The sequence below is a fragment of the Miscanthus floridulus genome, chromosome 2 (genome assembly GCF_019320115.1).
Source record: "Miscanthus floridulus cultivar M001 chromosome 2, ASM1932011v1, whole genome shotgun sequence".
In the NCBI taxonomy this organism is placed as follows: Eukaryota; Viridiplantae; Streptophyta; class Magnoliopsida; order Poales; family Poaceae; genus Miscanthus; species Miscanthus floridulus.
The window spans coordinates 168427048-168498687 of record NC_089581.1 but is presented as its reverse complement, the minus strand read 5'-3'; the positions used below and the strand labels follow the sequence as shown (position 1 = coordinate 168498687).

Here is a 71640-nt window from a genome sequence, read left to right as displayed (position 1 = left end):
GTGATTGGAAGCATGGTGATCATCCGGCGGAGCTTGTGGATGACCCAACTCAAGTTGTGAGCAGGTTGTGGGTGATTCACCGCGACGGAGTGTCAAAGAATTAACCCATAGAGAACACTTGATCCTTTCGTGGATCAAGGGAGAGCTACACCTTTGCGTGGGTGTTCCAACGAGGACTAGTAGGGAGTGTCGACTCTCCGAATACATTGACAAAACATCATCGCGTTCCTCCTTCTCTCTTTACTTTGAGCATTTACTTTGAGTAATTCAATTCTTATCATTTACATTCATAGAATTACCATATTAGAGTATGATTGGAACATAGGTTGCTAAACTTTTATGCGGTAGATCAATAGAAACACTTTCTAGGCATAAATTGTTAATTGGGCTAACCTATAGGGTTTAATTATTGCAAAGAATTTTAGAATTAGCCCAATTCATCCCTCTCTTGGGCATCTTGATCCTTTCAATTGGTATCGGAGTCCTCGTGCTCACAGTTTTTAGACTTAACTGTCTAGAGAAAGATGTCTCACGGGGATGGTCCTCCTTCTATCTTTGAGGAGGATGATTTTTCTTATTGGAAAATCCGCATGGAGGCGTATTTAGAAGCTCTAGATATTGGAATACTTAGAGCCACCTCATAAGGTTTCCCAAAACCTCGGGATGCTACACACCTACAAGGCGATGAGGTGAATTACGAGAAATGGAATGCAAAGGTTCAAAACACCATCTTTAGAGCCCTTTGCAAAGATGTGTTTAACCGGGTGAGGAACCACAAAGACGCCCATGCACTATGGTCAGATATTTGTGCGCTCCATGAGGGAACAAAGAGCGAGCATGAGGAACGCTATCATCTTGTCATGAAAAAGCTAAATTCATTTGAAATGCTTCCTATAGAGAGTGCTAATGAAATGTACTCATGCTTGAATATTCTTGTAGAGAAAGTCAATGGACTTGGACTTACTCAAATGCAACCATCCGATGCTGTAAGAAAGATCTTGAGTGTCCTCCCCATTGATAAATATGGGCATATTGTGACCGTGCTTCATCAAGGTGATCTTTCCACCGCTACACCGACATAAATCTTGGAAAAGATCAATGCTCATGAGATGTATGTACACATCACACCACAAGATGGCTCATTCTCTACTAAGAAGAAAGACAAGGACTTAGCATTCAAAGCTAGCCAAGAGAAAGGCAAAGCAAGGCTTGAGTATGAGAGCTCAAATGATGATAAAATTGATGATGCAAGTCTTGCTTTCATGGTGAGAAGAACCGTCAAGATGCTAAAGAAGCTTAACAAGAGTGGCATCAAGTTCGATAGCAAGAAAAATAAGTTCTTCACTAGCTCTAGAAGAAAGCCAATCTCGGAGATGGATTGCTACAATTGTGGAGAACTTAGTCATCTAGCATATTAATGCACAAAGCCCAAGAAAGACTAGTACAAGAACGAGTACAAGGGCAAGAAGGATGACTCAAGTAATGAAGAAGAAGATGAGAAGAAGAAAAACAAGTCATACAAGAAGAAGGATGGTAAGAAGAAGGAATTCCACAAGAAGAAGAAAAGTGGGAAGGCATACATCATCGGTGATTAGCTCACGGACTATTGATTCATCAAGTTGTTCATCTAATGATGATAGTAATAATGAGAAGGTGGTCACCATTGTGATTGACTCTTCATCATCTTCACCAACACCACCGCTATCATCCTCTATACACCTATGCCTTATGGCCTAAGGGTGAACGAAAGATATCAAATGATGATGATAGTAGTAGTGATGATCGTGCTAACAATGATGACTGTGATAGTGATAGTGATGATGATGAATTTGAATCACCTTCATATGATAAACTTATCAAATTGCTAAACAAATATACTAGGATCATTAGAAAGACTAGAGCTAAGAATGACAAGCTAGAAGCTAAGAATGATTCTCTTTTAGCTAAATGTGATATAGCCTGAAAAGACTATTGTTGAGCTTAGAGAAGCAAATGATGCTATATCATCCAAACTCAAGGAGCTCAAATCTTCTAAGAAAGAGCTTAAAGAAAAACATGATAAACTTGAGAGGATACATAACGAGCTCATCACTAGCCATAATTTGCTAAAAGAAGAATATACTACTCTTAAGATTAATCATGATAATCTTGTTATTGCTCAATAATATTTATCCAATGAGCCACATAATGCTACTAATGATGTTGTTAAGATTGATATAGCTACATCATGTGATGATTTGATCATTGAGAGTATTGAGCAAAGTTCTAGTAGCAAGGACAAGCAAGTGGTTGAGACCGATAATTATGATGAGTATGTCAAGCTCAAGAATGACAATAAAAAGCTAAAGAAAGATCTTGAAGAGCTCAAAACCACCAACACTATAGTGCTAGAAACTCTTAATCATGATGGTGACTTAATTCCTGAGAATGAGAAGCTCAAAGAAGAGAACAAAAACTCAAGGAAGAGAAAAACAATGATGCACTCAAGAAAGAGAACAAGAAGCTCAAGTTAGAGAAAGAGCATCTCAAGATTGAATTGAGTAAGTTCACAAGAGGCAAGCATCTTCAAAGTGAGCTACTAATGAACACCTATCATAAAGATAGATAGAAGTGGCATTGGGTACTTGGCAAACCAAGAGAAGAAGGCTCAAGCTCAATAACAACACAAGTCAAAGACAAATCCAACGAGATATTTTGAATGTGGACAAGAAGGCTACTTTGTCCATAAGTGCCAAACTCCATCACCACAACCCTTGCCCAAGCATGCTAGATCTTTTGCTTTCAATTTTCATTACATGCTTAGAAAGGATTCTAGTGGAAAGATGAAAGTCATATTCTTAGGACCTCCTAACAAGAATAGGCCTAAAAAAATTTGGGTAGCAAAGTCACTTATTGAGAAGGTGAAGGGCCCTCAACAAGTTTGGGTTTTTAAAGCTTGATCTCTTGTGTGTAGGTGAACTACAAGACCGGTGGAAGTCATTAGGTAATTGATAGTGGTTGCACTCAACATATGATCGGTGATCCTCGTATGTTTCCCTCACTAGATAAAGAAGTAGATGGACAAGAAAGAATCACATTTGAAGATAATTCAAAAGGCAAAGTTAAAGGATTAGGCAAAGTGGCAATATTAAATGATCATTCAATCTCAAATATGCTATATGTTATTTCATTGAGCTTCAACTTGTTATCCTGTTGGATAATTATATGATCTTGGCTTCTAATGCTTGTTCACCAAGAAGGAAGTTGGTGTATCTAAGAAGGATGATGATCAAGTGATATTCAAAGGATTTAAATACAACAACCTATATTTAGTGGATTTCATCTCTGAATATGCTAACTTAAAGACATACCTATTCATCAAAACAACACTTGGGTGGCTATGGCATAGAAGACTTGCTCATGTTGGAATGAGCTCACTCAAGAAGCTAATGAAGAATGATTTGATGAGAGGGTTGAAGGATGTGAAGTTTGAGAAGGACAAGCTTTATAGTGCATGTCAAGCCAGCAAGCAAGTTGCAAATACTCATGTCAACAAAAGCTTTCACTGACAACCACAAAGAGTGCTAGAACTTCTTCACATGAACTTATTTGGACCAACAACATACAAGAGTTTAGGAGGAAATCTTTATTGTCTTATGATTGTTGATGACTATTCAAGATATACATGGGTATTCTTCCTTCATGACAAATCTGAAGTTGCATCATGCTTCAAGAAGTTTGCTAAGAGAGCACAAAATGAATTTGAAGTGAAGCTCAAGAAGATTAGAAGTGACAACTGGTAAAAAAATTTGACAACACAAACATAGAAGCCTATTGTGATGAAGTTGGGATCAAGCTTGAGGTCTCCTGCAACATATATATCCTCAACAAAATGGTGTAGTTGAGAGAAAGAACCGGATATTAATCACACTAGCAAGAACAATGCTTGATGAGTACAACACTCCCAAAGCTCTATGGGCAGAAGCTATCAACACCGCATGCTATGTATCCTAACCAGCCTGTTCCTTCAAAAGTTTCTTAGGCAAGACACCTTATGAGTTGCTCAATGGGAAGAAGCCGGACATCTCCTTCTTTAGGGTGTTTGGTTGCAAATGCTATATCTACAAGAAGCGGCAACATCTAGGGAAGTTTTAGAGATGTTGTGATATTGGTTTTCTTGTTGGTTACTTATCAAAGTCCAAAGCATATAGAGTATTGAATCATGCCACCAGGCTTGGTTGAAGAAACATATGATATAGGAATTTGATGAATCTAACAGGCTTCTAAGGAGCACATGAGAATCTTGATGATGTAGGTGATGAACCATTGAGGAAGGACCATAAAGAATATTCTAGTTGGAGACATCAAGCCTAATGATGATGAAGATCATGTACAAGTGATCAATCCTTCTTCTTCATCAAGTGCACCACAAGATAGTGAAAAAGATAGGAGAATAGAAAATAAAGATACTTATGTCTCCCATGAGCAAATGGTGATACAAGCATAAGATGTTGATGCTCCATATCCTCCCTCTTAAGTGGTTGATAGAAGAAATTTATCTCTACTACAAGCTCATCCACAAGATCTCATCATAGGGAGTCCATCAAAGGGAGTAATGACTCGATCTCAAAAGCTTACTTCATTTATTGAACATCACTCTTTTGTCTCTTACTTTGAACCTACTAGGGTAGAAGAAGCTCTTCAAGATCCAGATTGGATAAACGCCATGCATGAAGAGTTGAACAACTTCACCCGCAATGAAGTCATAAGGTGCAAGAGTCATTGAAACAAACTGGGTGTTCCACAACAAGCAAGATTATCAAGGCGTTGTTGTGAGGAAACAAGGCAAGACTAGTTCTAAAGGGGTTCTCTCAAGTTGAAGGTTTGGATTTTGGAGAGACCTTTGCACCGGTTGCAAGACTAGAAGCCATCTATATCCTCCTTGTATATGCATCACATCATGAAATGAAACTATATCAAATGGATATGAAAAGTGCATTTTTAAATGGCTTTATTAATGAACTAGTCTATGTTGATCAACCTTTCGGGTTTGAAGACCCTAGATATCCTAATCATGCTTATAGGTTGTCCAAGGCATTATATAGACTTAAGTAAGCCCCTAAGAGCTTGGTATGAGCGCCTTTGGGACTTCCTCATTAAGAAGGGCTTCACCATTGGGAAGGATCGACACCACACTATTTATCAAGAAGCTTGATGGACATATCTTCATTTGTCAAGTGTATATTGATGATATCATCTTTGGATCATCAAATGAAGATTCTTGCAAAGAGTTTGGTAAATTGATGTCGAAGGAGTTCGAGATGTCAATGATTGGAGAGCTTACATTCTTTCTTGGTTTTCAAGTCAAGCAAATGAAGAGAAGGGATTTTTATCTCTTAAGAGAAATATACAAATGATCTTCTCAAGAGATTCAAGATAGATGAATGTAAGCCAATCAAGACACCAATAGCCAATAAATAGACATCTCGACCTAGATGAGAGAGATAACACGGTTGATCAAACTCTCTACTAGCTCTATGATTGGTAGCTTGTTATATTTAACCGCATCTAGGCCTAAAATCATATTTAGTGTGTGTATGTGTGCTAGATTTCAAGCTAATCCTAAGGAAACTCATTTAATTGTCGTTAAAAGAATCCTTAGGTATCTTAAGCACACACCAAGCATTGTCCTTTGGTATCTCAAAGGAGCTATATTTGTATTAGTTGGCTATTCCAATTCGGATTATGCCAGGTTGTAAAGTTGATAGAAAAAGCACATCCGGAGGGTGCCATTTGCTTGGTAGATCACTTGTGTCTTGGTCCTCCAAGAAACAAAATAGTATGGCTTTATCCACCGCCGAAGTGGAATACATTACCATGGGTGCTTGTTGTGCACAAATACTTTATATAAAACAAACTTTGCTAGACTATGCTGTAGTTCTAGAAAAAGTACCTCTGTTGTGCGACAATGAAAGTACTGGTAAAACTTGCAAATAATCTGGTTCAACACTCTCGCACCAAGCACATAGATATCCACCATCACTTTCTTAGAGATCATGTTGCAAAGAATGATATTTCATTAGAAGGTGTAAAGACTAAGGATCAATTAGCGGATATCTTTACTAAACCGCTAGACGAGGCGACTTTTTGTCAATTACGAAATGAGCTCAATGTTCTTGATTTTAGTAACTTCTCTAAAAATGAGTTTGTGTTGTCCCTTGCATTGCATTATAATATACAACATAGTTTACTTTATGGTTATGCACTTAGGGCTTGTCTAACATGGTTAAGATAACCGTCATAAAGCGTGTGAAGAAGCTTAACCTTGGATCAAACTTGACAAGCAACTAGATTTACTTTCAAGTATTGCATTACATATGCATGAATGTTGCTTTGTCGTTTATCTTCAATTACCCTCTTATTGCCTTTTTTAAAAAGAATTATAGCCTAAGGCAAAATATTTGAAAAAATTAAGGGTTTGAGAGAGGTCACTCACATCAGTCTTAAATGGTGTTTATTTGGATCTTATTGAAGTTGGGACTTGATTGGGAACAAGCAGCACGAAGGACTTTGAAGATTTGTTGGAAAAAGAGTGACTAGACGCTGCACCGGACTCTAAAGTCCAGCGTCTGATCAATTCACAGGAGGTGAACCTGCTGCAATAGAGTGACCGGACTCTGCTGTTCAGCATCCAGTCAGATGGTGGTTCGCATCTGATCGAGCGAAGACGATAGAGATAGGTTGGACCAGACTCTGGCTGCGTCTGGTCAGTTGTGATCGGATGCGTCCGGTCGTGATTCCAGGAGTTTTGGACTTCTCTAGAATTGACCAGACTCTGGGTGGCAGCGTTCGGTCATTGCCACCAGAGCATCCGGTTAGTAGAAAATGTTTGGATCGCACACTCTTTCTTCTTTCCTAATCCAATCTGTCGTGTGACCCACATATATGTGACAGAACCTCCTAAATTATAGGACCCACATGCACTTGTCACTATCCAACGACCATTGATAACTATGCATATGTTCCTGGTAACTTAAGAAGTTTGTCGGGTGTCCTCGGGGAACCTCGAATCATCCACGATTTCCGAGCAGGATCACATTACAGAGGCATTGCAGTATTACAACATTTATTCAAATATCTACACTAAAGTAAAAACAGCGAAAGTCTTACAATAACATAATTTACAAAACAGTAGTTTCAAACCTTACAACTATGTTCGATGATTATTACAAAACAAACAGTGGAGTGGCATTATAATATAATACAAAACACACAATGAAACTACCCTGCCCAAGGGCCACATATTTACTTCTCATCGCCATCGCAAGGAACAATCATCATGCAGCACAATCCAAAATAGATCTGCTCATTAGCCTCACCTACAACAAGGGTCAACGAACCCTGAGTACAAAAGTACTCAACAAGACTTAACCGAAATAAAACTGATAGAACTCAGGAATGCCGGCTCATGGGATTCAAGGTATGGCTTTAACAATAATTGAAGTTTTTTTGTGTAAAAGCTCTTTAACAAAATTCTTTACTTCAAAGGTAAAACTTTATAAGTACCACATATGAATCTGCCATGATCCGTAATGAGATCATGAACTTCATATCAATCTCTTTCTCAAACCTTACTCAAGTTCCAGTTATTAAACTACGATAATGAACAGAGAAGTGAGTCTCCACAACCGAGGAGCAACGATGATTTGAACCGATTAAACCCAACTGGGGATTTTAGACCACACGACATATGCAGGTCCCTGACCTACATATACCAACCTACCCTCAGGTCCTCTAAAACAAGAACAGGTCTGCGCCACCCGAGAATATAGTACTCCACCAATCCAGCCCATTGCCACGTTGGTACACGCTATTCTCGCCATCTCTCCACTCCCAGTGCGCGAGTAGCCATTCTTGTAATAGAATCGCCAAGTTAAGGCTTACCGAAGTATGTGGTTAGTACTACAAAGTCTCACCGCATACAGTTCAACAACGGTATGGACCTTAACCGACACAGACAGAAAGTACCCGCTCATAAGACCTCCATGTCTTCTGGCTCACACACATCGAGTTCGTCCGGTCTAGATTTATTACTTCACATGCTCATATCATATGATAACATAAGTAACCAAAGTTCTATTTAAAACTTGCAGATGACAGGTAATTACCCGACTTTGATCTGTCTAAGCATGGCTAAGCATAACTAGACACTTACGACGTAAAACTGGTAACAAGGTATATACGAAAAAATAATGTTGGTAATGCACCAATTAGGCTTTTACTTAACTCGTAATCACTTAATGCAATAAAGAAAAGCAAAAGCGAAATTACTTTGTAAAACACAAGGTAGGGTTGTATGCATCCGGGGCTTGCCTTCGTTGACGGAAAAGTCTGATTCCTAGTGATGTTCCATAAGTATTCGATCTGACCTCAACAGATGGACTAACTTCCTCAGCAACTTGATTAACTACCACATGTTCACCTTTGTTCACTACACGTAGTAACAATGCCATGTTTAACATGATGCAGAATACGAAACATGATGCTTGATGATGGATGCAAAAGTTAACAACTGGAATACAACTCTCCTTCGCGGTACAGTTACAAGTCAAACTAACTAAACCTTTCTAGAATACTAACATCAATTGCCAAAGATCATTACCAACTAATGACCCAAGGACATCACTCAATCAAAAATTCAAACAAAACCTAAATCACTAAAGGTTACTATTTACTTTTATGAAGTAATTAATTAATTAAGAATTATGAAATAAATCAACTTGATCTAATTGACCTCAAAATTTTTGTAATTGTTTATCACATGATAACTAAGTGGCAAAACAATTTTCATAATTTTTGGATAAATAAATAAGCCTAGAAAAATCATGGAAATTCATTTATTAATTAATTGAGCAATTTTCATCACATTTAAAAAGTACTGAAAAACATTTTTCATATTTTTCTTAAATACTATACATCACAGAGAAGTCACACAAAAATTTTCATAATTTTTGGAGCTCTAATAAATCTACACAAAAATAACAAATTACATCACTATTCATTCAAATCTAAAAATAGAAAAATTCCATTTGAACGCTGAGTCACTGACAAACGGACCCCACTTGTCATCTTCAACCTCCTGCGCTGACTCCAACGACACGCGCGCTGACCGGCGATATCTCGCCGACGGCGAGACCAACGGTGACGGCCAAAGCACCAAAACACTCCCCACACTACCCCGCATCAATTGACGGCACAACCTTGAGCAATTACAGTGAGGCACGAGCTTGACATCGACCATGGCGGCCACGACGGCGTGGCTATGCTACACCAGTGAAACAACGGTGGTAACAGTTAAACCAACTGGCCCTAGAAAGACTCAGGAGCTTACCACAAACGCGTTGGAGTCGATGGCCGAACCGAAAGATCAATGGAGATACTGGTCGACGTGCCTAGCAACTCCGGTGACGCAAGCGACGATGACGGTGGTTAACTAGAGACTGCAGTGGACAAAATGGTCAATCAATGAGGCAGCAAGAACCACGGCAACAAGGTGAAGCTGGGGCTATGCAAAGCAGGGACAAATGCGCACCAGAGAGCCACGGTCACGGTGAAGCGTACTCAACAGAGATTTTGTCGGCCGTGAGGAAGAAACGCGACGAGCGATAGTTCCCGGTGAAATCAAGCCACAAGGATTGGTTGGCTGGACGCGCAAGGAACTAGCAGAGCTGGGACATGCTTTGCTACAATGGCGCAGGCACTGGTTCGACGGCAAAAGCTCAACGAAGCTATGGCAACGGTGGTGGTGAAAACAGAGGAAGGGAGCGGGGGCAAACGGCGACGGCCAAGGCTAAATAGCGTGGCTCAGAAGCACAAGGAAGCCACGCAGGAGACTTCTCCATGCCAACGCGAAGCCAAGGACATCCACGTGCATGCCTAGAAGCAAACCAAAGATCGCCGGCAATGTAGCTTAGATGGTGAACACTGTTCACAGAATTTACAGAATTGCCCTTCATTTTCAAATTCAAATTACTCCCAAATTTGTGTAACAACTCAAAAATATCCAAAAATAAAAGTTGTTCAAAATCAAAAGTTCTACAACTTTACTTTTATAACCAACCCCTAATTCGGTCTATATTTTGAAATAAACTTTTGAATTCAAATAGGGACTATTTAACAATTTACGCCTTTTTGAATTACTTCAAATTTTTCATAACAACTTTGAAATCTCCAAAAACAAACTTTGTATAACTTGACAAGCTCTACACTTTTGCTTTTGGGCTCAACCCCAAAATATGCTTAGATTTTGAAATGAGTTTTTAGTGTAGGATTTAAATGCTGAAAAATCAGGGTTTTCTCGAAAATTCAAAATCCAAACAAACTTTGAACTTGAGTCAAACAATACAATTCAACACATACCACATCAATATAAACTTGTTTTAGTGTATGCATCTCAAAGTTTTCACCAAATACCAAATGCTTTGCAATGCATATGATGGCATGTCAGGTTTTAGTATTTAAACACCCGATGTGTTACAATCCTTCCCCCTAAAAGAAATCTCGCCCCGAGATTCAAAGCCATAGGGTAAGTAATGGAAAAAGAAATGTGTTGCGAGAACACACTGTCCATAAAACAGTTGAGGTCCCTTTACAAAACACAATTTGTATCAACCGAGCTTAACTAACATTATTCTATATTGACGCAAGAAACTCTAGAAATTTTTCTAATAAGTAATCTTCTGATTCCCAAGTAACTTCTTCTTCTGAATGTTGATTCCATTGTATCTTATAGAACTTTATTGTCCTCCTTTGAGTAACATGATCTTTCTGATCCAACACTCGGATAGAATATTCAGAATAAGTCAAATCTGGTTCAAGTTCCACTCCTTCAACCTCAACATTCTGCTCAGGCATTCGGAGACACTTCTTCAATTGAGAAACATGGAACACATCATGCACAGCTGTGAGATGTTCAGGTAATTTTAAGCGATATGCCACTTTTCCATACCTCTCCAAAATTTGATATGGTCCAATATATCGAGGTGCCAACTTGCCTTTAACACCAAAACGGGTAACTCCCTTCATTGGTGATACTTTCAGATATACAAAATCTCCTTTGTTAAATACCAATGGTTTCCATTTTCTATCCGCATAACTCTTTTGGTGGGACTGAGCTATCTTTAAATTACTCTGTATTTGCCTAACCTTGTCTTCTGTTTCTTTCACAAGGTCAACTCCAAAGAATCTTCTTTCTTCAGGCTCAGACCAACTTTGCGATGTTCTGCACCTACGACCATAGAGTGCTTCAAATGGAGCCATTCTAATGCTTTTCTAATAACTATTGTTGTATGAGAACTCGGCCAAAGGTAAGCATTCATCCCACTTATTGGAATAGTTAAGGACACACCACCTTAATATATCTTTAAGTACTTGATTGACTCTTTCAGTCTGTCCATCAGTCTTTGGATGATAAGCTGTACTATATAGGAGCTTGGTACCTAATGAAGAATGCAAGTTTTTCCAAAAGTTGGAGACAAACTGTGTACCCCTATCTGACACAATAGTCTTGGGTACTCCATGGAGACTCACAATTCGTTCTAAATACATCTTAGCATACCGTAGAGTGGGATATGTATTCTGAACTAGAAGAAAATGTGCTGACTTGGTTAGTCGATCTACAATAACCCATATTAAGTCAAATCCCTTTGTTGTCTTGGGTAGACCAATAATAAAATCCATACTTATGTTCTCCCACTTCCAAGATAGAATATGTAATGGTTGTAATTCACCAGCATATCTTAAATGTATAGCTTTCACCTTTTGACAAGTATCACACTTTGCTATGTATCTAGCAATCTATATTTTCATTTTAGTCCACCAAAAACTTTGCTTCAAGTCATGGTACATCTTGTTGCTTCCTAAATGGATAGATAACCTAGTAGCATGTGCTTCTTCCAGAATTGACTATCGCAACTCAAGAACCTTTGGTACCACCAGGTGATCCTTGAACCATAGCACACCTTCATCATTTATGCTAAAGCATTCTGCTTTTCCATTCTTGACTCTTTCCTTGATATGGGCTATACCCTTATTTTCCTTCTGAGCAGCGATAATCTGGTCTCGAATAGTGGCTTCAACAGTTATGTTGGTCAAACTTCCTTGTTGAATCACCCCTATACTCAACTTTTCCATCTCTTGGCATAAAGTCAAACCCATTGTTCTCACTGCCAAACAATTGCAATAACTTTTGCGACTAAGGGCATCCGCAACCACATTTGCTTTATCGGGGTGATAATGTATTTCCAAGTCATAATCTTTAATCAGTTCTAACCATCTTCTTTGTCGCATGTTCAACTCTAACTAAGTAAAGATATACTTTAAGCTCTTGTGATCTGTATAAATATGGCACGTATTACCAAGTAGGTAATGCCACCAAATCTTCAGAGCATGGACCACAGCTGCTAACTCCAGATCATGAGTTGAATAGTGTTCTTCATGTTGCTTAAGTTGTCTGGATGCATAGGTAATGACTTGGCCTTCTTGCATCAACACACATCTAATACCAATACCTGAAGCATTACAATAAACATCAAATGGCTTCTCGATATTAGGTTGGACTAATACTGGTGTAGTGGTCAACAGTCTTTTCAAGGTCTGGAAAGTCTCTTCATAATCAGATGACCAGACAAACTTGACTTGGTTCTTCAACAATTCAGTTATGGACTTTGATATTTTAGAGAAATCTGGGATAAACTGACGGTAATACCCCGCCAATCCTAGAAAACTCCAAACTTGATGAACTGTGGTTGACAGTTTCCAATCAAGCACATCCTTCACTTTGCTTGGATCAACTGCAACACCTTTAGCTGACAAGACATGTCCAAGAAATTGTACTTCCTTAAGCTAGAAATCACACTTGCTGAACTTAGCATATAGTTGATGTTCTCTTAAGCGGGTCAGAACAATTCTGAGATGTTCCGCATGTTCTTTCTTATTCTTGGAATATACTAGAATGTCATCAATAAATACTACTACAAACTTGTCTAGCTCAGGCATAAACACTGAATTTATCAGATACATGAAATGAGCTAGAGCATTTATCAAACCAAAAGACATCACCAAGTATTCATATAATCCATATCTTGTGGTAAATGTCGTTTTGGGAATATCTTCAGGCTTTATCTTGATTTGGTGATATCCTGACCTTAAATCTATCTTGGAGAAAACTTTGGCTCCGGCCAATTGATCAAAAAGCAAATATATCCGAGGTAAAGGATACTTATTCTTGATGGTCACTTTATTGAACGAACGATAGTCAACACATAACCTCAGGGTCTTATCTTTCTTTTTTACAAAAATTGCCGGACATCCCCAAGGTGAGGAACTAGGTTGGATAAACCCCTTCTCAATCAATTCTTGTATTCTTCAACTTGGCCAATTCCTTAGGTGGCATCCTATAAGCTCTCTAAGAAATCAAAGCTGTTCTAGGTTGCAACTCTATGTTAAACTAGACATCCCTATCAGGTGGTAGACTAGGTAAATCTTCAGGAAACACATCTGAAAATTCACACACTACCGGGATATCTCTAATCTCTTTAACAGCAGTTGCACAAATCTTGCCCACTGATCTTCTTAAGGTTGGAAGTTGGATGAGAAGTTGAGAAGTACTATCAAGCAAACTCACCCTTAAAGTCCTATTCAAAGCATCTATAACAACCTTATGCTGATACATCCAATTCATTTCCAAGATTACATCTATATCCTGATCCTTAAGAATAATCATGGTAGTGGGAAAAATATGCCCATCTAGGTTTACAGGTACCTGATATACCATTTCCTTAGTACATAGACGTCCCTCGGGCGACTGTATAAAGAAACTTTCCTTTGTTGCCCCAATTGAAATTTCATGCTTTACCACAAATGTTCTATTGATGAATGAATGATATGCACCCGAATCAAAAAGTATAACTATAGGATGATTGGCAACACAAAACATACCCATCATCACTGGCTCTCCTTTTGGAATTTCTCCAGCTTGAATATAGAACACCCGTCCTGTCTTCCTCTCATCTTTGCCCTTCTGAGCATTCTGATTGGGATTCTTGTTTGGTGCCTGACCCTATTGTTGATTAGCAGGGGCCTTCTGATAATTTTGATTAGCCTACCTAGGATATGGACATTCCCTAGAGAAATGATCGGTCCTTCCACAATTGTAATATGGATAATTATGACCCTGGGATATTGGAGCATTGCCACCAGGAGCATTGGTATGTTGAGAATTTGGGTAGGTTATAGCAGGATGGACATTTGACTGTTGCCCGGCTTGAGACTGCGGCGAACGATAAGGAGGACGATTATGATGTACTAGATGATAAATCACCCTCTACCTCTTCTGATTTCCCCCAAAGGATCTAGACGGCATACTCTTTTTCTTCTTGAGCTCCTTATGCTGCCGATACTTTGCCTCTGAAGCAATTGCAATATTTACTACCTCATGGTAAGTGACATTGGTGCAAGTTGTCATCATCGTCTGCAGCTTGGTATTCAGACCTCTCATAAATCACCTCTTCTTCTTGGCATCAGTATTGACATGTTCAAATGCATATTGTGATAGGTGATTGAATCTTCCCACATACTGCATCACTGTTTGATCTCCTTGCTTCAAAGCAAAGAATTCATCCAGCTTCATAGCCATAACTCCTTTAGGGATATAATGGGCTCTGAAGGCAGTATGAAACTCAGCCCAAGTTATTGGAATGCCAGCTGGTTGCATAGCCACTAAGTTTGCCCACCAAGCACTTTGCTGCTCCTCGAAGTTGCTAGGCGGCAAATGTAGGTTTCTGATACTCCATGCATGGAATAAGATCAAATTTCTGCTCCATGGTTTGAAGCTAGTCATCAGCCTCCAATGGTTCATCTGCCTTAGTGAACACCGGTGGTCTTGTGTCTGTAAAATCAACATATGTAGCCTCCTATCTATTATGGTGGCGACCACAGGTTTCCATGCATCTAATTCTGATTACTTTGAGCTATCTCATGAAGCAAACGAGAATTTTTGGCCTGTCACATTGACAAGTGCGGTTATAGCATCAACCAGATTTGTTGGAACTAGGTGGCGGATCTAGAATACCATCCTCATCTTATGAAGTTCCTAGAATATACGAACCCCATGTACAACGCATCTGCTCATAACAAACCAAACTTTATTCACAAGTCTTTATTGAATTGCACCAAAGCTTACTCCTGACACATTACATAGAGTTTACTAATATAAACACAAACCTGCAAGTACCAAAACAAGGCTACTTAGCATTAACTAGAACTAACTATTATACAACTCTACTCATGTCCTTGATTACTTCAAACTTTAGGCTCGGTATCCATTCCGGAAATATTACCACCTTCATTATCACTCTCATCGATCATTACTAATTCTTCAGGATCTTCTTCTTCTTCTCTTCCGATTCATCATCATCGGCAAGGATGACACCGGGGTCCATGGCATCAGCTTGGGGCTCATGATTTGGATTTAGTAGATTGCTAAGCCTACGAACTTCCTCATGTAGATAAGTATTATGTTCTTCTAAATCTTCTACATAGAATTCTAGCTCATGAGTTCTAGCTCTAGCTACATTTTCTCTATGCCAAGCTTCATTCCTTACTTCCACCGTATGAACCAACATACGTTCGCAGTTCCTATGCGTGGTGGTGAGACGTCTCAATTGATCCTGTAATTCTCCTACTTGTATAGCATCCAAAGCCCTATCTCTAGTAGCTTGTGCTAACTTTGCAGAAATCCTCTATATCTCTGTCTGGGGATCAGGCCTAGAGTTGCTACTACTAGCACCGTCATTCCTAGGGGCAAGTTGGTGACGAGGAACTCCTTTGAGTCTAGTGGACTTACGGGGCGTCATCTTGGTACGAGCCATACTGTAGGAAGCCAATTTAATCCAAGTAAGATCATTGATCAAAGTCTAAAGAGCAGCTATGATGGATTACATTACTCAAACCAGACTCACTACTCAACTCTAGACTCAGAGGTGAAGGAAGTAACTTAGTGAATTAATCATGATGCATGAATTGGTCTTATGAACAAAATCATCAAAGTTTATAATACACATAAACAACATGTGTTTTTATATAGGGCATAGTAAGATTACTACTCCACCACCTAAAACCTTTTTAATCAAATAAGGAAATGGTGAGAAAGAAATAAGATAAGTCAGAAGCAATTTAGACCAAATTAACAAGTTAATTTTAGTCATCCCAAATTATTTTGAAGTTTTTGTAAAACAATACTACAAAAACCTTATAACAATCGCTCTGATACCATTCTATGGTAGAACCTCCTAAATTATAGGACCCACATGCACTTGTCACTATCCAACGACCATTGACGACTATGCATATGTTCCTAGTAACTTAAGAAGTCTATCGGGTGTCCTCAGGGGAATCTCGAATCATCCACGATTTCCTAGCAGGATCACATTACAGAGGCATTGCAGTATTATAACATTTATTCAAATATCTATACCAAAGTAAAAACAACGGAAGTCTTATAATAACATAATTTACAAAACTAGTAGTTTCAAACCTTACAACTACGTTCGATGATTATTACAAAATGAAATAGTAGAGTGGCATTATAATATAATACAAAACACACAATGAAACATGCCCTGCCCAAGGGCCACACATTTACTTCTCATCATCATCGCAAGGAACAACCGTCATGCAGCACAATCCAAAATAGATCTGCTCATTAGCCTCACCTACAACAAGGGTCAATGAACCCTGAGTATAAAAGTACTCAACAAGACTTAACCTAAAATAAAACTGATAGAACTCAGGAATGCTGGCTCATGGAATTCAAGGTATGGCTTTAACAATAATCAAAGTTCTTTTGCGTAAAAGCTCATTAACAAAATTCTTTACTTCAAAGGTAAAACTTTATAAGTACCACATATGAATCTGTCATGATCCGTAATGAGATCATGAACTTCATATCAATCTCTTTCTCAAACCTTACTCAAGTTCCAGTTATTAAACTACGACGATGAACAGAGAAGTGAGTCTGCACAACCGAGGAGCAACGATGATTTGAACCGATTAAACCTAGCTGGGGATTTCAGATCACACGACATATGCAGGTCCCCGACCTACATGTACCAACCTACCCTCAGGTCCTCTAAAACAAGAACAGGTCCGCGCCACCCAAGAATACAGTACTCCACTAATCCAGCTCATTGCCACGTTGGTACACGCTATTCTCGCCATCTCTCCACTCTCAGTGCGCGAGTAGCCATTCTCGTAATAGAATCACCAAGTTAAGGCTTACTGGAGTATGTGGTTAGTACTACAAAGTCTCACCGCACATAGTTCAACAACTGGTACAGACCTTAACCGACACAGACGGAAAGTACCCGCTCACAAGACCTCCATGTCTTGTGGCTCACACACACTGAGTCCGTCCGGTCTAGATTTATTACTCCACATGCTCATATCACATGATAACATAAGTAACCAAAGTTCCATTTAAAACTTGTAGATGACAGGTAATTACCCGACTTTGATCTGTCTAAGCATGGCTAAGCATAACTAGACACTTACGACGTAAAACTGGTAACAAGGTATATACGAAAAAACAATGTTGGTAATGCACCAATTAGGCTTTTACTTAACTCGTAATCACTTAATGCAATAAAGAAAAGCAAAAGCGAAATTACTTTGTAAAACACTAAGGTAGGGTTGTATGCATCCGGGGCTTGCCTTCGTTGATGGAAAAGTCTGATTCCTACGACGTTCCACAAGTATTCGATCCGACCTCAACAGATGGACTAACTTCCTCAGCAACTTGATTAACTACCACATGTTCACCTTCGTTCACTACACGTAGTAACAATGTCATGTTTAACATGATGCGGAATACGAAACATGATGCTTGATGATGGATGCAAAAGTTAACAACTAGAATACAACTCTCCTTCGCGGTACAGTTAAGTCAAACTAACTAAACCTTTCTAGAATACTAATATCAATTGCCTAAAGATCATTACCAACTAATGACCCAAGGACATCACTCAATCAAAAATTCAAACAAAACCTAAATCACTAAAGGTTACTATTTGCTTTTATGAATTAATTAATTAATTAAGAATTATGAAATAAATCAACTTGTTCCAATTGACCTTAAATTTTTTGTAAATGTTTATCACATGATAACTAAGTGGCAAAACTAATTTTCATAATTTTTGGATAAATAAATAAGCCTAAGAAAAATCATGGAAATTCATTTATTAATTAATTGAGCAATTTTCATCACATTTAAAAAGTACTGAAAAACATTATTTCATATTTTTCTTAAATACTATACATCATAGAGAAGTCACACAAAATTTTCATAATTTTTGGAGCTCTAAATAAATCTACACAAAAATAACAAATTACATCACTATTCATTCAAATCTGAAAATAGAAAAATTCCATTTGAACGCTGAGTCACTGACAAACGGACCCCACTTGTCATCTTCAACCTCCTGTGCTGACTTCCGATGACACGCGCGCTGACCGGCGATATCTCACCGACTGGCGAGACCAACGGCGATGGCCAAAGCACCAAAACACTCCCCACACTACCCCGCATCGATTGACGGCACAACCTTGAGCAATTACAGCGAGGCACGAGCTTGACGTCGACCATGGCGGCCACGACAGCGCGGCTATGCTACACTGGTGAAACAATGGCAGTAACAGTTAAACCAACGGCCTAGGAAGACTCAGGAGCTTACCACGAACGCGTTGGAGTCGATGGCCGAACCGAAAGATCAACGGAGATACTGGTCGACGTGCCTAGCAACTCCGGCGACGCAAGCGACGGTGACGACGGTTAACCAGAGACTGCAGTGGATAAAATGGTCAATCAATGAGGCAGCAAGAACCGTGGCAACAAGGCGAAGCCGGGGCTGTGCAAAGCAGGGACACAGGCGCACCGGAGAGCCACGATCACGGTGAAGCGTACTCAACGGAGATTTTGCCGGCCATGAGGAAGAAACGCGATGAGCGATAGTTCCTGGCGAAATCAAGCCACAAGGACTGGTTGGCTGGACACGCAAGGAACTAGCAGAGTTGGGACATGCTTTGCTGCAATGGCGCAGGCGCTGGTTCGATGGCAGAAGCTCAACGGAGCTATGGCAACGCCGATGGTGAAAACAGAGGAAGGGAGCAGGGGCAAATGGCGACGGCCAAGGCTAAATAGCGTGGCTCAAAAGCGTAAGGAAGCCATGCAGGAGACTTCTCTGCGCCAGCACGAAGCCAAGGACATCCACGTGCACGCCTAGAAGCGAACCAAAGATCACCGGCAATGTAGCTTAGACGGTGAACACTGTTCACATAATTTACAGAATTGCCCTTCATTTTCAAATTCAAATTACTCCCAAATTTGTGTAACAACTCAAAAATATCCAAAAATAAAAGTTGTTCAAAATCAAAAGTGCTACAACTTTGCTTTTATAACCAACCCCTAATTCGGTCTACATTTTGAAATGAACTATTGAATTCAAATAGGGACTATTTAATGATTTACGCCTTTTCGAATTACTTCAAATTTTTCATAACAACTTTGAAATCTACAAAAACAAACTTTGTATAACTTAACAAGCTCTACACTTTTTCTTTTGGGCTCAACCCAAAAATATACTTAGATTTTGAAATGAGTTTTCAGGGTAGGATTTAAATGCTGAAAAATCAGGGTTTTCTCGAAAATTCAAAATCCAAACAAACTTTGAACTTGAGTCAAACAATACAATTCAACACATACCACATCAATATAAACTTGTTTTAGTGTATGCATCTCAAAGTTTTCACCTAAATACCAAATGTTTTGCAATACATATGATGACATGTCCAGGTTTTAATATTTAAACACCCGAGGTGTTACAATATAACACCACACCGTCATCGCTGCTGCGCCTTAGTCGCCAACTCCATAGCTCGCCTACGCCACATTGCTTCCCCATCGTGAGCTCGTGCCTCCAGCGCCGACTCCCGCGCTGCCTTGCTGCATTGCCACGCTCGCACCATCCACACCTACACCTTCTTCGCATCGCCATGCCCTACGCCAGCACTACCACCGTGCCCATGCTCTGCTTCAGCGCCGCCACTGTGCCCATGCTCTACTTCAGCACCACTGTTGTGTCTTCACCAGAGCCACGCCACAGCACCAGCTGTCTGTAGCTCAACAGTGCCACCAAAGCCTCCTCTTGCGTCTACTTCACCGATCTAGTGCTCACTGCCTCGTCGGAATCCCAACCCTAGCTGATCTGGTGGTTCCCCGATTCGTTCCTCTTCTCGTTGATTTGCCGTTTTGTCAGGTAGCAAGCCCTCGATTCTAATTTCATACCTATTGCTTGCTTCTTAGGGTTTTGCATCTCTAGATATATTGTAATTATTTATATATCTGATCTATTCTATCGTGCAGCGAGTCGGTGTTTCTGAGGTCACTTTGGTAGTTGACAGTTAACTCAGGGCCAAGCTCGCAAGTATGGATTGAGGACAAGCCTCGAAAGTGACAGTTGGTAGTCGATTCTTGTTAGGGTAATTGTTCTTTTCAGCTTCATCAGATGGCTCGTGTCAAGAATGTCAGAGGAGGTCCCGGTGATGAGGATTCAAGGCCCCCGCCTCGCCTGCCTATAGATACAAAAGGCAATGCGACGAAGAAGCTAGCGACAAAGAAGCGCAAGTACCCTGATGCAGATACAATGAGAGCAGCCATAGTTATAGAGGTCGTAGAGCATGTAGAGAGAGGAGGTGCTAGGAGTGGTGTTGTTATTGCAGTTTAGCTTTCACCAACACAAAGGGCTGCACTTGAGTAGGTTGAGCGCCATCATGGTGGTCTAGCTAGGACTATCATGGTTGGAGGACGACGTGTGGTTATTGATGAGAGTCAGTCTTAGGGAGAGTCACAACAGCAGCCACAGCCAATAAAGCAAACTTAGGAGGGAGAGCAGGACGAGAAGACAGAGCAGGCACCTCAGCCATAGTTACGCTGCTCTGGTCGTACCCGTGCTCCTGTCACACCGAGGCTAGAGACATAGTGGAGGGGTTCTCGTCCACCTCCTTGACCACAGGGTCCACCTCTAGTGACTCACTTGGATTTGAGGGCCGCTATGGCCAAATAGGTTCAACAACTCAGATTTGTGGACTTTGAGTAGTGGTTCCCACCGAGGAGGGATGACCGAGCTTTAGAGGGCTTCTATACATCACTGTAGGAAGATTTTTATAATGCATATCTTAACAATGGGGCAATATTTAGATCTCAGAGGGTGTGCAACATTGAGTCTATTGTAGCAGCAGTTGGAGAGTATATTCGCCCTTACCTATCTTTCCTACCAGGGCTAATAGATTTACTTGGATGGACAGGCTTATATGTTCCTATCTTGGGTCCATGAGTTCTATGCTATACTTTGGATTAACCCGTAGCACTAGATTCATTCACTTTGCTTTTAGAGGCAGAGATTATAGGCCGATGAGCTCTAGGGTCAAAGAGATACTCAGACTTTAGGAGCAACCCGTCCGGCTATATGAGGTTTGCTATGGACAAATAACGCCTCCTAGATGCCCTCACGGTGATCTTGTGCCCCCTACAGATCTAGTCCGCTAGTGCTTCACAAAGCCTTTCGGCGAGGGGTCGAGCAGGACACCCTAATGATCTCACTCCTGCTGCTAGAGTGCTTGATGCTATTATGAGGACCCTACTTCCGAGGATGGGGTATCATGAGGGCTTAATTCGCATGCAGCTATGGCTACTTGAACTCTCTGATGCAACAGACTGTGTTTGACATTTGGTATCTTCCTTCTATCAGAGATGGAGGATACTATTGTAGAGGGGTTTAGGGGTCACAAACAGCTACCATATGCTCACTAGATTACATTCTTGATCCACATGGCAGTTACTGTGAGGCCACCTGAGATGCTGATAGAGTATAGTAGTGCTACTATAGAGTTCCCTGCATATAACATGAACTTAGATGATCCACCATAGTGCAGTGAGGACACCCAGCTAGCCGCGCCATTGTCTGGAGGTACCTAGAGACTATAGCTCAGTAGGATGAGACCATCAGGGACATAACAACTATAGAGGAGGAGCAGTTAGATGCTCAGCAGGAGGGGATGGTCGCGAGTGACCCTAGGGACAACTCAGATGATGACTACCAGCCTATTCCTCATATGCCTCCTCGACAACATGACTATGAGGCCAGTAGCTCTAGTTCAGCTCCACCTGCACCACTAGATAGATCTTGCTCTACTTACTATACTTGAGTGGATGAGGCAAGATTAGCCTCGCCTGGCTCAGGAGACCGCTGCTACATTTGCACAATTTCAGACTCGGCAGGATGAGTTCCAGCGACAGCAGCAGGCGATCCAGCAGCAGCAGTAGGCTATACAGCGGTAGCAGCAGGTCATGCATCAGCAGAAGCTTCTCATGTAGCAGCAGCTACTTGGGTTTATGCAGCATGTAGTGATAGCTATTGGGGCTTCACCGCCACAGCCTTGACCCTAGCTTGGTCAGCCTGCCACCACTTTTATGACTCCAGCTTTCTAGCCAAGTGGGCTTCAGAGTCAGGGACAGCTAGCGCCATAGTTTCCTTCACCTACAGAGCATGTGTCCTAGTGGTTTGCTTCACTAGTGCCAGCCCCACAGTTCACTCCTCTTCATATGGGCTTTACTCTGCCTTAGAGTTTGTTAGTGTTAACCCACATGTGTGCTCTCTACTTTGAATTATTTATATGTCATATCACTTGTGTTATGCTCATTTGCTTTGCTTCCACGTTTTACTCCAATGCAAATGAGCTTTATTATTTGTACTCATGCTTATTTCATATCTTTTGAGCACATCATGTTGCCTTAGGTCATATAAGCTTGCCTAACATTTTTGTTCTTATTGTCAAAAGCTTATATGAACCAAGCATGTTAAAAACCTCATCTCTTTCACATACTCGAGGTGATATTGTCATCAATCACCAAAAAAGGGGAGATTGAAAGTATCTAGGCCCCTAGTTGGGTTTCAGTGATTAATGACAATACATGATTACTGTGACTAACGTATGTTTTACAGAGACAATTAAGTTAGGTCATAGTAATAGAGTTTGATTAGGCTATCATGGTGGTCATGCCCCTACGATGAAAATTGTTTTGCTTTTCAAAGGATGGACGACAAGGTTAAGGATGGACTAGTTCTAAGTGTCATTTGGTGTTGAGAAGACACTTAGAGTAGTTTAGGACTTTGTTTTTTCTTTGACCATACTATTAAGGGGGGTATAGACGGATAGCTTGACCAAGGTGAGTCTAGTGAGTTAGGTGTGGTGCACACTTACTAAATCTAGCACTAGGTAGCTCCTAAAAAGCCCTTAGATCCATTGGAGCAAACTTCATCCACGTATGATTGAGAGTTGGAAGTGAATGGAGGGTTAAATACTGATCGGACGCTGGTTCCTGTGTGACCAGACACTGGCGCAGAGTCCGGTCAGTTCATTTGATCAAGGTGATTTTGTCTGGTGTGACCGGACGCTGAGAGGTGAGCGACTGGACACTGGATGCCAGCGTCTGGTCGACTCCAGTAAGGTTTCAGAGAGGGAAAATCATGATCGGACGCGTCCGGTTAGTGCTAACCGGACGTTGTCTAGCGTCCGGTCACAACTTAAACACTGAAGTTCAGGGAGAACTGACCAGAGCGTCCGGTCAACATGATCAGAGCGTCTGGTCACCCTGTAGAGGCACATAATGGTTCATTTTGAACATGGGTGTATAAATACTTCTTCCATTCATGTGAGGGGGTACTTTTGCTCATTCCAACAACTGAGAAACACCCTTGAGAGTGCCAAAAAGAGCAAGATCCTATTGAGATGATTGAGATTTGAGAATCCCAAAGAGAGCCCTCATTAGTGAAAGCAAGAGTAGCAAAGTGTGCATTTACCCTTCTCATTAGGCTTATCGTGGTCAAGTGAGAGTTCATGCTTGTTACTCTTGGTGATCGCCATCACCTAGACGGCTTGGTGGTGATTGAGAGTTTGGTGATCATCCGACGGAGCTTGTGGATGACCCAACTTAAGTTGTGAGCGGTTGTGGGTGATTCACCGTGACGGAGTGTCAAAGAATTAATCCGTAGAGAGCACTTGATCCTTGCACGGATCAAGGAGGAGCTACACCCTTGTGTAGGTGCTCCAACGAGGACTAGTGGGGAGTGGCGACTCTCCGATACCTCGACAAAATATCACTGTGTTACTCCTTCTCTTTTTACTTTGAGCATTTATTTTGAGCAATTCAATTCTTATCATTTGCATTCATAGAATTACCACACTAGAGTAGGATTGAAACATAGGTTGCTAAACTTTTGTGCGGCAGATCAATAGAAATACTTTCTAGGCACAAGGGGTTAATTGGGCTAACCGTAGGGTTTAATTATTGCAAAGAATTTTAGAATTAGCCCAATTCATCCCCCCCTCTTAGGCGTCTTGATCCTTTCACCTGCCAACCATACAGATGAAAGGTGGAAATGGTTTAAGGTACGAAATAATTATTGGATACTATATAGTTTAAGAAGTAGAGAACAAGTCATCATATAACAAATTAAACTTTGTCATACAGAATTGTGTAGGTGCTCTAGATGGGACATACATAGAAGTTCATGTGCTGGCCAATGATAAACCACGATACCGCTCAAGAAAAAATAATGTTGCAACAAATGTTCTTGGTGTATGTGCACCAGACATGCAATTTATCTACGTACTGCGAGGTTGGGAAGGATCAGCGGCCAATGGAAGGGTCCTTCGAGATGCTTTATCTAGGCCAAATGGCCTTGTTGTTCCTCGTGGTAAGATTTAAGACTGAATAAATATATAATCTTGCCGCTCGTTTATGGTTTTACATGATAATTAAAATATACAAATACTTTTAATATATAGGTTGCTATTATCTTGTTGATGCTGGATACAAGAATTGTGAAGGATTTCTTGCTCCATATAGAGGTCAACGGTACCACCTACAAGACTGGAAAAATCCACTAGTGAAAAAGGAGGAACTGTTTAATATGAAGCATTCATCAGCAAGAAATGTGATTGAGAGAACTTTTGGATTGCTGAAGATACATTGGGCTATAATTAGGAATCCATCTTATTACCCTATAGATACACAGGTTGACATAATTTCAGCATGTTGCTATCTGCATAACCTCATAAGACAACAAATGGGCTCCTCTGATCCATTGGAACAAGAACTGGATAGTTTCATGGAGGAACAAGAAGTAAACGGGGACACAATTCAGGCCACTGAAACATCATCACAATGGAATAATTGGAGAGACCAGCTAGCTGATGAAATGTGGAATGCTTGGACAGCAAGAAGGCAATCTAGATAAAAGTTGCAAATTCATATATAGTCATATCTGTCTTTAGTGCTACATTTATGTTTCTTTGTCTATCGTGGAAGTTTTGCTTGTCTGTGTAATATCTTTTGCTAGATCGTTGTGACTGGATGAACAAGATATTTTATAATATTTAATATCATTCGCATTTGTGAAAGTATACATTTCTCACTGTAATTTGAATCAATCAGCAGAGTAACAAGGCAAAAGGGGCTAAATTTATAGCCAAGAAGAGAGACAAGAGAACATGGACAGCTAAGGAGGAGAAATTACTAATTGATATTCTATATGACATGAATGATTCTACTTGAAAAGTAGACACTGGCCACAAGTCTGGCTATCTCACTTTCATTGAGAAGGAAATGTCAAAGGTGCTACCAAAAGTAGAGCTCAAAGCTGATCCCCATATCAAGTAAGTGAAGATTCTAAAGAAGCAGCTTTCATATATTTTGGAAATTCAACAAAATGGAAGCGGCTTTGGATGGGATGATGAGAGCAAGATGGTAATCAGGAACAGAGAAACATACATGGGTTGGGCAAAGGTACAATAGTGTTGAAAGTTTTAAATTGGCAAATAAGCATTCCATCAGTTAATATTTAATTTTGCCCTGAACATGCATTTTTTGCTTTATACATGAAACCTATGGTGAACTTCGAGAAGCTCTGTGATGTTTATGCAAGTGATTTGGCCAAAGGAGCGAATGCAAAAGGTCCTGAAGAGCAAGAAGCGGCAGAAGGCAACACCACTGCAGATGAAGTACAACCAACTTGTGAACCTATTGATGGGGGTGATGCTAAAACAAAAGATGATAACAAGACATCAGCCGTTAAACAAGGGCGTAAGAGGGTGTATCCAGATTCTGATGGTCTAGAGATATGTCTTGTTGGTATGTCTAATTCATTTGCACACTTCTTGGAATCTGAAAAGGAGAATGCATACACCATGGCTGGCATTGGAAAGGCACTTGCCCATGTAATTGAAGTGTAGCCGCGAGCGTCGTCCAATAAATCTTAGTTGTTTGAAGTGATTAAGAATCTACCTGGGTTTGACATCGAACAGGTTGTCATGGCTGTCCGTATCATTGGTCGGGATCATGAGAACACAGAGCTTTTTCTAAAGATGGAGGATCCTTACAAAATTATCTTTGTCAAACAGGAGCTTCAGGCAGCAAACAAGAATTCAAAGGATGCATAAATATATCAATTCAATAATACTTAGAATGTGTTGGAACCTTTTAAATTCGTCAACTGAACATTGTGTTTTGTCACTTCATTTTCTGTAAATCACATTTTCAGCAGAATTATCTATTTATACAGTTTATTTTTACAAATTTACTACGATCACGTTGGCCAATTTCAGTATAAGAAGCCTCTGTCAACTTGCGCTACACAAAAAGCGCCGCTTATTTCAGCTCTTTGATTTAGGTTACAACAGCTAAGGGTGCAGATGTACAAACATTCTTTTATTATTTTATTTTGTCTAAAGAACGCATAAACAGGGTAAGGGCAAATCAGTAAATGATGTTGCCAATTCCCATGCCCAAGCTCACGTACCAAACGGTAGACTACGATTATATTTTTAACTCTCTCTATTAATTCCTAACATTTATCAAACAAAAGATTGAGACTAAAGTTCCGTTTGGCAGGGCTTCTTCACCGGCTTCAGGAGCCTTTTTCTACCAAACGGGGTAAAGTAAAATAGCTTCACTTGTGAAGCTCCTAAAAACATGCTCTCACAGTGATTTGGGGTGGGATGGAGCCAAAAAAGTGGCTTCTTCCGGCTCCTCCTCCAGACCCCTAAAAACATGCTCTCACAGGGAAGCCATTTTGCCAAACGGTTTACCAAAACCGCTTCAGCTACACCGGTGGAACTGTTCGTGAAGCTGAAGCAAAAAAAAAAAAACTTCACTAGTGAATTGAAGCACTGCCAAACAAGACCTTAAAAATCAAACTCCCACACTAATCCTCTCCTCTAACTCCCGCCTCCAATTCCCCTGCCCCTGCCCCTGCCTCTGCCCCTGCCCCTGCCCATCACTTGCCAAACGAGGTCTGAGAGCTGAGGCGGCACTAAAGTTTGGAAGGTGGAAAAGTATCAGGGCCCGTGAGCCCTATCAAGATTTTTCCTTGTTTTTTTTTTTTTAAGAAAAAGCCGCATCAAGATAACAATTTGTTTAAGGAATATATCGTCGTCACGATCCACGAAATGACTCTCAACTCCCTTTACACGCCACCACTCCCACCAGGCCGCCACCAACCGATTTATCGGCCCACATATCAGCGAGACGAGTACACGCCGCACCACGTCAGGAAGATAAAGATCCCACGACGAGAATCAGGATGCATCCCTATCGGAATCTGGACCTTTGCCACGTCATTACCACTACGGCGGTCGGCGGCAGCGGTGCGGCCGCCACCCACTACCACTAATCCTCCCCTTCCCTTGCGTGCTTAATCCCCTCTTCCATTGCCCTGTCTCTCTTCCTCATCCTCATCTTAATCACCATTCACCAGACGACCAGCCCTAGCGAATTCATATTCCATTCCTGGTTCTCCGTCCATGGCCGCGTCGCTGCTTCGTCGTGGCGCTGTTGCCAGCCGCCGGCGATGCCCGGTGGAGATGCTGCGGCGGCTGGTCTCGTCCGAGGTGTCGCCCGAGCGGGCACCGTCGCGGCCGCCGCCGGAGATGCCGCCGTTTGACCACCGGCCCCGCCCGTACGCCGCGATGGGTGGCGCCGAGATCTTCGAGAAGAGGAAGGCGGTGCTCGGCCCGTCTCTCTTCCACTACTACCAGAAGCCGGTATACCCTCCGAGTGTTGATCTTAATTAAATTAAATCCGTCCCACTGTCTGCTCGTCTTTGTTAAACTGTCTTCGGGCGGTGAAATTAGATTAATGTTCCAAAAAGGTGGGGGTTCAGTGAACCTGGGTGTTGACCTTCATCATAAAGCAACGTCATCTTTGTTGCGACACCAATTTACTAGGAGAATAAATTTTTAATGTATTTTGCATATGGTGGTTTACCTTCACTGTCTAAGTTTCGGGTGAAACTGGTCATGTTGAAGAATTCTTGTAGCACAACAACCACCGTGTAGTCTTCTTACTCTATAAAACGTTGCAGCAGTGACAGAATGACGTTGACACGATGTCTAAAGAATTTACTATTCAATTGTGTTCACAGCTCAACATTGTGGAGGGGAAGATGCAGTACCTGTATGACGAGAGTGGGAAGAGATACCTCGATTGCTTTGGGGGCATCGTGACAGTGTCGTGTGGCCATTGCCATCCGGATATTGTGAATGCTGTGGTGGAGCAGACCAAGTTGCTCCAGCACACAACCACCATTTACTTGCATCATGCCATTGTAGAGTTTGCAGAGGCCCTCACCTCCAAAATGCCTGGCAATCTCAAGGTAAATGTACTGTCTGTCTGGGTGCTGCCATAACACGCACCTTTTCATTTATGTATGCAGGTAAGAGCTGAAGACCTCGTCGTGTTTTTGGGTGCTGCAGGTTGCGTATTTCGTGAATTCTGGGACTGAAGCGAATGAATTGGCAATGTTGATGGCCCGGCTGTATAGTGGGAATCTCAGTATGGTTGCACTCAGAAATGCATATCATGGTGGAAGTGCTGGTACGATTGGATTGACTGGTTTGCAGACGTGGAAGTACCCAATTCCTCAGGTCTGTGTACTGTATAATCAAGTACTGAACTTTAGAGATTTTCTACTTCTAGTGTTGTTCATCATCTAGTTAGGCCTCGGTTTGACACTTTCATCGAATTATTTGCCCGGTTATGTTTTTCATTGCCACTATGTTTGCAGAATTAGATTCTTAGTTATTGGTAATTGGTAATTGATCTCTCAATTCTACTAGATCTATCATAGCATCATCAAACTTTTGCAGGGTGAAATACATCATGTCATGAACCCTGATCCTTATAGGGGGACTTTTGGGTTTGATGCTGCAGCTTATGCCAAGGAAGTCGAAGAACACATAACTTATGGAAGTTCAGGAAGGGTTGCAGGCTTCATTGCAGAAACATTCCAGGTATAAACTTTGAACAGCCATTTATAAAATGCTACAACAAATTGAAATACTGGGTATGTTTTGTTTATAAACCCACTTCAAAAAAACTTATCCTTGTTGCAATCTTATTGATACACTATCTTGGTTGTAGGGTGTCGGAGGTGCTGTTGAACTAGCTCCTGGATACCTAAAGTTAGCTTATGACATTGTGCGCAAGGCTGGTGGTGTTTGTATTGCTGATGAAGTCCAGAGTGGTTTTGGTCGTACTGGCAGTCATTATTGGGGATTCCAGACACAAGGTGTTATTCCTGATATAGTCACCATGGCAAAGGTCTATCTCGTACTCTAAAATGCAAGCATGTACTAAGCATTAATCAACCCTGGGGAAAATGTCTTGTTTTTTATTTTTTTGGTGGCAACATCTTTCCATGCTGATGTGACATTTGTTTTTTCCATGTTTTCAGGGAATTGGCAATGGCCTACCACTGGGGGCAGTTGTAACAAGTCCTGAGATTGCAAGTGTGTTAGCTCAAAAAATTCAGTTTAACACATTTGGTGGAAATCCAGTTTGTTCTGCTGGTGGATTCGCTGTGCTTAAGGTTCTTGACAAGGAGAAACGCCAGGCACATTGTGCTGATGTTGGAGCTCACTTGGTGGAGCGTCTAAAATCGCTTCAGGAGAAGCACGAAAGTAAAATTTCTAATCTTGATTCTGTTCGTATACTCTTTCTTTTGTCCAACCTTTTCGGCTAACCATTTGTTGTAAAAAAAAAATGAAGTTTTCTAACTCAGCTACTCTTGGCCTCGCTCTTGCCAGTCATAGGTGATGTTAGAGGAAGGGGACTGATGCTTGGGGTGGAACTCGTTACAGACAGAAAAGAGAAGACCCCTGCCAAGGCAGAAACCACTGAACTGTTTGAGAAGCTGAAAGGTGCCGTCTCTCATTCTCCCCCTCCATGGCCATGATTATTTTTTGATCTCTACATGCCTTGATATTTATGATTTTTTGCTTCATAATCTTTGTTAACAGATCTCGGGGTACTAGTTGGAAAGGGCGGTCTGCATGGTAACGTCTTCAGAATAAAACCACCAATGTGCTTTTCGAAGGACGATGCAGGTTCGAACAGTTCTCAAGTCCTAAAAAAAGTTTCAGTTACCGCATTGCGCAGACAAACTAACAAAAATGCTGTTATCACAGACTTCTTGGTGGACTGCATGGACTACGCAATGTCAGGGCTCTGAAGTCTGAAGGAATGCTCTGAATTGAGAATGCGTCGGCGTGGAACCAACACTTCCAGGAACCGGAGGATGCATACCCTGAAGTGAAGCTGAAAGGCAGATGATTTGATGGGCATGCTCCCCGGTTGATGTGTTGGTGGTGTCATGGTGAAATAGTAACCCCCCACAGGAATAAATGGATGAAAGGGGAGAAAATGTCTTGTCCAGCTTGTGAGCTCTTTGTAAATATAATAGCGAGCAAGCAAGCATGATATCGATCTGTATATCTGCATTTACCACCAGCATAGAATACGGCCCTGTTTTACCGCTAGCATAGTTTTACGGCAGGCTTATTTCAGGGTTCTCTCTCGGTAATACACTAACACTGAAGAGCCCAGAAGCCCGCGCGGAGGCATCTCGTGCCGCCAGCGCCAGCGCTGCTGCCGCCAGCCCCCGCCTTCAGCACCGCTGGTCCCTCTCCCTCCTCCTCCGGCATATCGCGGGAGGTCGGAGGGAGTGGAGATCCATCATTTTTAATAAGTTTTTATAGTAGATCGAGTCTTTGGGTTAGGGTCTCTCCATACCAAATTTCTTGGTTTGAGGGATTTATCTCCTCTCTGGCGACGATGAGGGGGTATAGTGGAATCGTTTTCTCCATGACGGTTCTGTTGAAGATGTAGACGACAACTACGGCGTCAACATCCCGAGACTTTTATTTTCGGACCGCGACATCAAGGCGGAGATGATATTGTCGCCATGGAATAATTTTTTTCGGTCTCTTCTCCGTTTTATTATGGTTGGATTTGGCTACGATGAAGGATTAGGGAGAAATTAGGGAGAATAAGTTTCACATCAGTCTTTCTTATTCTTCGGTGGCAGAAAGAAAAAGAAGGAACACACCAGAAAAAAGAAGTTTCTCAACTTCGCCTACATGAATGTTGGTCGTCGTTCGTTGGGCATCTGTTCTCAGGCTTTTTACTGAGTGTTTGCCTATGCGATCATCCATATTACAAAGCTTTCGTACATGTTTGGTTTCGAGATCTGGAGCTATTCACAGCGTGGGTATAATTTAGATAAAAATCAGTTTCTAGATACTCGTGTAATCCAGAATGCTTGTATCATATTATGTACCCAGCTATTATATAATATAATTATTCTTTCGTCGAAAAAAAGCTCGTGTGGAGGAGCTTTTCCGACCTCTCGTCTCCCTCACCCGAGGTGGAGGTAGAATATTTTCTAGGTGCGGCGGATTTATAAAAATTAAATATGTGTAATGTAACTATCAACTATGCATACCTAATGGAATCTCAATGCCCACGTCATCATGGTCTTGGAGCTCTTCTTCTTGTTGTCCAGCAACGCCTTCTGTAGGTAGAGCTAGGTTGAAGCTGCTATTGCTAAATGCTTTGGCAAAAATACTCTTCAAATATGTAAAAAAAAAATCACAAGAAAAAAAAGGCAAACAATAAATTAATAATTGAACTTATTGATTATGGAAAAAGTCTACTTAAATCCCCCACCTTTCATACTTAGTCTACTTCACCCCCAACTATGAAACCGTCTGTTTTACCCCTGGGCGGTTTTTCAGCGGCGGTTCTGCTACAGTAACAGCAGGTCTGCTACAGCAACAGCGGGTTTGCTACAGTGTCGGTGTTTTGAATTTTTTTATTTATTTTTGGTGAATTTTTAAAAAATCATAATAAATCATAGAAAAATCATAAAATGAAAAATCTAATTTTATTGGACTCCACATGAGTAGATCTACACAGTGAATATATAATACGGTATGCTTTAGTACAATTTTTTTTTGTAGCCTTAGATTAATTGGAAAATCCAATTTTGTCTGTAATTAATTAGAATTTATCTATAACTAAGTTATACATAGTCCAATGAGTACGAAATTTTTACTATAGTTCAAGTATACAATAATTAGCGTACCATAAAAATTTCACCACAATTGGACCATAGAAGCTGCAGCTATGAATTATTCCAATTAATTACAGACAAAAATAGATTTTCCAATTAATCTAAGGCTACAAAAAAATTTGTACTAAAGCATACCGTATTATATATTCACTGTGTAGATCTACTCATGTGGAGTCCAATAAAATTAGATTTTTTATTTTATGATTTTTCTATGATTTACTATGATTTTTCAAAAATTCACCGAAAAAAAAAGAAAATTCAAAACCATCGGTAGCAACCCGCTGGTACTGTGGCAAACCCACCGCTGAAAACCGCCCAGGGGGTAAAATAGACGGTTTTAGAAAGTTCAGGGGTAAAACAGACGGTTTCATAGTTGGGGGTGAAGTAGATCAAGTATGAAAGGTGAGAGGTTAAGTAGACTTTTTGCTATTGATTATTAAACCTACAAGCTACATCCGTGTGTGTAATGGCCTGAAATTAAAAATACCTTTCATCACATGTATGATCTTCTTCTTTGGTGCCATCGTTGCACAATGGAGCCACAGGCCACAGCCGCTGTCCACCTGGCCGGTGAACTCGTCATGCCGCCATCCGTCGGCCGGCCATCGCTCGAAGTCGTCGCGCTGCCGTCCGCCGGCCACCGCGTCCGCGTCGAGTTTTCGCGCCGCTGCGGCGCTGCCTTTGCACACTCTACACCCTAACACCCTGATCGGATTCGAATATGAAGAGACAGAGGACGAGCAGACGAGCAGTCGGTCTCTATTCCATCAGGACGCCATTAGCTTCCTGCGTTCTACTTCTAGTACTTGAGGCCCATCAAGGGGAGCCCATCAGGCCACAAGCGCATGCACCAGGCTAGCTTGTATTGGCATATGTATTTTATATATATTTACTGGTATATATAGTACATGTATTTAGTATTTTTTACAAGTTTTAGGTACGGCGGAGGCCAAGCCTCGCCAAATACCTGCCTCTGCCCCTGTCCCTCGTCCCACCCGTGCCGCCCTGGTCCATCCGTCCCACCGGCTCCGGCGCTGGTCCGTCCCACTCCCACCCTCGCCGTCCTCCCCGCCGGCACCGGCGCTGGTTTGCCCCACCCACGGCGGTGCCTCCGTCGGTGAGCAGCATCTGCCGGGCCGAGTACTCCTCTCTCCATAGATCGTCTTCTCCGCCTCCAAGCTCCCAAGCCACTGCCCCGTGAGGTCCGACCCATCTTCATCGTCGAGGGCAATCCGGCCGTAGAAGCTGATGTGCCAAAACGTTAACCTTCTCCGGGCTCGAGCATCTGGCCCATTTAAGGATGCAGCCCAAACATCGTCAGGCCCATTAACCTCTATTACAACACGATGAGAACCCTTGTTCTCCTACCTCCCGAAGTCTCCCACCCAGGACCCAGCGCGCCCGCCGCCGCCCGCCCGCCTGCGCACACGCCTGCGGCGAGATCCGGCGCCGCCGTCGAGCTCCAGCACCGGCACGAGCTCGCTCCAACAGGAGGTAGCTTCTGGTGACGCACGCCGCCCTCTCCGCAACGTCCCGGAGAGTGCGGAGCCCCGTTTGCTGTCACCCGCACGCGAGCGACGAGCTCCACCACCTGCCCAGGTTTCTTTCCTGTTCCCTCACTCGTAGTCTCTTCCTCTCCCCTCTTCCCTCTCGTGGCCAATTCGTCTAGGAGCCAGCAGAGACACGGCAGGTGACTGTAACCTTAGTCGTTGGAGTGTTTGGCTTACTGGAAATCTGAAAAACAAGAGCAGGGCAGCTCAATTGCAAGAATGTAGGATAATTTGTAATGTTCCTTCTATGCTGCTACTTCTTTTAGAATTTTAATGTGGCTTATTGGCTATTATTATGTATTATTGAAAAAAAAAATCCTAAAACGTAGGTGTATCTGTTTTTCTGAGAAAATGTCAGCATCCCCGTGTCCGTATGTCTATATTTGCATTACATAGCTTGGCGAATGTTCTCATCTCACAATGAACCATTTTTTTTTTGTGGAGCAGGGTTAATTGTGTATGGAGCACTGAAGTACATGGCACCACGGCAGGGACCCCTCACCCACCCTTGCTGATTCTGGGTTGTGGCCTCACTACCACCCATGGCAGCTAGCACTGTGTTCCCCGTGCTGCGCTCCTCCGAATACTTCACAAGGCCGTCAATTGATGAGCTTTTTGAGAGGGAGGTGGCTGATCCTGGCTACTGCAGCAGGGTTCCAAACTTCATCATAGGGAGGGCTGGATATGGGCAGGTTAGATTCTTGGGCGACACCGATGTGAGGGACATTGACCTGAATGAAATTGTCAGGTTCGAAAAACACAATGTGGTGGTTTATGAAGATGAGACTTGTAAGCCACCTGTAGGGCATGGTCTTAACAAAGCAGCAGAAGTGTCCCTGCTGCTGAGTCTGAAGGATCTTCCAGAGCCCAGTATCCTTGTTGAGGTGCTAAGGTGTCGTGCAAGAAAGCAAGGTTCTAGGTTTCTTTCATTCAATCCAGTGAATGGAAAATGGAAATTTGAGGTTGATCATTTTAGTAGATTTGGGCTTGTGGATGAGGAGGAAGAGGATGCTGTGATGGACGACGCAGCTATTCGGCAGCCAATTACTGAAGTAAGAGAAAGAGACCCACCTTCAAATGGTCATGAAATTGAGCTTTCCCATTCATTGCCTGCTCATCTCGGGCTTGACCCTGCAAAGATGCAAGAAATGAGGATGGTGATGTTTTCCAATGTGGAAGAAGATGAATATATGGAGGATGGGCTCCCTTCTGACGAGAGGTATGGTAGCAGAGAAAGGATGAATGTGGATTCACCTACCTCAAGCGGTAAAGGTTTGAGGTTAAGGTCTCTCTCTCCCTTGCACGTGTCTTCTCAGAAGGCTGGCAGGAGATCTGGTATGCCGGTTCGGAAAGAACCTCAGGCACTTTTGGACTACAGTATGAATTCTTCAGAGCTTGGTCCATCGACTCAGGGTATTCTTATGTCTGGGCAAAACAGAGGATTTCCAGTGAGTATGACCAAGGTGGATGGTTTTAAGCTGCCGGCTGACCAAGAAACTCCTGTTGCTGGAAACATGTATACTAATTGTGTAGTGGATGCTGCTTTATTCATGGGTAGATCATTTCGTGTTGGTTGGGGACCAAATGGTTTACTTGTACATTCAGGTAGTCTGGTCAATAATCCTGGAACGGGCCTATCTTCTGTTATTCATATAGAGAAAGTTGCAAGTGACAAAGCTGTGCGTGATGATAAGAACAAGATTAAGGATGACCTAACAGAACTATGTTTTTCTGATCCAATGGACCTCCATAAGAGTCTTGATCATGAGTTTCTGGAGACTGAGTCTGACTCGTTCAGATTAAAACTTCAGAATGTCAAGGCAAATCGTTTGGTTTTGCCTGACATCTGCAGGTCATATATTGACGTAATTGAAAAGCAGCTTGAAGTCAGTGATTTATCTATGTCTACGCGTGTGCTGTTGATGCATCAAGTAACAGTGTGGGAGTTAATCAGGGTCTTGTTCTCAGAAAGAGCAACTGGTAACCAGTTGGAGCCTGTTGCAGATGGTGATCAGGAAGGCATGGTTTTAGACAAAAAAGAAGGCTATGTCGACATAGACCCTGAAGCACTTCCTTTGTTTAGGAGAGCAGACTTTAGCAATTGGTTACAGGACAGTGTTTGCCATCGGGTGCAAGGAGAGGTGGGCTCCTTAAATGATGCCAGGTACTTGGAACATATCCTTCTTCTTTTGACTGGTCGACAATTGGACACGGCCACAGAAATTGCTGTCTCAAGGGGTGATGTTCGGTTGGCAATCTTGCTAAGTCAGGCAGGTGGGTCAATGTCAAATCGATCTGACCTTGCTCAGACACTGGATCAGTGGAAAATGAATGGTCTAGATTTTGATTATATTGAGGAAGACTGGTTAAAGGTATATAGGTTGCTTGCTGGTAACGTACAGGCTGCTTTTCTAGATTCACCAATTGACTGGAAAAGGTACCTTGGTTTGATTATGTGGTATCAATTATCACCTGAAATACCACTTGATATTATCATTCATTCTTATGATCAACTCCTTGGTGAGGGCAAAGTTCCCTATCCTGTTCCTGTATATATAGATGAAGGACCTCTTGATGAAGCGCCTCAGTGGTCCCCAGGTGACCATTTTGATATCTCCTTCTACCTAATGCTTCTTCATGCCAATCAAGGCGAGAAGTTTGGGCTGCTAAAAACTATGTTCAGTGCATTCTCATCTTCATTCGACCCCTTGGATTATCATATGATATGGCATCAGCGTTCGATTTTGGAAGCTATTGGTGCTTTCAGTTCAAATGATCTTCACTTGCTAGATTTGAGTTTTGTTTATCAATTACTTTGTCTTGGGAAGTGCCATTGGGCTATCTATGTCATTCTACACATGCCGTATCTTGACGATGCCCCATACATTCATGAGAAATTAATCAGGGAAGTTTTATCACAGTATTGTGAGTCATGGAGTAGAGATGATGCTCAAAGGCAATACATTGTGGAACTTGGTATACCAGAAGAATGGATGCATGAAGCTCTGGTGAGTACAATTTTCTTTAGTAATATGCATTGCAAATATTTTATAATGCCAGTGCATGGAAAAACATTACACATGAAGCATGTATAGCTAATGAGCTCTATATACAGGCTCTTTATCATGAATACTATGGAGATAAGCAGGGTGCACTGGAGAATTTTATTCAGTGTGGCAACTGGAAGAAAGCTCATACTATTTTCATGACTTCTGTTGCTCATTCTATGTTTCTGTCATGTAAGTTTTTCTTACTGTGCCCTAAACAAAATTTTAATGAATTTATTTATTTGGTAAATATATTGCCTTTTTTTCACCGTGGACGAAATATTTTGCTTTTGCTCCACATAAATTTACAGCTGCACTTATTTGCTAGAAACCTGATGATGAGTCTGTTCAATAATCTATTCTTTTCCTCTTCATCGATTTATTTATATGCTTGGTGGAGTTGTATTTTTCATTTCTCTTCTGTTTTTTAATAAACATGGCATTCTTGGTATGAATATGCAGTCACTTGATTCATTGTTATTTTGGTTCAGCTAACCATCAGGAGGTCTGGAAGATCACAAGTGCCTTGGAGAACCATAAGTCTGAAATTGCTGACTGGGACCTTGGTGCCGGAATATACATAGACTTCTACATTCTAAAGAACTCAATGCAAGAAAGAAATGCCATGGATGATTCGGTATGAGCCCTTTTTTAAAGACAAACATTTCCTTGAAGATTTGTGAATGAGATCAGCATTACTTTTTCTTTCAGGATTCACTCGAGGAGATAAGTGAATCATGCAGGAGTTTCTTTGGCAGATTAAATGATTCATTGTTAGTCTGGGGAAGCAAATTACCTGTTGAGTCAAGGTAACATTTGATTATACAGTATGCGACTGATCCACTATTTGAAGAAATTAAGAACCAATCTCCACCTGAAACTATTTCATTCTGTACCATGTTTTAATGGAATTGGCCCCTTTGCTGCAACTGAATTATAATAAGCTCATGCAAACAGCAAACCAAAGCTATCTGAGGAAATTCACTGTTATGTTAAATTGTTCAGATTTCAGCTGATTAGCACCATTTGGAATTCAGGAACATATGTATCTGTAGCTTGTTTAGGTTTTGTTTCAGAATATTCTCTTTCTGGGCTTGCTGACAGCGTGGGTATGACAGAGCATGCTACTCGAAGATGGCAGAGGAGCTATGCGCGCTTCTCGTGGACACCCCAAGCGAGACGCTGAATCTACCCATGGGATGTCTTCAGACGATGCTCAACGCTCCAGTTCCAGATGAAATCAGGTCGTCTTACCTGCAGGATGCACTCAGCGTCTTCACCGAAATTCTTTGCAGCGATTCATAGCAGAAGGGTCCATGCTATCGTCTCCACAGGCTCCCGGGGAGTCTTTTATTGATGATCTGCAGTGTTCAAATCAAACATGGCTGGTGTTCAGATGTGTCCCGTAATCTGAGTGAAGGGGAGTGAAGCCTACAAGGCTACAACACACCAAAGAGTTTGTACGTCTCATTTGTGGTACTAGTAGAAAATTAGAAATGTATAATCTGATGTTGCCCCGGTGGATTTGGCACGCCGTGTGAACTACTGAAAACATGTATCGGGTTTTTCGTTGCATAGAGTACCAGGTCTTGTGAACTGTTGACTTGCGAGCTGTACACCTGCATCCAAGTCCAAGGGGTGTTTTCCTCGACTTTTTTTTTGTGATGATTATATTACTGAAAGGACAGCGTTACGGCGACCCGTGTATGTTTCGGGATACATTGAAGATTATTGAAGAATCCGTGCAGGTTCAGTTCTACCCGAGTAGAGTGCTGATCTTGCTCTGGCGTGCACGTCTCAGGTTCAGGTCAGTCACGCTATGGGAGTGACTGAGCCAAAACTGCTTTTGCGCAAACTTGCGCAGCTGCTTTGGTCTGTGAGATCTCTTGGTTTGTTTAGCGAAACTGGCGCCCGATGCTGCAGCCTAATACCGTGGACTGAGGGCGACGCGGCACACATGGGTTTTCTGGTGCGCGGTACACTCGCCCTCGGGGAAAAGGCAGGCCGCAGGCATCTTGGTGTCGCAAAGCCTGACGCTAGCAAAGGCACGGCACGCCACGGCAAGGCGCATCCGGGGTCGTTATTCTGCTCTGCTGGTCAGCTCTGCAACCTCGCTGTTTCTGTGGACGTTTAGCTCGAGAAATCGTCCCTCCCTGCACGCCTGCAGGACGATGCGAGACGTGTACCTCCAACAAAAAGACACGACTTTCTTTGGGTTAGTGCGATTATAATTATTTGCAAAGATGCGATGGTTTAGAATTATTTGCAAAGATGCAGGCGTGCAGGTGTGGTTAGTAGTAGCCCACCTGTCGAAGGAGGCGAGGACAATGATGAGGCCATGAGTCAGCTAAGATCTGGCTGAATATATCATCTGTCGCCTTGCTCGTTTAGCTTATAAACCGTATTTTTCAGCTAACGAATAGTATTTTTCTCTCGCGACAAATCAACCGATAGTACTTTTAGCCACAGCTTACCCAAGCAAACAGGGCATGATGATGGCATATCTAACCGGTGTTAATAACAAAAAATTGAAACCTGAACCAAGTCCTCTAGAATACTAGTGCGTAGTACCTTGTTCGAGATTGAAGCACAAAGGCACGGCATGGGCGCATGGCGTGACTCTGGTCGGCGCTACTGCCTGGTACACTGCAACCACCGCCGGCATCCAAGCGGGTGGTACCGCACCTAGGATTCCAGGAAGTGTCTAGACGGAACACGACCGGGGGCATCAATGTAACACCCTGTTACGAGCTTGAGATTTAGATCCGAGAGGATTAGCCTAACAAGTTTTCAGATTTTAAAAATTTATAACGCACGTGAAATGATATCCAAGTTAACTTACTTGGTGCGTAAAAGTGCTAATGAAAATCCTAACGAGAAACAATTTATATAAATAAAAATAAAATATAACTTGTGTGTAATACTTAAGTAAAGATGACGAGCAAGTTGTGTACATGAAAAATGCAACTTTAATTTTTAAAAAATAAACGTGTTAACTAATGTTCTTGGAAGCTCCAAAAATCAAATTGGAAATTAAAATTAACCTTTTCGTTAAGTCGGCAAAGATTTGAACTTATGTTAAAGTACTATTTTTGGCAAGTTATGTTAAGCAAAATAATTAAATAGTGCTTAAATGTTTTGCTCCTATGGGTTTGTATGAAGTATGGACTATTGTGTGAAATGCTTGTTGGTTGAAATTAATAAGGTTTAGACATTTTAAAAATTATGGCAAAAATGTTAGTGGTTGTTTAGTTCTAATTGAACTCTTGCCCTTTTCTAAATCCGAAAAGGACGGTAGACAATGATATTTTAGCAATTGAATTCTAGCTAAAACACTAGCTCCATGATTTCGTAGTGTTAGTTGCCTCTAAGTGGGTACTTTAGCATGGTGAAGTCCACGGATGAGTTGAAGTTGTCGTGGCGTTGCAAAAATTGCCATAACTTTTGTTAGAACGCGCTGTCGATCTTGTTTCGGGCTTCGGTCGTGAACCGACGTTTAGCGCGACGAGCTCTTGTTGGCACCTCTCTATCTCCCTCGATGCTCACTCTCTGGCCACGCTTGTTGCTCGAACGAGAAGCCCTTAGTGGCTACTAGAATCTTGAACTCTTGTTTTAATCTCAACCGGGCTCTAAGCGGTTGGTTTTGACGCTTTAAAATTCATGCTTAGCACGTTCTGGCTGTTCGGCTGGGAGTGTGTGGTCACCGCATTTGGTGCACGCCGTGGCTGCCTCTGGCCGCACGCGTGCGTGGGCAGGCTGATGGTGGCCACCCTCGACCTGGCTGCGGCGTGGCCGTGGCTTGGCCACCTTCAGCTGCGACGCCTGCTGCTGACTGATGGCTTCGACACTCGCCCCTCGGCCGCCGCCGCAGCCCTGCTGCGCGGCTGCCCCACCTGCTGCTCTCCTTGTCTTGAGCCGCGCCGCTGCTCGTGGCGCTGTCCCACGCCCTCCGACTCACCCGGCTGCTGTAGCAATTGTTCTCAGCCGTATAACCCACCTACCAAGCCCGAGCTCGACGTCGTACATAGTCTACTGTATCGCAACGCTGTGCTGCTGCGTGCGCATGGCAGCATACGAGCACACCTTCAATGGCTCCGTCCAAGCGCTAACCGACGCGCCGCCTGTCCCTTGCTCGTGCGGTTATATCCCTGCGCTGCCGTGCCTCGTCGGGTCGTGGCTAGACCACCTCTGCGACGTGGCGGTGGCAGTGCACCACTCTGTAACACATCTGGTGTTACGAACTTGCTTAGCACCGAGATTTAGACCTAAGAGGATTTACCGAAACAATTTTCTTGGATTTTTTTATTTAAAACATACTTGAAGTGATAAGTGAATCCTGCGTGACTCAGTTTTGTGGACTCAAATAAATGCCCAAGTTAAATTACTCAGTGCGTAAAGATATTTAGAAATGTCGGACAACAACTCTAGCAAATAAAAGGGCGAATGGCTTGTTTATTTGATTAAGCATAAAAAACAAATTTTATAAACAAAAATACGATACAACTGGTATATAGTACTTAAGTAAAATTCGGAGCATGATTGTTGTTGCATTTAAAATATCGAGTAACAAACTTTAGTGCTTTAGCCGTGTTTGAAAATATATATAATCGGCTTGGAAAATGAATATTTGAGAGCTAAAATGATATATAATGTGGGTAGAAAATTATGCCATCAAGGTAAGAACGTCGTGAGTGTGTTAGTATGTTTGTTCGAGTATTGTTGTGATGTATGTTAGTTTTAAAATTAGTTTGAAAAGGAATGAAAATGGAAAGCCCATTCGTAGTTGTGTTGATAACTAATAGTCAGCTTGAAAAGTGATTTTTATAGAGCAGCAATAATATAGAACGTGTGTTTGGGGTTTTAATAAAAATTGAAGTACAAGGCGAGTAGATGAAGACGCAACTTGGGTTTTGGAAAATAAATGCTGTTGCGCGTTCGTAGCCGCTCGTTCCACCGACCCTGCCACGGCCGGCAGAGCCACGCGACGCCTGTGTGTTCGGCTGCAGCGTGCGCCCTCGCGTCCTTGTTTTGGAGTGCGTTAAAGAAAGATGGCCAAGCTCGCTTCTTTAACCGATCCATCGCGCAGAGGCGTCAGGAGGTGAGCACATGGTTCTGCCCCTACCCACGCTGTGTCCTCTGACCTTCTTATGCTCGCCGCTACTGGCCACGCTGTGCTGTCCCGTCCTGCTCCCCTCGTCGTGCTTGAAATTGGTGGCGAGCCCGCACGTGTCTCCTTGCTTTTCCTCTTGCGCTTGTTCTGCCCCCCCTGTAGGTCCGCAGCGCCGCTACGCGCCGATGTCGCCGGCCTCTCCCTCGCGAGCGAGCCTGAGCCTTGGAGCACCACCACTGTGGCCACGCAGTCCGTCGCCTCTCCCCTTCCCCTCGCAGCGGAGGAGCGTGTGAGTCCCTCGGTCCCACGTTGGACCGCAGCTCTCAGCGCCGCTCCTCCCGTGCCCACGCGTCGGCGCCCCTGTCGCCGCCAAGGCGCACCGCGAGAGTGCGCAAGCCTACAGCGCTGCCCACCCTGCTCCTCCGTAGCTCCACAGCGCGCTCGAGCCACCTCGCCAGCCACCGCGCCCTCGCACTGCAAGCTACCGCTTTCCCACGCCTCTTTCCACCGCCATTGCCATGTCTCCCGTCCGCCCGTAGCCGGCCCCATCGCGAGCACGCGCAAGCGCTCTGCAGGCCCATAGCGTTGCCCCACACCGCGTTCCCGTTGTGGCCGCGTCACTGCAGCCACCCCTAGTGCGTCGTGGCCATCCGTCGTCGCGTCACGCCAACCGCCCACTCGTCGCCGGTCTCCCTCCACCTCGCGTGCGCGAGCCCCTCGGTCGCCTTGGACCTACAGCTTCCCCGCGCTGCCCCTCCCGAGCCCTGCGTTGCTCCGAAGCGCCCCCACCGCTAAGCCGCTTCACCTCCGCTACCATCGCCCCATGGCCGCCTGCGTGCGTGCGTGGCCGTCGTGCCGTGGGCCGCCTCGGTTCATGTCGTCGACGACCACGTGCATGGCTGGGTCCGAGGCTACCCCTGTGCCGCCTGGTCGTCGTTCCACCGACGGGAATCGTCGGAGCCGCCGTCCTCTGCTCGTGCTCTGTTTTGAGGGAGAGAAGGTGAGGTAGTGTGAATAGAAACTAATATAGGGTTCTTATTACAAAATATGTGACTCATGTTAATAGTGTCTAGAGTACCACAGATTAATTTAATGAAAGTACTGGGCCACTTAGCAATTGTGTCGTCGCCACCTTGCCTAGACCACGTGGGTCGGCTTGATGGGCTACGGCCGCCTGCCCCTGGGCCTGGTGTCGCGCGCCTTGCTGGGCTGCTCGCGCCCGTGTGCTGGGCCGGCCTGTGGCCAAGTCACGCTGCCGGCCTTGGTCCGCCTATGCCTGGGCCACGCCGTGCCTAGGCCGGCCGTGTGCCGCTCCCGCACCTGGGCCAGGTGTGCGCGGACTCCCGCCTGGGCCGCCGCGCCCTTTTCCGCGCCGCTAGGCCACGTCTGGCTAGCAGGCCGCGCGCGTGTCTGCGGGCCGAGCCAAGCCGCTGGCCCTTTTAGTTTTCTAAAGTAATTGTTAATTTAGTTTTAGAAATAAACTTGTAAAATCAATATAAATTTGTGTAGTTGTCCAAAAATTATGAAACCAATTTTGTTAGGCTCCTAAAATCACGATCTATCTATTAGCGTATTTGGTTCATCTAGTTTTAAAATATTTTTAGGGTTGCTTTAATTATTTTAATGTTTAGTATTATTAAAATGTGAACTTGTAGGAATTTTCGTGATAAATCGGTGATAGTGTTGACTCCGAAAATTTTATAGTAAATTGCTAATATTATTATTTGCTCACTGTAATTTGTGTAGCTCTAGAATAATTAGTTTGCTAGATAGATAAAGATGCCCTATTTTGAATAAAGATTAAATCGATAGAATGAAATAAAGAAACAACTTGAGTTGTATAACTTAAACACTTGTTGAGAAATGACACCTTTCTTGATGATGTTGATACGTAGATTAGTACGTTAGTCATTAGAGCTAGCTTGTTAGTTTGTAGTATGTACTCTATTTTAAGGGTTGTTGCTGCTTGGTTAATTAACTGTTGCATCATCTCTGCATCGCATTGCATATCATAATAGGAACGACGGTGGATCGATGGTATCATCTGGAGTATCAGAAAAGATGGTGTCTCGATGGTCATGTCATCACGATGGAAAGCTAACTTCTGATTAAATCTTACCCAGGCAAGCCTCGGTGCATAACCCCTACTTTTCTGCACTTTAAATTATATTTGTGCGTTAAGTTAAAGGAGTTGAATGAAACCCACTTGCATATATATATATATATTTATCCTATGAGTCTTACTAGTATGACAGGATCATGTAGATTGCTATGCTACAGGACTCCGGTAGAAGTCGAGTGATTGTCTATCACTCGCGAGAGATAGAAAATATATTACTGCATTATTATCATTTAGAATATATAAATGGTGAAAGAAAAAATAGAGATATGGTTTGGGTATTGATGGGTGTAAGAGGTTGTGTCCTACAGCCAATGAGGCATAGCTTGGTTACACCGTTTTCCCTGTCTGTGTTGGTTTAGGATCGGCCGTTGCATTGGGTTCTAGGCAGGTCACAGACTTATTATCCCGAGCACATACTTGAGTATAGGTGCAAGGAAGACTTATTACTCTCTTGTCATGGGTTCTGGCTCTTTCCGGACCGACTGTCAGGGTGGTTTTTAGGGAAAGGTCCTTGCACTGCATTGAGTTCGGGACTCAGGGGCGGGGGCTTGGAGTCCTAGTTTAGACGGTGACCTAGACCCCATGACAGGAGGGTAGTGGGTTGGTCCTGCTTGTGCCTGGGGTATAAGCGGGGAGTGTGTTTTGGGGTACCCAGCTAGGCATATAGTTTCTCGAATCACCGGGCAATCCGATACGGCTTGTCTACAGTCTAGCAACGTAGAAAGAACTGGAAGATGAAAGATAATAAAATGATTCTAATGGCTTACCACCTGATTGAAAGTAGCATAGGTGCTTACATAGAATGGTTAGTTAATGAACTAATACGTCTGCTAATAAAATTGAATATAAGGACGTACACTTAGTAATACTTTCTGTAGATGCAATAAACCCATAAACCAGATAGCCTTGCATTTCTTTGGAGTCTTTTCTTTTCTCCTGCCAGGTAAGTCTTGCTGAGTACAATTGAATACTCATGGTTTTATTTCCCCCTGTTGCAGGTGACAGGCAGATGCTAGAGCTGACCCTTGTGTGTGGGTTCCTCCTGGTGGGCCCAGAGAGGATTTACTTTTCATGGCAATCATAGTCTTTATTTATAACTCTTACTAAATGTTTTTATAAATGAAAGTTTTATAATCTGCTGTCATAGTTTACTTATCAATGTTTCATCATGTCATGAATAGATATTTATTCCGCTGTAACTCTGTTCACATATTTATATTCCCTTGTTAAATTAAATTATTCATAACTCTGATAACATGTTCATATTCCGCTATTATAAATAATAAATATTATACTATGATGTTGCATAAAAAGTGATGTAAGAAATGGTTAAGAATGATGTAAGCTTTATTCTCTTATTTGTGATCCTGATGGAAAAATATAGATTTTTGGGTTCTTCCTTGGAGTGTGCTCGACGGAACTGTATAATTTGATGTCTTCCCTTGAGTACTTAGTGTCTAATGAAAGACGAGTACTCCTACGAGGTATTAGATTAGGCAGTTCCGCCACACACTCTCCCTTTTCCTTTCTTAATCACCAGCCCAAGGCTTCCTAGTCCAATTCCTCGTGTCAGCGAGTAGTAGAGGAAATTAGCTAGGAGCCCCATTCACACTGAGTCCAATCGTTGTCTGTCGGGGTTGAATTTGGTTTCTCCCCACCGCTAGTCATGTGCGTCGCCGAAACGGTAGGTCAGGAGGTAAGGCATGTAGGAGTGGTAGCAATTCGATTGCTCGTAACCCTAAGCTCGCCTTGACTTTCTCCATCTGGTGCTCGCGTTACTTTGGCCAGTATGCTCGACGATGGAGTGTGGATGCGTCGGTGCCGTGCTCGGAGCGCCACCGCGCGGTGCGGGCGCACGTGGCTAGACCACCGCAGCGCTCCCTTGCTTCAGCCGTTAGTGGGGCGTGCACCACGGTGAGCCATTAATGCTTATCCGCCACTTCTACTGTGCCGAGCGTACGTAGGTTCGTCAGAACAGGCGCGCCACCGCCGTGGATAGCCGCTCGCCGCTGTAGCTCATGCCAGTGCGTCTCTAAGCCCCTAACCGCCACCTAGTCGTGCACGTTTAGCCGTGGATGGTGGTCGACCCCTTACTCCCGTCTTAGTGAGCCTAGGTTGCTCGACGTAACTACCCTATGCCGTCGGCCGCCGCGTCGGTGAGCGTGGGGATTTCGGGGACCTGCCCATGGTGAGGACAAAAACAATCGAGGGCCTGATCGCAAAGCCACTGCCGATAGGAACAGTACACATGGTAGTCGTACTATTACCTCGAAGCTCGAGAGCTTTTCTGCAAAGCCGCCGTCGCGCGTGGACCCCCGGTATTAGGCCGTGCTGGGCCGCCACAACGCGCGCGCAACCATGCCACGCTGGGCTACCGGGCCTAAGGGGGTTGCTGTCGACCCTTTGCATTTTCTAATGCATTTTTAATTTAGTTTCTAAGGTAAACTTGTAAATCCAGTTTAAAATTGTGTAGTTAACCAAAAATTGTGAAACCAATTTGGTTCAGTTCCTGAAATTATGATCTATCTGCTAGTATATTTTGTTCACATAGTTTTATAATATTTACATGAGTTATCTAATTAATTAAAGATGCTTAATATTGTAAGATATAAATTTGTAGGAATTGTTGTGACAAATTGGTGATAGTGTTGGCTCTGAAACTTTCACAGTAAATTCCTTACATTATTAGGTGCTCGCTGTAATTTTTGTAGCTCCATAATATTGGTTTGCTAAGGTAGCTAAATGAACCTTAGTTTAAAAATATATATTTAATTCATAAAATGTTGAAACACCTTTAGGGTTGTAGGAGTAAAATATTTTTCCGGAGACAAAGCCTTACTTGATGACATGGATATGTAGACTAGTACGTTAGTCATTAAAGCTAGCTCGTTAGCATGCGGAGCGTAATTGTATTTTAGAGTTGTAGTTGCCGTTGATTATTTATATCTCTACGTTGCATCCCCGTATATCATAATAGGAACAACGATAGATCATGGAGTCGACCGAAGTAGCGGAAAAGATGGTGCCTTGATAACCGTGTCACCAATGGAATGTTAATCTTTGGTTGTATCTTGCCCAGACAAGTCCCGGTGCATACCCCTATTATTCTATACTTTATTTTATGCTTGTGCATTAAGTTTTAAGGAGTTGAATGAAACCACTTGCATATATATATCCTTATCCTATGAGTCCTACTAGTATGTCAGGATCATGTAGATTGCTCTGCTATAGGACCCGGTAGAAGTCGAGTGATTACCTGTCACTCGCGAGAGATAGGAAAGATATTATTGTTGTTATTATATTACTATCATATGGAATATATATGAATGATAATTGGAGACCAGGCGGAATGGTACTTTGGATCTAGACTTGGTTAGGCATTCGAGTGAGGCTCGGATTGCATTTGTTCTGCCTGTGTTGATTAAGGACCGTCCGTTGCTGTGGATGGTAGTCAGGCCACAGACTTATTATCCTGAGCACATACTTGCTTATGGGAGCAGAAAGGCTTGTTATGCTCTTATCATGGGTTTTGGCTCTTTTCAGACCGACTGATTGGAGGCGGGAAAAGGTGAAGGTCTAAGCACCATATTGAGACCGTGTCTTAAGTGTGGGGGCTTGGAGTCCAAGTTTGGATGGGGACCTAGACCCTGTGATAAGAGTGGAATGGGTTGGTCTTATTTGTGCCTAGGTGAAAGGGTCAAGATGACGACTAGAGGGGGGGGGGGTGAATAGTCTTTTCTAAAATTCAACCGCGTTGGCTAACCAAAACAAGTGCAGAATTATAACTACCGGTCTAGCCAAAACTACACCCCTCTATCTATATTCACTAGTACCTTTCAAATATACTAATTAAGCAATAAAGGTGCTGGGCTAGCTAAAGCTCACCTAATCAATTCTAGGAGCAAGGTCACATAAACCTATGCCACTAGTACTTTAAGCAACAAGGGAGCTCCTACACATGCTAGTAAGCAAAAACACAAAGCCAACTAAGCTCACTAGCAATGCTCAATAACAAGGCAACCAATGCCAAATTAGAGAGCACAATTACTTAGCTACACAAACTAAGCAATATGACTAACAAGGTTACACAAACCAAATTAGCCACGCAAGGGAGCTACTTCTATGCTACACAAGCAAGAAGGTAACTAGCAAGCTACACAAGCTAACTAATTACAAAAGCAACAACACAAGCTCAATGTATATGAAAGTAATCGCAAGCTTGTGTAACGGGGATGCAAACCAACAGAAAGAACAAGGTTGACATGATGATTTTTCTCTCGAGGTTCACGTGTTTGCCAACACGCTAGTCCCCGTTGTGTCGACCAATCACTTGGTGGTTCGGCGGCTAATTGGCATCACCCACCAAGCCCGCACATTGGGCGCCGCAAGAACCTACCCCGAAGGTGAGGGTAGCTCAATGACACATTTTACTAAAGTTGCTCTTCGCGACTCCCGCGGGGCGAGCACAATGCCCCTCACAAGCTCTTCTCTAGAGCGCCGCACAAGCTTCTTGCGGGCTTCGATGGAGACCACCACCAAGCCATCTAGGAGTGGCAACCTCCAAGAGTAACAAGCACCACTGGCTTGCAACTCGATCACCTAGTGCCACTCGATGCAACCTCACAATACAATCACACTAGAATCTCTCACTCACATAATCGGATGATCACTATCAAGTATGTGTGAGATGGAGGGCTCCTAAGCACTCTCAAGCATGGACACAAAGTCCCCTAAGGTGCTCAGCTCTAGCCATGGCCGAAGGCCACTTTTATTTATAGCCCCAAGGGCTAAACTAGCCGTTACCCCTTCAGTGTTGACCGAACGTTGTACCTCAGCGTCTGGTCGCCCGATGACAGCCATGTGTCACCTGCGTTCAACGGCATTCTTCCAATCTCAACGGTCATCTTCTGACCGGATGCAGCAGCTTCAACTGACTGGACGCTGGACCTTCAGCGTTTGGTCGTTTACAGTAAGGTACCGACCCTGACCGGACACGTCTAGTCGGACGTGATCGGACCAGTCCCAGCACCCGATCACTCTTCAGTGACACTGCTTCGTCCGACAACAGGACTAGACACTGCCTCCAGCGTCCGGTCACTTTTAGAGCCAGCGTCCGGTCAACTGACCGACGCTGCACGCTGACTACCACCACTGACCGGACGCTCAGCATGAAACAACCGGACGCTCAGCCACTGAGTCCGATCGAGTCCAGTAAGCCTCCAGGGCTAACCGGACGTGTCTGTTAGAAACTGACCGGACGTTGAGCCTCAGCGTCCGGTCGAGTACAGTAAGCACCCACTAACGACCGGACGCGTCCGGTTACATCGGACCGGACGCTGCCAGCGTCCGATCGACTGTTCCACCGAACACTGATTTTGCTGATTCACACCGGACGCGTCTGGTCGCTGAGTACGTCGCCAATTACTGGACGTGTCCGGTCACCATACCGGACGCGTCCGGTAGCTCTGTAACCAGCGCGACTACCTCGTTTTCAACTCTATCTTCTTCACCCTTGCTCAAATGTGCCAACCACTAAGTGTATCACCTTGTGCACATGTGTTAGCATATTTTTACAAACATTTTCAAGGGTGTTAGCCACTCAACTTGCCACGCCACTCGATCCTAGCAACGATGCAAAGTTAGATCACTCGAGTGATACTAGATGACCGATATGCAAACAAGTTTGCCCCTCTTGATAGTATGGCCATCTATCCTAAACCTAGTCATAAACTTCTCTACACACCTATGACCGGTGAAATAAAATGTCCTAGGTTATACCTTTGCCTTGCGCATTCCATTCCATCTCCTCCAATGTTGATGCAACACATGCACCAACATGATCAACAATGATATGATCCACTTCATATCATCACGTGATCATATTGGTTCATCGATCTTGACTTCACTTGCTTTTCACCGTTGCCTTTGTCCATCGGCACCAAGTCTCGCTCAAGCTTCACCGCCACGTGGTCCATCGCTCCAAAGCCTCCGACTTGCCCTTCACACTTGCAATCGGTCCATCAAGCCAAGTCATGTCTTGATCTTCTCCACCTTTGATCACATGACTCAATGTCATGTCTCATGTGCAATGAGCTCCTTCATCATCACATGTGTGAGCTTTGCAACATCTCCAAGCCATTTTCACCTTCATGGCATATGTTGCTCACACACATGTACCTGTGGACTAATTACCTGTGTATCTCACATAAACACAATTAGTCCATCTAGGTTGTCACTCAATTACCAAAACCACACAATGACCTTTCAATCTCCCCCTTTTTGGTAATTGATGACAACTCTACAAAGATATGGAAATTAAGCTCTTTTGGATTCATGTTGCTTGCCCAAGCAATTTTACCATGTGAAAATGATTTTGGACAAGTACCACAAACCTGAAATAGTAGTATTAGCTCCCCCTACATATGTGCTAGAGTATTTGATTTGAAGCTCGCACATATGCATAGATTTAAAATTGTGGGAGAGTAATTACTACCAAATGATGCTAAGGTGTATAGAATAAACCTTTGAAGCGTGTACCAATCGGAGTTGCACCTTGAAGTTCATCCTTAGCACCATGGTTAGCTAGATATCACTTGGAAATAAAAACACTAGATACCTTTGTGAGATCAACATTAAAAGCAAGGTACTAGCATTACTTGAAAAAACATACCAAGTGTCTAGCTATCATCCTATGCATGCTAGTTATCAAATTATCATTCAATTTCTACAACTAGCATACACCACACAAGCATGCATATTGAATTTGAAAGCTTTATGCAATGCAAGCAAGCACATGAATATGCACATATCAAATGCAATCAACCAAAGTTCATGAGCTTGCTCCCCCTACTTATGTGCTTCTCTTGTTCAAGAAATTTTGATCCATCTCTTTTCTCCAATGTTGCCCTCTCTTTGTCCATATTCATGTCCAAGCCCCTACACTAAGCATCTCAAATGTTCCTCGGATCACCACTTCCATGTTAGCCTTCCAAGTACCACACTTGGTTTACTTACACATAGGCGGCAAGCCCCTACACTAGGGAGAAGTGACCTCTCTCCAAGAATCATTCTTGATACTCACTTGAAATGACTTGATTGATTGATCCAAGTGATGGACTTAACTTGGTGAGTAACTTTGATTCCTTCTTTAAGTCCTTCTCTTTCTACTTGTTTAAGTCATTTTCTTTCTACCAAATGATTTCCAATAGTCACTAGAACTTAAACTTCAACTTCATCTTGAGTTTGATCTTGATCTTTCAATTTGAGTACCGAATGTGTGCAAAGTACACTCCACAATCAAATAGCCTTATACTCATATCTTGTCATGCTTCTAGATCATCTCAAAACCAAACTTAGGTACCTCAAACACTTGTAAACATGTTTCCAACTTGAAGACCTTTCAATCAAAGTGACTCTAGATCAATCCAATATTTGTCACTTTTCTGACAGATTTTGTACCCTTCAAAGAAATAAGTATATCTCCCAAAGTACAAATCCAAATACCACAAAATTTGGTGAAGATGTTCTTTACTAAGTTATCTAGCAGCTGTAAAAATTTGAGGTTCATTTGACTTCTAGATTGTGACCAGATTTCAATTCTTCCACCACTTCTATATGCCTAAAACAGCTGCACTATAGCTAACAAGATCTACTCCAAAACCGAAGCATTTCTTATCCAATTCTCATGAAAATTGTACAGCATCTTATACCATAAGTCTAGAGCATGTACACCAATTTTTATGCCAATACAATAAGATTTGATCACTCAAGCATGGCTATGATCACAGCTAGCTCAGATTCTCAATTATAGGACAGATTTCAATAATTGAGCTATACTTCATCAAATATGAATCAAACTTGAAACTAACTTGTTTAAATACTTCCATAAGACATATATCTATTAAAACCACTTACTAAATGTCATCTTATAAACTTATCCAACTTAAATCAATCTAAACTTGACTACTAATCAATTTATCCATTCAATCATCTCATAGCAAGCAACATTGCATATTTATCCAATTCAATCAACTCATATGCACCCAAATGAAATGATCAACAAGAGATATACCTTGATTAGCTCATGATCATCCAACTTAGCAAGCTTCAACTCAATTATTTGCAAGTCATCAAATATATCCAATGAATCACCAACAACTTAAAATTAACACTTGTATGTTGTAGCACATTTGGACTTCACTCAATTTGTCATGGCATTGGGATAATGATCATCACTTAGCAATACTTGGCTCAACTACATGATCAACAAGATGAATATCATTTGAACCAAGCCTCCAATGCCGTTGGTACCTACAAACAATCATCCACTTGTTGATGGTACCCAAATAAGTTTGGGTCCTCTCAAGTTAGGAGCAACATACTTAGGCGTTGCCTTAGTATGAGTAGCGGGATATTTTGCAATAGCAACCATAGAGGTACCATTACCATCCTTTCTAAGCCCATTATTATCAACAATTGAAATAGGCTTAGAAATGTCACCTAGGGGACATGAATGTGTCATGCGTCTCCTTTCCCGGCATGAGTAGCACTTTCTCTTTGCTTGAGCCTTCTCTTCTTTGCTCATGTGGTGCCTCTCATTGCCTTGCCTCTCATGGATTGCTTGAGCCTTCTTCTCAAGCTTGGTAGGACACTTAGAGGCAAAGTGTCCCACACTTCCACACTTGAACTTAGGGTCTAATGGAAGACAAATACTCCTGGGAGGCATTAGATTAGGCGGTTTTGCCATAATCAATCTCGCAAAAGGGGCAGGGGGGCACTCATCTGCACCGCACAAATGCACACGGGGAGCATGAGCATGTGCTGCCCATCTTGATCGGCGGTGAAATACAAAGATAACATCGACGGGGCACCACACGGAGATTTGCAACATGTGACTGTTTATTACTCACTCTGTTCTAAATTATAAGTCATTTTGAAAATTTTATATCTATTTTGCAATGCATCTAGATATAATCCAGGTTTGCTTGAACTTAATAGCCTGGCTTATCAGCCATGGTACAATGTTTTTCTCTCACAACAAATCAGTGAACAGTACTTTTCAACCTGGCTTTTCAGCGAAATGAACAGGGCCATGTCTAGATACATAGCAAAATGAATAAACAAAAAAAAGTCAAAGCGACTTATAATTTAGAACGGATGGAGTACTTTACATTCACATCCAAGAGAGACTGAGCGAGACGTCTTGCAAGCCACAACAAGCACATGGGACGTGGAAATACTTCCCGTAGTAAAAAAACGTAAGTGTTAGTGTCCAGACGTTCGGACGGGCACCCACATCTGGACGGCCACGCGCTACACTCCGTTCTGCGCTCCACGCGGGGCCCGTGTCGCCCGAGCGACAAGAGGGGAAGGGCGCACGACGCCTCCGATTTGCAAGGACCTGGCAGCGGCGTCATATGGATGTCCTGCCGACGCCGGGAGAGATAATGCAGCAGAAGGTGGAGAGGAGAAATGCAACACTTGATCTACTTTTAAAACATCAAAAAACAACGGTTGCAACATACGTTTGATGGCAGTTGAAACACTTGAAACATGCTTATGAAACACTTGAAAAAACACCTAAAACCATTGCAACCTTACACAAACATCCAAATAAAACACATGCAACGTATGTGTGAAACATATGCAACATCCAGATAAACACAATTACAACATACGCCTGGAAAACACAGATAAAACATACCTCTGAAACATTAAAACACTCGAAATATACGCTTGCAACGTACCTCTGAAACAAGTGCAACATATGCAACATGTGAAAAATCCTCCGATCTGCTTTTGCAACGTCCATATGAAACAAATGCAACATATATCTAAAACACCTGAAACACTTGAAACATACATATTCAATATGGGGGGAGAGAGAGCCTGGCGCGGGGAGCGCCATGGCCGCCGGGTGGGGGAAACACGGTCACCGGGGTGAGAGAGGGCGCCGCCAAGGGTGGGGAGGGCATCTCGCCCTAGGTGGGGGAGCACCACCGACTCCCCTACAACATAGCCGTGCCACCTCCAAAGGATCTCGCTCATGCCCCATGGATCTCGCCAGTGTGGGGGAGAGGGTTGTCGGATCTGCGGCGTTGGGGGAGGACGCAGGGGTGGGGGAGGGGCGCCTCCGAGGTGAGTGAGGGCGCCGCCGCCGGCCAGGGAGGCAGCCATGGCCATACGTCGGGGTATGGGAGGGCGCGCGTGGGGTGGGTGAGGGCACCGCTGCCGGTCATGGAGGGAGCGGGCAGCGCATGTGATGGAGGGGGCGAGAGGCGAGCGAGCTAGTAGATGAGTGGGGGGTAAAGTTAAATGTGTCCTTAAGGGCATGTGCTCTCACCACCTGCACTATTGGATGGATTCGCATTGAGAAGTGTACCTACACATATCTCAATGCGACATGTGTGTACACTTTTTAATGCAAATTCAAAGGTAGAGATGATGAAAGCACATGCCCTTAAAGGCTGGAGGGTAGCATAGTGAAGGATTTTTTTTTCATAGCGAGCGAATGAGTGGGGAGCTGCTTACCACGCCTCGGACTTCTGGTAAGTAGCATTACCCTAAAAAATGTTAAATCCGTGTCGCGTTATTAGCGTATTTGCTTGCGTCATTAGTAGTAGTAGTATACAAGCACAAAACCCTTTGGCAAATTATAGAGTACACTATAATAATAGATAGACAGACCTGTAAAATGTAATATAAAAATTGGAAAATCGCTGAGACAGACAGACAGACTTGACGTGCTGCTACAGAACGTGAACACGCCGCGGCGGTGCGGAGCCCCCCGGCACGTCGCCGCCGCGGGATTAAATATGGAGACCACAGAAAGAGACAGGGTCCGCCATCAAACGAAGAGACGAAACCAGCGACGAGCCATCAGATCGCTGCACAAACCGTCGACGCGGCAGCAGAATTGAAAAAGCGATGCTTATCCGGAGCGATGGAGCTCGAGCAGACCCAATCGCCACCGAGTCACCGACCCGGGCGCGGCACGGGACTATATATATATACCAGCCCGGCCCCGCTCATCGATCATCACAGTGAGTTCACAGACAGCATCCACAGAGACCAGAGCAGGGCAAGCAAGAGCAGAGTGTTTCTGACTTCTGAGCGAGTGAGATCGTGTTCAGTGAAGAGAGAGAGAGAGAGAGGATGGATGACATCGCGTTGCTGGTGACGGAGCAGTTCGAGAAGAATTTGAAGAGAGGCGCCCCCGGGGCCGGCGCCGGCGGGGACAGCGGCAGCGGCGGCGAGAGGAGGAACTTCGGGGCCGTGGCCAAGGTGTGGAGCTCGTGGGTGGAGTCCGCCTCTGCCGCCGCGTCCGGGGTGGGGGTCAGCGTCGCCGTGCAGCTGCTGGAGCCCAAGACCGGGCTCGCCCTGGCCGCCGCCGACGGCCTCTTCTCCGCCTAGTGCTAGTGCATGTCTTTCTTTCTTCTGAGTGAGCTGTAATCGAGTCCTGCACCACACTGTGCTGGTGTGTAATCTGTACATCCATTAGTCGATGCGCCTGCGCCGTAACCCGGAACAAAGATACTATTCATGTTTGCTCCAGACTATGCTCTCGATTGTTTTGTTTGTCGTGACGATTTGTATGCGTGAACAACAATCGCTGTGCTACTAGGAACGCCTGCACGGAAAACACCGAGCGCTTCAACGCCGCTTCACCGGATGGCTGTGGCTTCTTGAGCGCAAGTTTGCTCGGGTTGCTGCTTGGCACTGCACCTTTTCAGAGCAGAAAACAAGAAATCCAAGGGCCCGATATTTGTACCACGGTGGTATACCAGCTGGTTTTTTAGAGGAAACCAGAGGGCTATTTACGTTGTCTGGTGGGCCGGCCGTGGCTGCAGTTTCAGAGCATCCCAGCAGCCAACGGCCGCAGGGCTTGTTTGCTTTGAAGACTGGGAATCTTGCCTGGCCCAGGCATCTCACCCAGGCCGTCAATTTCCAGCGCCTGGGGCTAGATTGACCTGCCTGGGCGGGCGCTCTCAGGTCAGGTCTTCATCCAAACACGCCCTTAAGGGCCGCAGCAAGGGCGACGGATAACAGGCTAATCTTTTGCTTGGCAAATGAAAACTAAACACGGTCTCTATATAGCGACTCGCCGGCTCCAGACACCTGGTCCACGTATCATTCATACCACACCACTCCAGGTATCACACACACAGACACGAGAGTATCCATCCACTCCACACACACAAAAAGAGGTACATGGCACAGGATACTCGACTGGTAAATGTCGCTACTAAGGTAAGACAACAGCCTGTCAGCACTGCAGCACGCTGCGCGGTCACTTGTGGCGCGGCGCCGCGGCCGCCCAAATTAAAGAAACCAATGAGCCGGCACAGGCTTCATCACCTTCACGCTTCACATTTGGTTGTATGAAACACAAACACAGGGAGACAGACACTAGCTAGCTACTGCACTTTGCATGTCGACGCTTCCAACCTGTCTGTCTACTGCTTTTCAGCGCCAACCAGCGCTAGGATCTCCGAGATAACCGTAGCTTTATCGGCCTCGAACTTCTTATCGTCTGCATTCAACAGTGAATTGAAGTTGGTCTTGGAACATATAGAGTTTTGGTTAACTGGATGCATGCGGATAAATTACCGAACGCGTGCCGCTAATTTAGCAATTTACCTTTCTCCACGGTGGTGAAGTCTTTCAAGAACCTCAGGAGCTTGCTTCTGTTGGCGCGCAGTATGCTGGTGATCTCAGGTGGCTGCTCCTTGTTAGCGACGAACAGCTGCATATTTATAGGGCAGACCCGCATTTTTCTTTATTAATTCAACCAACGAGAATAAAAGTTTGCAGCAGCAGTACGTTAGGGACAGGCAGGGGACTTTGACTGACGTGCCTTGAAGACATGGAAAGCCTCTACTTGAATAGCTATGCTTTCATCCTGGCGACGTGAAACGTAACAAGCAAATAAGTAAGATAATTAAGCGTATATATGAGATTCAAAGTCTGAACCGGGAGAGCGCATTCGACCAGGGACACAAAATTGAAGTACTAACAGTGCATAGCATGGTGGCTGAGCATGATTAGGATGATTGGGCAGTTGAGTTATTAAAATGCAGGGGAAAAAATCTTTACCCTTAGAAGGTTCATATGAATCATGAGGTGCTCTTTCGAACTAACATAGCGCACCATCACTGCACTGTTTGACCTTTCCAAAAGAATGTCTCGCAAGAGCTGAGAGGGATACCGTTTGCATATGGAACAAATGGGATAAGATCAAGTGACGTTCGTCAATTTATGAGTGCTGTTTGAATGTGATGGCAAGAAAACTTCAAAGTAATATATAGACAATGCTAAACAACGAGAAGGGAAAGGAGCGTACTTGAACGGCTTGCCTTCGGATGAAGTAGTTGGAAGCAGATAATATCAGTTTCGAGTTGAATTCCGCAAAGAACTGATGCATACATGCATAGCTTACTACAGTTAGAGATTACAATAATCTGTGCTGCAAATAAAGTTACAGAGAGGTATCTATTGATCATTGTAACCTGCAAGTCACATTGTTATACGCCCTTTTTATGTTTATTATATATGCAAACAAATACAAAACCATAAGTATTAATTAGTTTTGCACTTACCCAATCATAATTCTTGGAAAAGAACTCAGCAACACTTGATTTATGCCGTGTCATGAGTTCCTGTTAAACAAATTAAAGAACAAAAACTGTCACCCATCAACGACAACAAATTTAACAGAAGTATACTTATATATATATGGATATACTTTATAATTATTAACAATTATCAGGTGAGGGCAAAGCATAACGTAATCAGACGATGTTAACAATTATTAACAATTATGCATATACTCACCTTAAAAGTTTTAAAGACATCTGATTGTATATTGAAGTCTGGAAACTGTATATGATCAAAGAAAGTCCTGAAGTGTGGAGATTCCAATACGTACCTACAAAACAATCACTGATTACACTAAACAAAATAATTTAACATATGAGTTTGAAGCATCACATGTCATTAACATTTTTTAATCATTGTAAATGACAAAGATTATTGCACATACCTTGCAGCAACTTGGTGGCGTATGCAATCTCTCAATAGAGTACTATAATGTATTGCGATGTCCAAGTTTTCGTACCTTCAAGTTGGTGCAACTAATATCATGTTATTTCAAAAATGATACTCATAGATTTCAATCAATTTTCAGATAGTCTCTAAATGAAGAATAGAAAGGATAACCGATTTGATTTTAGAAGATTATATTATATAGTTTGAATACTATAGTTATATAAATGCACATGCACATTAAGATAACTTAAGGCCATCTATGTGCACATTAAAAATAACTTAAGGCCATAGAGATGATCATGAGTTGACTAGATACTTACCCAGACATCAAAATATCCAAAAGATCCAAGTTAGCTTCCAAGTACTCGGAGGCAACCAATCTTGAATCAACCTTTTGCCTTTGCAGATTTGCAATCACTTGAGTAACATCCTTTTGTGTCTGAGGAAAAATTATAAGTATTTTAGAAGTGGTGTTTTTGACTAGAACAAAACGTGATTAGAAGATTTTTTTTCAAAATTTTTAGATATTGACGTACTTCCAAGTCCACGTATTGAAGGGAAACAATTAGTTGACGGAAGGTGTCAGTGTTCTTCCTGAAGAACTCCTTCGTCAATTGCTTGCAAGCTTCTTCACAAGGATCTTCTTCGCCATTACCGTAGAGAATGCCTTTCATCTCCTTGATTCCTTTGCTTAGTTCTACCATCTGCAAGCCAATCATGTGGATTTAATTGTTACTTCAACAATTTGAGAATCAAAGGCCATTTTTTGTTATTTTTAAACCTGTATTTCTGCTTATTGAAACTAACAAGAGACAAACCAAAAGCAAAAGTTCCTAGTCGCTTCAATGTGTAAAGAAGCCCCTACAATCATCCTCAACAAGCAATTCGGAAGATGCATTACAATAAATATCTTGCATGCAGCATAGACAACTTGCATTGGTTATTTCATCTCTATATATGAAGTTATACGCTACTTGATGTATAGTGTCCTTTCATCACATTTTTGTAAGTATGATCAAACATTTACAGTTTTTCACAACGACAACAAAAAAAAATTAAAAATAAATATGGACTTTTACCATCTATTAATTATCAGGAACAGTAAAATATTCAGGTTTCTAGTTCTCTAGTACAAACCAAAGCAACCACGGGGTGTATACGTCTTGTGCTGGAAAAAAAGGAATAATTCTACCTGAAAATCTCCTGATATACAATTGCACGAATGGAACTGCTCCAATGCAGTGACACAGAAACCGGCGTCAAAAGATCATGCACTATAAACGGAAGCAAGGCCCTTGTTTAGTTTCACCCCAATATCCCAAAAAGTGTTATAATACCTATCACATCGAATGTTTACGGCCCGTGCATGAAACATTAAATGTAGACGAAAAAAAAAACTAATTGCATAGTTTGGTGAGAAATTACGAGACGAACGTTTTGAGTCTAATTAATCCATGTTTGAATACTATTTGCCAAATAAAAACGAACGTGCTACAGTAGCCCTAAATTCCAACTTTCTGAACCTAAACAAGGGCAAGATCAGAAACGGACAAATCTATCCCTAAAGCAAGAACAGATGAAACGACACGAATACATTAATTTATCCCCTAACAAGCATCGATACAGTTGTAAGTTGAAAAGGTCGGTTCGCAATAATCGCTTTACTGGGAAGCAGAAAACAATTACTTAGTATATACATGTACGTACACGGATGGGATCGGGAAGCAGAAAATAATTACTTAGGGCCCGTTCGTTTCGAGCGGAACGGAGTGCCGGAACCGATCCCGGCCGAAAGCCAGCTGTATTTTATACCCGTCAGGTATCATGGGAAGCGTTCCGACCGGAAATCGACGTAAACGAACGGGCCCTTAGTATATACATGTACGTACACGGATGGGATCGATAAGCATGCAATGCAAGCTGCAGGAATTCAAAGGCGTGTTACCCTGTGCTCAAGCTTGGCGTCGCGCTTGCCGCCGCAGCAGCCGTCCTTGTTGTCGAGGACGTAGGTGACCAGGTCCCTGACGTGCTGCACCACCTCCGCGGGGGTCCTGGGCTTGGAGCGGAACAGCCCCGCCTTCCGGTGGCCGGCCCCATCCCCAGCCACCGCCGCTCCCACGCACGGCCACAGGCACCCCGTCATCGAGATCGACCAACCTGTCCGATCGAGGATGGCGCTCGCCTGGACTGCCGCGGGCTAGACTCTCCGCTCTCCGACGAGACCGCCGCCGCTGGCGACGTACGTGCGTCGTCCAAGACCTAAAAGATGTCTATAATCAATCAGGGGCGCTGACCCAATAATAAAGGGCAGGTACAATGTGTATACACCCAGATAAAAAAATATAGGCATAATACATGTATACACTTGTGATTAGATCAGATCCGAATACATATACGAAAATAGCTTAAATCAGGGTTCGGGAGCCAGTTTTGCACAGCAGAAAGGGAAGAGAAGTGGCGGGATACCTGGTGGCTGGGTTCCTTAGGTGCTCGTCGCCGGCAAAGGGCCTGACAAGGACCTTTGCCAGCTGGCCGTAGGCCGGCGGCGGTCGCCCTAGTCGTCGCGCAAGCGAGGCGAACGGGAAATGAAAAACGTGTGAACGCAGGAGGACAGTTGGCTTCTCCGACCGCTACCTGGCCGAATTGTCTTTTTTTTTTTTGAAAAAGTCTACGGTATTTCTCTCAACTTTTGTGAAAGTCTGTTTTTTCTCCCTTAACTCTAAAACCTGTTAAATCACCTCCTTGAACTTTTAAAACGATTCGTTTTACCTCCGTTATAAGCTGTTTTCAAAGACAGTCTTTGTCTTTTACCTTCATGAGGTGGTTTACTTGGTTTTAGAAAAAACAGACTTTCATAAAAGTTGAGGGAGGTAATGCGAACTTTTTCCTTTTTTTCTCCCTCTTTTTCTTCTTTCGCAGTTGACACAGATAAATAGGTTGGTTACTTAGGGAGAACGGCCCATGAAACTGGCTCATTCTTCTCTGTTTCCTCCTTCTTTTTGTCCATTCTTTTTTTTTTGCCATGACACTTGGTTCTTCTTTTTCTGGAATTATGGTGTTTTTCTTTTGCTTCCAACTGTTTTCATTATTATAGCTCTTGTCATTCATCTCTCTCTTTTTTCAAATCCACTAGTGAAGCTCCCCTTGTCATTCATCTCTATTTTTTTTTTGCAAATCCACTTGTGAAGCTCCCTCTTTTAATAACCACCCTAGGGATAAATTTTGTTATTAGTCTTTCTTAAATTTGTGCCCAATTCAGTTTTATAATCTTTTTATTTCACATAAATATGTCATGAGCTTTTTTCTCCTAAATCTAGAGCACTCCTTTTTGTGATGTTGGAAAAAAAATTTCGTGATGTTGGAACAAACTTTCCCGTGAAGCTGCAAATTTCTTTTTTGACGCTAAATCATTTTCCTTGTAAAGTTAGAAAATTTTCGTTATGAAGCAAGAATATGTTATTATTTAACAAGAACTTTTTTTCTTTTTATTAAGCTGGGATGGCGCTACACAAGTAGTCGAGCGGCGAGAGGCCGACGCGCGTGCCAAGGATGAGCTGCAATGGCGTATGGTGCGAAGTCAGCAAGTCTCCAAGGCATCAGCGGTTGATTGATCAATGACGGAGCGCGAACGAGCAACACTATCATTTGACGGGGGGAGAGGTGAAAGAAAATGAATTAAGGGGAGAGGGAGATATTGTGAGACTGAGGCCTTTCTTGATTTTCCATATGGCAACCCACATTGGAATTGTAGAGATACTTTTATTTAGATTGGAATAAATAATAAATTGTTCAATATTTCAGTTCACAATTTGATTGGTTGAACCATTGGCTAATCCTAAGTTAAATAAGCATAAGTTTTATTTCAAATCAAAGCTACATTAACAATTTGGTGGTGAAAATATTTGTTTTCTAGAGAAGATCAATGGTCACGTCATGTTGTATTTATTATTTGTTTTTACATCTACAAAAACAAAAACAAAAAAATAGCAGAGCATGGTCGACGGGTCAAATCCAGCGTTCAGATGGGCTGGGCAGGGTTGACGCGCAATTGCGGCCATTGTGCAAGGGGGACAATCTCGAGTGCTTGTTGTAAATGGAGCTTGTTGCATCTTTTCGCGAGAAGGATGCACAAATCATATGGCCGTAGATCGGCAAAGAAGCAGATGATGAACATCATCACGTGAATACAGCTGTCGATAAAAGATGCTCGGTAGTTCTTCGAGGGGTATTCCATGAAAAAGATGCTCGGCAGTCCTCCGAGGGGTATCCCACGGATGTAGATTGATCGTGGAGGTGAGCGTAATCACGAACCAGATGGTGACACAAGGCGCAGAGACAGCGATTTAGACAGGTTCAGGTTGTCTGATCGACGTAATACACTACGTCCTGTGTCTTTGGTGTATTGTATGATATGTATGTAGATGTCAACTAGGGGACCCCTGCCTCTCCGTATATACTTTGGAGGGGTAGGGTTAAAAAAAGTATCATATTTGGTACTATACAATATCTTATGGTGTACGTCAACCAATATCGTGCACGCCTTGATCTTGTGGGTTGGACCACCTCTGATGGTGCGGCCCATGTCTTATCTTATGGATACCGAGGGTAATATCCCCCACAGCTAGTCCCCGAGCGCCTTGTATCCGTTGTGCAACACCGTCTTGAGCTTGTTCGAGCAGGTGCGGACAAAGCCGAGCAGTCAGACTCATGGTCCGACCACCATGATGAGTTGTCGAGCAGTTGTGAACCATCGACGAGTAGTTGTGAACCGTCGTCGAGCAGTGTGAACCGTCACCGAACAGTGTATCCCAAGTAAGGCTTGACACAAGGATGTAAGGAGCTCAAGTTCAAAATTTGAAAATTCTTTCACTTAGGAGTCCCTAGCGTAGCTGGCGACGTCCGAGCATCGAGGAGTCCCCGGCGCAGCTGGCGATGAAGCACGAGCGATGAACAGTCCGGTCAACTGGTTGGCGGCGAAATGAGCATTGAGTAGAAGCGATCGGCGAACAGTCCGATCAACTGGTCAGTGACGAAGTCCATTAACCTAGCGGTTTGACCAGTTGATCGGTGGAGAAGTCCGAGCACTAGGTGGTCCGACCACCTAGACGATGATCCTACAATACCAATATGTAGAACGGGTAGTACATGATGTAAAAATATATGAACTCCGAAGAAGAGTCAACAATGGTGATGAAATAGCGTATGCAGCTCGGTGATCAGTTGGTGTGAAGATGTATTTATATTTAATATAAACCGTCCGACCAGTTAGTATGTAGCTGAGTCTCTAGCCCTAGCTAGCCCGTTAACCATAACGCGGAGCGCGGAGCCCGTGTGCATGTAGGAAGAACAAAGCGTCGCTAAGGAGCCGCTGTCGACCACCCATAACGTAGAGGGCAGATGCTCGTGCACGTGTAGGGAGGAGCCGAAGACAGGGCAGTCTCTAGGGACATCCGAGCGTCAACATGACTATTCGAGGATTTGTCTTAATTGTATGTCATCTTTAAGATGGTATACATGAAAGAAAATCGTTTGGAGAGCAAACATAGAGAAAATAGTCCAGAAAAACATTATGGTGATATACGAAGTTTGGAGAATATTTAGAAAAATATTAAAGCGTGACTTAGCCTTAGACCGAACGTCTAGTCGGCGATGTATGGCGTTATCTGGTCGGCGACATGGGCAGCTCGCTTAGCGGCTCGCTTGACGGCTAGAACAAAGTTGATCTCCTGTTGGAGTAGGACGGATGTAGTCGGAGCTTGGCGGTGTCAATCCGCGTACGAAGACGTGCGCCGTGGTTGTCGAAGGATGTCGACGCGATCAGTCGAGTTGCCACGAAGGATGTTGATCTTGAGTTACGCCATCTGGTTCACCAGGGATCAGCAGGCACGAGCCCCACAGTGGCCACCAATTGTCGATAAAAGATGCTCGGCAGTCCTCCGAGGGGTATCCCATGAAGATAGATTGATCGGTGGAGGTACATGTAATCAGGAACCGGATGGTGACATAAGGCGCAGAGACAGTGATTTAGACAGGTTCGGACAGTCTGATCGACATAATACCATACGTCCTGTGTATTTGGTGTATTGTATGATATGTATATAGATGTCGACTTGGGGACCCCTGCCTCTCCTTATATACTCTGGAGGGGTAGGGTTATAAAGAAAGTATCCTATTGGTACTATACAATATCTTGTGGTGCACGTCGACCAGTGCTGTGCACGCCTTGATCTTGTGGGTTGGGCCACCTCTGATGGTGCGGCCCATGTCTTGTCTTATGAATACCGAGGATCATATCCCCTACAACAGCTGCTAGGCGACGACTCGAATCCAGCGTTCAGATGGGCTAGGCAGGGCAGACACGTAATTACGACAATGGTGCAAAGGGGACAGCGTCGAGCGCTTGGTGTAAACGGAGCTCGTTGCATCTTTTCTTGAGAAGGATGCTCTAACTCACTGCCTCCTTAGGATACCCCAACCTTATGACTACCTGGCTACGCATCGTGTAGTCGCTGAACGCTGCGCCGGCCCCCCAACTCAGGGAAATGCTAGACACGTGTTTCTCACCAGTGGCGTCGAGCCTGTACATATCTCCCACGTCGTGAGGCGCAATAAATTACCTGTGCGACGGTTGCCTATTGTCTATAAACAGGAGTGACCCATGCTCACGAGTACTTCATATTATACTACACAGGACAACCAAGTCTACACTGCACAAACCCCTAAACCGATCACAATGCCTCGCTCAGCCATGGCTGCATAGTCCTCGTCCTGTTGTGTGCTGAGCTAGCTACGTCCCGGCCTCGCCTCCTCGTCGGTGTCGACACCACTGCTACTGGCATCCATGATGGGTGGTCTCCCAACTAGCGTTCTGTCGTCGCCGCCGCTGTCCCTCCCAGTTGGTAGCATTCCACCACCGTCGGCACCCTTGGTGGGTGGTCTCCCAGCTAGAGTTTCGCGGCCACCCCTCCCAGCTAGTAGCATTCCGCCATCACCGGCACCCCAATGGGTGCCCGGCCAGCGTTCCGCTGCCGCTGCCGCTGCCCCTCCTAGCTAGTAGCATTCCACCGCCGCCAGCCGTGCACCCTGAGAATGGTATTTGGGCAAGCCCGTTACTCTTTGCACTGTTGTCCTGCGCAAGTGGTGGAGGACTCGTGTTTGTGGTGTATGCGACATGCATCACCCTCATTGTGCGCTGCCTTAATATCTCCAACACTACGACCCATAATAAGAGACCCTGCGTTGCCTTACTATCTCCAATGACATGACCCATAACAGGAGAACCTGCACTATAGTGCACACATCTCAATGCACATCCAATGATGCATTGGGTAGGGGCATATGCCCCTAAGGCCAAATTTAACTTTCCCCGAGAAATATTGGGTGCGGTACTACAAGGTTGGCTCAATGGCGGGACTAAGGTCAAGCAAGTCTCACCTTGCACACTGCAATGATGATGGCCGCAAGATCGTCCACCCATGTCCATCGCAGCCCCAATCAAGGCCCTAATGGTGTTGTCGGCCGCGGCGTCGCTCTGTTTGTGTCAAAAAGTCCAGCACCAGTTGCTTTGTTCAGACTCTCGTCAGTCAACCCTACCCCTATGAGCATATTCGGAGACTGGACCGATAAATACTAGAGATTGGCGTCCCCCCATCTTGGCCTTGGTCATGGAGTTGTCAGCACCATTTGCTCCGTTCAGACTCTGATCAGGCAATCCTACCCCTATGAGCATTTTCGAAGACTGGACCGGCAAATACTCGGTATTGGTGGCCCCCATCGAAGCCCCGATCGTGGAGTTGGCAACACCATTTGCTCCGTTCAGACTCTCATCAGGCAACCCTACCACTATGAGCATCTTCGAAGATCGAACCGGCAAATCCTCAAGATTGGTGGCCCCCATTGTGGCCTCGGTCTAGACTCCACGACCGGGATCGCGATGGGGGCCGTGGCTGACCTGGCGGATGATCTTGCGGCCGTCATCATTGCAGCATAGAAGATGAGACTAGCTTGACCTTAGTCCCGCCATCAAGCCAACCTTGCAGTACCGCACCCGGTATTTCTCGGGGAAAGTTAAATTTGCCCTTAGGGTCCATTTGGATGTTGGCATTAAAATTGGATCAACGGAATTGGTCTCCAAATGAATACCATACTGAAATGGTATTGGACCGTGATTCCATTTCTAAGCATTTGGATGTAGTAATTGGTCCACGGAATTGAACGTCCTCCGATGCTCCATCTACCTTCTGGGCGGTGAGCCATGCCCTCTCCTCCCGCCGACGACCCTGTACCCTCCAAACCACGCCCTCTCCGCTACTGAGCTCCAGCCCTCTTGTCTCCACGCGCGGCGAACTCGTGGAGCCTCCACCCACCGGCGACCTCCTCCCCTTCAACGCCACGGATCTGCAGGAGCACATGCCAGTAAGCTCGCGGAGTCTCCCACTAGTACAGAAATGATTTTTCCAGACGCCTCCCACTTCTATCAGAGGCGGACAACATAAGAACCCACTTCTAACTATGATGGAGAGCACTGTAGCTCATGAACCGTCTCTGAAAATATATTTTTAGAGGTGGTTCTATTAAGAAAACTGCCTCTAAAAATATATCTATTTTTAGAAACAGTTACATTAAGGCAATCATCTTTAAAATATGATTTTTAAAAATGGTTACGTTACATCCGCTTCTAAAGATACCTGAAAAAAGACCACGTGTGGTCCAAAACTTTAGCCCGCCTGGGTAGTTTGAATGCGTTTCGCAGCTCCACTTGCATGTGCATGGGACCCATGTTTTCTCTTCAGAAAAAAAAAGGTACGGATGGACCGTACCTGGCGTTGTGCGGACTCCCAATCAGGGCGCGACGCGTGGACGACTACGAACCGGCTCGCTTCGCCTCCATCCCTATCTGCTAATTGGCTCGGCTCGTTGTGGTTGAGCTTGTGCGCGCTCGGCTCCAACCTCACGCAAGCCAGGCCGTTCCTCAATTGTCCGCCAACAACGCCGTCTTTTCTGGGATCACGAACCCCAGCATCACGGAGGCACGCAGCAGATCAGGACTGCCGCTGTCACACGGCAACGAGTGAGCACGATCGGAAGTTTCTCATTCAAAGAGGAAAGAAGCATCATCACACGGCAGCGTGCAGGAAGGTTTCCAAGCCGCGCGGCCATCAATTGCATAGCAGGCAGCATGGAGGTTAACCCTGCCCTCAATGCTGATGCTATTGTTGATGTTCCAAACGGTGACGACCCTACAATTGAAGTGAATTCCTCAGACACAAACTTCAATGATGCACTGGAGGTACGTATACCTCTCTATACATGTACAGTCAGATGGCTTTGTGCCGGATTTTTTTTTCAATAGTACAGTTGTCAGATCGTCTGCACATGATTTCTGTTCAGGGAAACGTCAATGAAATTACCATACCCATGTTGCCGTCCACTGTGACTGAATCGCCGTCCACACTGCCTGCGACTGAGGTATGGGATGTATATCTGTTCAGGAGTTATTGAAACCTGTGGCACAAGCAGCTGAGGTATGGGATGTGAGTTTATTTGATAGTCATGAAAAAATCGCATTATGGATTCAGTATTACGCAATTTTAATTTACATCGCATTGTACAATAGGTGGTTGATAAAATTGGACAAGCTTTGATCATTCCTGAAGTTGGTATGGCTTTTGATTCAGAGGAGAAAGCTTACGAAATGTACAACACCTATGCCGGTAAGGTTAGATTCAGTATTAGAAAGAATCATACAAAGCTCCGAGAAGATAAAACTATAAGTCAGAAATATATAGTTTGCAGTAACCAAGGATATCGAAAAAACAAGTCATCACAGAAATACATTACAAGGACAGGTTGTAATGCTCGTGTCCAGTTCAGTGTTAGCAAAGAGGGAATTTGAACAGTGCAAAAGGTTGTACTTGATCACAATCATTATCTTGCTAGTCCAAATAAATTGCACAAGCTGAAGTCGCAACGACGTGTTACAGATATGATGCTAATTGGTTAGATAAGGGAAGCAGGGATGAAGCCAGCCCAAGTGTATGAGTTCATGAGGGAGTTTTATGGAGGAGCTGACAAAGTGCCGTTATCAAGGATGGACTGCAATAATGCAATTGGTCGCGAGCGCAAGAAGTACTTAGAATCCAATGATGCGCAAATATTGTTGGAATACCTGAACAATAAGCAAATAGATGATCCTACATTTTTTTATGCGGTTCAAATAGATGAGGAAGATGGTCGGATAACTAATTTCTTTTGGGCAGATGGTCAATCTATCATGGATTATGCATGCTTTGGTGACGCTGTGTCATTTGACACCACGTTTCAGACTAATAAGTTTGAAATGCTTTTTGCTCCAATTCTTGGAACCAACCATCACAAGCAAACAATAATTTTTGGGGCTGCACTGATATTTAATGAGACTATTGAATCATTTGTTTGGCTGTTTGAAACCTTCCTAACAGCAATGTCGGCAAGCATCCAAGCACAATTTTTACTGATCAAGATGCAGCCATGGCAAGAGCAATCGCTTATGTATTTCGAAATACAAGCCATCGTCTCTGTTTGTTTCACATATATGTTAATGCTGCTAAACATTTGGGGGCATGTAATTCATAAGCATCCTGATAAGTTTCTACCAGATTTTAAGAGATGTGTCTATGAAGACAGATCAGAAGCTATTTTCATCTAGAAGTGGAATGAATTATTGTCTGAGTATAAGCTTGAGGACAACCAATGGATGAAAATTTTATATGATCTAAGGAAAAAATGGGCTGCTGTGTACCGCGACTCTTTTATAGCTGACATGAACTCGACTCAAAGGAGCGAAGGTATGAATAATAAAGGGCGTACCCAGTGCAGAGAGCTCCCGCTCTGTGCGGGGTCTGGGGAAGGGTGTCAGTGGCAAGCCTTACCCTCGCCTGTGCAATGCGAGGAGACCGCGACTCGAACCCAAGACCTTCCGGTCACAGGCGGTAAGACTCTACCGCTTGCACCAGGCCCGCCCTTCAGCGAAGGTATGAATAATGTATTCAAGAAAAGATTTCATAGGAGACTTGGACTTTCAGAACTCCTAATAGAATATGATAAGGTTTCAGACATTACAAATTCTATGCCTGAGCAATCTTCTGCCATATCTGCACCTTACATCCAAGGAGGATTTACAGATCTTATACTCGGAGTTCAGCAAGATGCCGCAATGTCCTCGTCTGCTAGAAAGTGACATTTTGATGAAAACATGTAACTCCGGTGTCTTCGTTAAGATGCCACTTTGCAGTACCCTTTTATCATGTTGAGCTAGATTTTATTATGATACAGATTTGTCCACTGCTATCAAACTCCTTTTGTGAATACAGATGGTAGTATGGATTTTCACAACTAAGGTCCTAAATTTACCTACTACTAGTCTTTCTGCTGCCAACTGTGATGCCTGGACTGACAGAAATCTGAAAAATGGGATATCTGAACTTATGAAGGGACATATACTTTTTCAAAAAAACAATGGGTCTCATATATTTCTGTAAAGCAATTACCATGCCACATGGATTTTTTAAGCTCATCCATTCCACGGAATTGCTAGCTCATAAATTTCAAAACGGCTCAAAATGCCATATGTATTTCAGATCAATGTGCATGTTACATCTTGAAGTATCTGTACCACTAACTCTTACAAAGCAGCATGTTACATCTTGAAGTATCTGTACCACTAACTCTTACAAAGCAAGCTCAAAGAAAAAAGAAAAGAAAAACTGCACAGATTGTTTTTCCAAAGCAGCTTCGCATCCATACATTGTACACTAATCAGACTAGTCATACTTCAGGTTTCTTCCTTGCAATCTAGGATTGGATGATGCAAGACAACGCTCGTAGACTTCCTTGCAATCTCATGGTAGACAGTCCTCTCTCTTCCTTCACTCCCTTCAGAAACCTGCAGGGAAGCCTAAAATCAGAGATACAGTTTACTCACATCTTGCAGTCCAGTACCATACACATATCCTGATTTCCATAGAACCAGACATAACTCAGTTTATTTAAGATTACACGGATCCAAGGCATGAAACCATATGCACCAGCAATGGATTATTTAATCTATCCAATATAAATTAGGCAAGAATAGAAGTGTTCTGATTGTAAATCATAATAAACACTATAAACCAATGAAGCTTCAGTTCTCCAAGCAAGCAAGCAAACGTATGTGGCCTCAAAAAACTAAATGATTGCAGTAAAATTGCCGTAGAAATTTACTTAACAGAAACTATACCAAGACTACAATCAATATGGGAAGTACTGTAGGACATAAAAATTGCCCCCTTTTTAGAATTTAGTAGGCGGCACAAAGATCTGACCTTGCAATTACAGATGGGGGTAGAAGGACCATACACCCTAGCACAGACACACAAAGACCAAGCACTAGCGGAGAGAAGACATGAGTTACGATTTCTGATGGCCGGATTTGCTAGGGCTGGGCACGGAGGAGGTTGACGGCGGCGGTGCCGCATCTGGAGACGAGGCGGAGGAGCTAGGTGCAGAGGAGTTCGCTACGACGCCAGCAGTAGTGGCGCATCTGGGAGACTTTGACATTTCACCCGTCATCAGAAACAGATTTTACAGTTTTACCATCCCTTAAAGTGGTTTCGCTAGTTTACCATTATGAAACTGGTGTCACCCGCTGAAATACATTTTAGATAATTTTAATTCATGAAAAAAAGACGCCTCCTTCCACTTCTACCTCTGCCTACTGTTTTCTTCGTCAAAACGGATCGATCGTCAAAACGGATCCACCCTCTCTCCCGTTACTCCCTCTACTCCATCCCAGCGGCATCAGTCAGCACAGGCCTGCCACCACGCCGCTCCCCTCCTAGGCTCACACGGTCGCCTACTCATGCCAAGACGCCAAGACCATTGCCATCCTGGAGGTCAGGCTAGCAGCGACAAACAGGGCACAGGAAAGAGTTCGCCGTAGACGTACACGATTCAGGAGCAAGAAAAATAGCCAACTGTTCCAGTAGGCAGCTGAACCACGATGCGATTCAACTGTGGCTAGCGGCTCCGGCAGAACAGCTTGGGCAAGCGACGATCCACCCCGGATGCGCCCGCTGGCATTTGCTGTCACGAGCACGACGCCTCCGGAACCGTGCGACATGACGAAAGCATGCATGTTACAGAAAGATCCCAGGCCCTGGCGGTGATGGGAGCGATTCCACTG

At 43.6% G+C, this 71640-nt stretch overlaps 4 protein-coding genes across 8 annotated transcripts; 3 read left to right on the top strand and 1 right to left on the bottom strand.

Annotated features, from left to right (window-relative positions):
* The first annotated feature begins 27751 nt into the window (after positions 1-27751).
* Positions 27752-30937, top strand: LOC136540577 (alanine--glyoxylate aminotransferase 2 homolog 1, mitochondrial-like). The gene is made up of 9 exons (XM_066532579.1): positions 27752-28194; positions 28575-28805; positions 28906-29076; positions 29299-29442; positions 29573-29752; positions 29886-30111; positions 30238-30351; positions 30451-30537; positions 30619-30937. The coding sequence occupies exons 1-9, from the start codon at positions 27955-27957 to the stop codon at positions 30660-30662; spliced, it is 1437 nt and encodes a 478-aa protein (XP_066388676.1). The 5' UTR covers positions 27752-27954; the 3' UTR covers positions 30663-30937.
* Positions 30938-33599: 2662 nt separating this feature from the next.
* On the top strand, positions 33600-38736 carry LOC136540576 (nuclear pore complex protein NUP96). 3 transcript variants are annotated; one of them, XM_066532578.1, is made up of 6 exons: positions 33600-34163; positions 34562-37122; positions 37230-37353; positions 37653-37798; positions 37873-37970; positions 38238-38375. In XM_066532578.1, the coding sequence occupies exons 2-6, from the start codon at positions 34657-34659 to the stop codon at positions 38260-38262; spliced, it is 2859 nt and encodes a 952-aa protein (XP_066388675.1). In that variant the 5' UTR covers positions 33600-34163; positions 34562-34656; the 3' UTR covers positions 38263-38375. The 3 variants fall into 3 exon arrangements, with proteins under 3 accessions (XP_066388675.1, XP_066388674.1, XP_066388673.1); XM_066532577.1 differs by having other exon boundaries at positions 33601-34163; positions 38266-38736; XM_066532576.1 differs by having other exon boundaries at positions 33764-34163; positions 38280-38736.
* A 16614-nt stretch (positions 38737-55350) lies between these two features.
* On the top strand, positions 55351-55940 carry LOC136540575 (uncharacterized). The gene has a single exon (XM_066532575.1). It carries the CDS (start codon positions 55548-55550, stop codon positions 55803-55805), a length of 258 nt encoding a protein of 85 aa, XP_066388672.1. The 5' UTR covers positions 55351-55547; the 3' UTR covers positions 55806-55940.
* Positions 55941-56468: 528 nt separating this feature from the next.
* LOC136540574 (putative MO25-like protein At5g47540) lies at positions 56469-60681 on the bottom strand. 3 transcript variants are annotated; one of them, XR_010779997.1, is made up of 11 exons: positions 60385-60681; positions 58976-59143; positions 58760-58878; positions 58435-58509; positions 58227-58320; positions 57992-58051; positions 57736-57807; positions 57489-57587; positions 57246-57294; positions 57033-57138; positions 56469-56925 (listed from the first exon to the last, which is right to left on the bottom strand). XR_010779997.1 is itself a non-coding variant. In XM_066532572.1 (11 exons), the coding sequence occupies exons 1-11, from the start codon at positions 60580-60582 to the stop codon at positions 56849-56851; spliced, it is 1113 nt and encodes a 370-aa protein (XP_066388669.1). In that variant the 5' UTR covers positions 60583-60681; the 3' UTR covers positions 56469-56848. The 3 variants fall into 3 exon arrangements, 2 of the variants coding, with proteins under 2 accessions (XP_066388669.1, XP_066388670.1); XM_066532572.1 differs by having other exon boundaries at positions 57250-57294; XM_066532573.1 differs by lacking the exon at positions 58435-58509 and having other exon boundaries at positions 57250-57294.
* Between the last annotated feature and the right edge of the window lie 10959 nt (positions 60682-71640).

Bases quoted from the DNA above. Each gene is read 5' to 3' on its own strand.
- LOC136540576 (XM_066532576.1), top strand. From the start codon at position 34,657: ATGGCAGCTAGCACTGTGTTCCCCGTGCTGCGCTCCTCCGAATACTTC. The intron at 37,123-37,229 runs GTGAGTACAATT...CTCTATATACAG, and splicing joins AATGGATGCATGAAGCTCTG to GCTCTTTATCATGAATACTA. The intron at 37,354-37,652 runs GTAAGTTTTTCT...ATTTTGGTTCAG, and splicing joins TCATTCTATGTTTCTGTCAT to CTAACCATCAGGAGGTCTGG.
- LOC136540577 (XM_066532579.1), top strand. From the start codon at position 27,955: ATGGCCGCGTCGCTGCTTCGTCGTGGCGCTGTTGCCAGCCGCCGGCGA. The intron at 29,077-29,298 runs GTCTGTGTACTG...AAACTTTTGCAG, and splicing joins GGAAGTACCCAATTCCTCAG to GGTGAAATACATCATGTCAT. The intron at 30,112-30,237 runs GTAAAATTTCTA...CGCTCTTGCCAG, and splicing joins GCTTCAGGAGAAGCACGAAA to TCATAGGTGATGTTAGAGGA.
- LOC136540574 (XM_066532572.1), bottom strand. From the start codon at position 60,582: ATGACGGGGTGCCTGTGGCCGTGCGTGGGAGCGGCGGTGGCTGGGGAT. The intron at 58,321-58,434 runs GTATGTGCAATA...ATTGTTTTGTAG, and splicing joins CGCCACCAAGTTGCTGCAAG to GTACGTATTGGAATCTCCAC. The intron at 57,139-57,249 runs GCACGTCAGTCA...ATAAATATGCAG, and splicing joins AGGCTTTCCATGTCTTCAAG to CTGTTCGTCGCTAACAAGGA.
- LOC136540575 (XM_066532575.1), top strand. From the start codon at position 55,548: ATGGATGACATCGCGTTGCTGGTGACGGAGCAGTTCGAGAAGAATTTG.